The following is a 72,089-nucleotide window of genomic DNA, read 5'->3' on the forward strand; positions in this document are numbered from 1 at the left end:
CCCAGGGAGCAGTGTACAGTCACTGATCTCTAGTGAACATTAGCTTTTTCCTTCTTTTGGTGATGACAATTTCCTACTTTGGGCGGTCAATGGTTGCCAGTTAGATTTGCTTCACACAGCCCACTGAGGCCATGGGACAAGCCATCACTGGGGTCTTCACCGCTGGATCTGCAGCTTTAAAGCCTCTGATCCACACCACCTGCAATCCAGCCTCCAGCTTGACTTTGGCTCTTCTGAGACTGCATATTTCTGTGAACAGTGATTTGTTCTATCTCTCTTTCTTTCTCACCTTCCCTAGTCCTTCACCTCCTTTATCCTCCTTTCTCACCCATCCTCACATCAATTCTGATTCTTTGGAGAACTCTAACTCATGTGTGCACCACCACGCACATACCCATACACAAAATCTGCATGATAAGGCCCTAAGGTCTCAGGGAAATTCACTGTCTCTTGTCCTGAAACTTAATTTATGCCAAAGCTCTATGGTTTGATGGAAGTTTTGAGTCCTTGTGAAGTCCCATACTAAAACACAGGGCATCTAATGTAATGATTTTGTTGGTAAGATAAGTCAGTGCCAGGACACATGCAAATACATAGGGAGGAAGAAGGTGCAAGCCCCAAAGCAAGAGACAGCTGGCCCATCATCTGAAGCAGCATGATGTGGGCCACTGATGAAAAGATACAATTTATGCATATAAATATAGAAAATAGATACTAAATATATTAAGTTATATTTTATGTATAAATGTGTAAATAAAATGATATAATTAGCATAAATATAAAGTATATAAGTGGATATGTATTTATTATATAGGTCTATATACACATAAGCATATACATGCATGCACATGCACACATATGCCTACATACATACATACATATATATGGTCATTAAATCTGGTTTTTCTTGGTTTCAAGGAAACATAAATAAATAAAACAAGCAAAACTAATAACTTGCTGGAATGTTACAACTTTGGGTTGTAGGAAGACTGGAGACAGAGGAAGAAAGGCTCTGGAAAAATAATGGTATTGATGAAAAGACTCAACTCTCTGACTCCATCTTGGACACCTCAGCTGGGATTCTGTGCCCTCAGTTAATGAGAGGTCAGTGGCTCTGACTGGTCAGCTGTGGCACTATGCACACACCCGTGAATCAAGAAGCAGCCAGAGTAGGACAGGAAAAGGACATGCAGAAGCAGGCACCATGGCTGACCCTGGCAGAGCAGGACACGGAAAGTTCCACAAGCAAAATCTGTGGTTTGTCTTCTGAAAGTAGGAAAGATAATTCCTGGATAGGCCAAAGAAATAGCTATTTATTATCATACTAGCTTCCACCTGGGGATTTCCTTAGAGCATTTCTTGGGAAAACTATATAGGTGTATTTTTCTGAATCCCACATTCTAAGAAATTGAGCTTAGGAAGTGAGAGAAATAGGAAAAAGGATTAGAGTTTTACACTGAGAACAAAAGAGCACCATTCCACAGAAAGATGCTGCTCCTCAAAGGGACTCAGTGGTGCAGAAAAAAGAGACAGCAGGTGGCGCCGACATGCAGAACTCACGGTCAGTGTCCTGGCTCCAGCCAGGGCAGGATAGAAGGGGCCACCGAGATCGCTCTCTTTGGGGTTGTGGGCAGCCATGACCACATGATAAGCACATGTCCTTGGCCCTGTCTGCTGTTAAGGGTGACATCTTACAAAGTCAGCACTGTGCTAATCACACACCCACCACTCTTTTCTCCACTCTATGATGTTGCTCCAAAAAATAACAGGCTCTGAAGCAAAACAATCCCTTCCCTGGCATTTCAACATGGAGTTCTGTGCAGGGCTGGTCTTGCTAAAAGATTAGACCTTACATTAGTTAAAAAACCACCCAGCAATACCTGCAGGTGTGTGTCTATGTTTGTATGTTCAACCCAGGTTACAGCTCTCTGAATAGTACCAAACATACATATATATCTTACTAATTACACAAATTTATTGTCTCTATCATAATGTGTTAAGCACATGAAAAGTGTCAGAAAAATTTTAACAGCAATTCGTGATTTAGGTGGTTATTTGGGGGGGGGGCAATCCTGGTCTTTTGTTTCTAAATCCCTAACATCAATATCAGTCTGGAATTTGAAAACCAACAATCACAGGAAGTGGCATCATTCAGAGAGCAAAGAGGGAGATGCAGAATAACCTTCCCAAAATGGGACTTGTCTTCCCCATTCAGTGCAGGAGACTGTAAGGAAGGAAGACAAGGAAGGCAGGGGGTTTTTGGCAGGGAAGAGGGAGACAGAGACACTGTGTGTTTGTGTGAGGCAGAGCTGTAAAGAAGGAAGGAAGGATGGAAGGAAGAAAGGAAAGAGGGAAAGAAAGAAGGAAGGAAGGGAGGAAGGACAGAAGGAAGGAAGGAAGAAAGGAAGGAAGGAAGGAAGGAAGGAAGGAAGGAAGGAGGGAGGGAGGGAAGGAAAGAAGGAAGGAAGGAGAAGGCCAAGAACTCTCTCCAGGGAACAAGGAAACCCTTTAGAAATTAAATTTTGTCCTTTGAGTGCTTAGGATTACAAAACTGCCCTAACATAGCTCTCCTTTTTTTTAATGTAAGAATTGTTCATATTAAATAAAAATTGGCCTTGGAGACTACATTTAAAATATGCTAGAAAATTAATCGTATGGACAACATTATATTTTTAGTAGGAGATATTACCTACCGGATTACTGTCCTGGATAAGACAGGAGTATTAAGAATTATTACACCATACAAGGCATTTTCCCTGAAATATGACATTGTCATACACTGGTCCATTTAATTAGTATGTATAGTCCCAAGTAGTGAGTTGTGGTTAAATGGTATGTAATAGGCAAAGTGCCTACTTTTCATATGACTATTTTGATGTTTTACCACAAACAAAACTTAACTGAAAACATGCAGTATAGAACATAGGCTTAAAACATCTGTTTTCAATTAAGAATACATCCTAGAAGATTTTCTTAAAATATAAATCTATAAATGCTAAACTCTTATTTGGCCATTCATCTTCTTTCCTTGGGTATTTCATATAATATTCAAGGAACATACAGTCCTAAACATTGTGCTTTCATGTTGACCATCTTGAATGTCAAGATAAGATTCAACATATTTTAACTTTATGAACCATAAAAATTTATTGACAATAAACTGTGTGAAAACTCTAAGGCTAGACTCTGGGATGAGGAGTTCTATAAGCCACTGTACATTTTCTAGCTTGAATGGTAATTGCTCTTAAATTTAGAAACTGTGTGATTATCAAGAATTTTTAAAAAATATTTTATAATTAGAAAGAGGCAAATAACTGTAAATTAGTCATATAAGCATGTATTACATTAATACATCTTAATAAATGAAGCATGTGAGATCACAAAACAAAAACAAGGGCCTAAAACTCCTCACACAGCTATGAGAAGTGCTGTAATTACAAAGCAACATAATTGTCTTTTAGGTCCAAAGCATGTGGTTTCAAAGTTCGGTAGCTATTAAATGTCTGTACATTTTTATTCCAAATTTATTGCTGTGCATACATTATTATAGTTTGTTTGAAGGATTATGTGTTGATCTAGTGTTTCATTTCAAATAACTGTCTTAAAAGTCCTAAGAATTTTTCTTGTAACATTCATCACTAATTGTATTAGTACCATAGTTGTATGGTGAATTTTGAGCCTACAGGAGTTTATTTAAAATTTTAAAATTCTGTGTCACTGAAAAGATAGAAGATATATTAAGCTGACCTTATTGTCTAGGAAATAGAAATATTTGAAAAAAATTATTTTCAGGTATTGGTCATTTGAGGTACTGATCTGTGTATAATAAGTAAAATTTAATTGTATTTGCAGATTTATGGAACTATGCTTCTAAATAAATGTGCCTTGAGAGAGAATATTAGTGTATTTAGCTTCTACATCTATGTATAGAAAATTTACATAATATCATAAAAATTACATGATTAGTATAGAAATACTATTAACTGTATCTTGATAGTATTTTGGGGAGATTCATGGATTTGGTAATTTTGGTTCAAATATATTTTTTCAAAAATAAACAGAACTTGGTCATAAAGCTTCTTCTAGACCTTTGACCAAGTCTTGCTTTATTCCTGTTAGTTTATGTACCTTCTTACCTGAGGTATCTTCTTTTCCCACGTGAAATTAAGGACGAATTGTGTTGCCAAGTATTCTGCTTTTTGGAAAGAGTTGTTTTTTTTTTTTTTTTCATTTTTCAAGGCTAACCCTGAAAGATAATGTGCAATGGTGTTATTTTATTTCAGTTTACTTCTAAATAAAGCTAACTCATACTTATTTCTAGTAAAATTTTGATAAAGGTTGGCAAATTTCCTCTTCTATCTTATTAAAAAAAGGGAAATTTTTCCAAAGAAAAAATTAATACGTGTTGTATCACTTCTTTGCTCTGAAATTCATTTGTGTTTTCTGAGAAAGAGTATAACATCAGTAACTATCTTCTTGGTTAGTTATTTACTTAGTTATTGGTCACACTCTAAAAGTGTGACCTCAGGGGAAATGCCAAGGAAGATAGAGAGTAAAATAAGTAGAAACCATCAATTGATTATACTTTTGTAACTTAAGTAAGGTTTTTGAAGTACTATATGACTTTCATATATCTCTGGCTTCCATTTAAAATCAAAATATAAAATTCATCTTTTTTTATGTATCAGCAATAAACTTCTAAAAATAAAATTTACACCTTTTTTCTAATTCTGTTCATGATTTCTCTATTTTCTTGATTATATGAATTTTTATAACTGATACTAACTTGATAATCTGTATCATTTCCTGGTTTACAAACCCTTATTTATTTTTGTCTCTTTTTAGTTATGGATGGCCTCCAGTAACTAAGGGAAAGACCCCTTTCTGTCTGCTCCTCCCAATCCTGCTCCAGCCTCTCAGCTTCCCAGACCCTCATAGAGTTGGTTGTAAATTCTTCCAGAATTTTTTACTATTTTTCAAGACTAAAAAAAAAAAAAACTTTAAAGTTTCTTTGCTGAGTTCAGGTGACCAAGGAATAGCCACATCTTTTGAACAAAACAAAACACACCAAAAAAAAAAGAAAAAAAAGACAGCACAGAATCATCTTTAACCTAAATTTTTATACGATGTTTCAGATCTCTGTAACTGTGCACACAAGATTCTGTGTTCAGTTGAATTTTAACTTCTTTTTGTATTTGAAGGGAGTGTGACTACTGAACTTGAAATTTTTTATTCCAAGTATCTTGGTGGTTTCTTGTGAGGTTAAGTGAATGAGAGGGTGAAGGGAAGGTGGGGGATCCTTTCCTATCCTAACATGAATTTTCCCCCACAGTCTTCTCTCAGGTGCCAGACCTCAAGTTTTCTTACAGTGATATACTTTGATTATTCTTTCTTCCCCTTTATCCATGAGTTTTAACAGCATTTTATCAAACTGCACTTATTAAGAACAATTTTAAAAATATAGTAATATTTCACTTCACCAGTCTGCACTTATTGCTTATGTTTTCACTCACCTGCTATGCCTGTTTTTGGTGTCTGAAAAACGGACATAATATTTTCCATATTTTACCCAGTTTCCTACATGCATATACTGGAATGAAAATCAGGTCTGGAAATATTCAATTTTGATTGAATGCTATAATCAAGAAAATGAAATTTAAATATGCTAAATATATCTCCAGAATTTCTCAAGTAGCTATTCTTAAAACAAAGAGAACTTCCTGAAAATAAAAAAAAAAAAAAAAAACATGGTCAGGTTCAAGAAAGCAAAAATAGAACTCTAGTATTTATCACTAATGATAGATTATAGATGATAAATACAGAATAACCTGATGATTTAAGTGAAAACTAGTATTCAACCTGGTATTCTAAACTGAAGCAGACTGTCCTTTAATGATAAATAAAAATAGATTTTTATAAATGATAAAATTCTAAAAAGATGTTTTCTGTGCCTCATTTCAAAGAGAGTTACTCAATATAGAAGAAATATAAAACAAAGGAAGCAGAGTTTGTATACAGAAACAGTGGCTCTAACTACAGAGCTCTAGAAAGTTATACTGATTCTGCAGTAGATCTTGAAAATTGTTTTGTTAGCATACCTCAGTTCGACCTTTAAAATGATGGTTTAATAGAAATATTAGCTAGTGAGTAATCAAGTGATTGAATGTAGCAAAAGTTAGTAGATTCTAGTGATCTATTTTCCTCACCACACACAAAAAAATAAATATTAGAAAATACAGAAAAAACAAAGTGATGAACAATAAAGTAAAAACTCACTAAACACAAATAATGGAAAGTCAAGTTCTGCATATGAAACACAATAAAATTTGCACTTTTTATAATATTTGATGGGATAGAAGAAAGTAGTATTTATTGTTCTTGATGGGAAGAACATCCCTCCATGAGCAGCATTCATGTCCTAATATTGGCTGTCAGAAAGGCTTATAAGTTAGAGAAATAAATCATTCTTACTTCTGGTTTGTGTTTTGCAATGAAAACTATTTTAAAATCTAATTTGTGAAAATACTTACTTGTTTTTAACCTTCATAAATTTTCTGTAGACTACAAAAGCAACACATAATTATTTTTAAAAGAGAATAAATAACTGATGAAGCATGAACACAGGGACTTGTAACTATTAAAAAATAGAGTGGGGTGTGATGGTCTTTACAGATGCTGATACTCAAAAATAATAACGAGTCCAACGTAGATTAAGCAGGAAATTACAGAACACATATCGTTATGACTACATAAATGATAATCAATTAAACACTAAAGGCTTTTAATATTTGACTCATTAGTCCTAAAGAGAAAGAAGTGGTCCTATAAGCTAAATTGGTTTTCCTCCCTCTCTCCTTGCAATTGGAAAAAATAATGGGAGCACCTAATACATTATGAAGGGTCTTCTATGTATATATTTCAAAATTATGGTCAATATCATACTCATAGTAGGTATGGCTAAATTTATTTTCCTTTTAGAACTTTTCATAGTTGCAGATAGAGTGGAGGCTGCTGATTTGGGTGTAAATTTTGGAAACTACTGTTTTATATAGTCCTGGAGATTGAACCCAGTGGTGCTTTTTCATTCATGTATATTCAAAATTCTTTGATATTTTATTTTGAGAAATGGTCTCACTTAGTTACCAAGGCTGGCCTTGAAGTTGGGATCCTTATGCCTCAGACTCTATGATTTTTGAGATTTCTGGTATGTACCACCACATCAGGCCTGGACACTACCTTTTATTTTTTTTACATGAATCTAATAATCAAAACTATTTTAAATATTTGTGCCTTTTCTTTGATGTAAAATATTCCATACTATCTATCCAAATTGATTTTCGCCATCACATTCTTTTTTTCAAAAGGCCAATCTTCATGTTGTGTAGTTATACATTTTTTTGACCCTAATAAGATATACTCAATAGATTGTATTCTGAGTTAGCAAGTAAATTTTATATATGTTTTAGAAAAACAAATTGCCATAAATTGTTCTGGTCATGCTCTTTATAGAAGTACTTTCCTCTTAGTCATCATCAAAAGAAAATAGGTTGAAATTTAGTAAAGTCAAAAGCTAAGATCCAACAGTTGGCTAGTTGTTTCAACCAGATGTTTATGATTTTATTGTTTTCTTTTAAATTTCTTATTCTGATTGCTCTGATGGCTTTTCCTATGATATCTAATAGCTCAATTTAAATTCACTAGTTTATGTGAAAATTAGATTCAAAGGGAAATAAATATCTGAAATAAATTAATATTACTCAATATGTTTCTCATGATTCCTCCTACCATCCTGGAAATGCAAATCATAGAGCTTAAATGACTTCCATTCCTCACTATATTTCACTAATCAGCATATGCAGAAATAATTTCTCAACAAATTTATATTAAATAAGTAGCATTTTAGAGAAAATCAGATATAGTTCACACCTGTGAAATTAAAACAATATATGTGGCAGTTTACCGAAGAATACTTGGCATATTCAAATAATAATATAAAGAATTATTGATTTCCTTTATGTGACAGGGCACAGTTTATTGTCCTGTTGTTTAAAAAAAAACATTGACAGTTTCCTTATGAAAAAAAATAGGTTATTGTTTAACATGGATTTTACTTGAAATTTTTTTTAAATTTTTCCCATTTATCTTGAACACTGAGAATGTATTTGCTGCAGTCAAACACAGTGAGATACTGATCAATCAATTGTATTTTCAACTAATGTTGTAAAATGCATCTCTGAAACATTGAAATTGTTTTCATTTTATATAACAGCATCATGCACACTCAGCACAAGGAGAGGTTTCTCATTAATTTTGGTATCAATACTGGGTTAGGTACATTGAAAAGATGTTGAGAAAACTACATCTATAATGGTGGAATCTCCCAGTTCTTTGTTTTCATTTTTCCTGTGGTGCTTCTGTTATTGATATAAGTATGTTAACTTTAATTTGAATTGTCCATACTGTTTTTTAAATCATAAAACAACACTTAGAACTGAGGAAATCACATATAGCATGTTTATTCCAAAAACTGATATAAGATTCAATGAAAGACTTCAGCATTATTAATGTACATTTTATCAAAATTCCATTAAGTAACAATGTGAGATACAGTATTAAAATTTTAACAATGAACTATAGGCACCCTAAGCAAGTATGTAGTGTTCCAATTATTCATTTACTGAACTTCATTCATTCATAATATAATAGTTGATAAAAAAAAACACATATCAGAGTGTCTGTTTTTGAAAAAAAAAAACTTGTTTGGTGAATTACTAACAATGCATCATGCAATTTTTATCATACCCACCTTTTACCCACATAATAAGATTGTTATAATATTCAATAAGTTGTAGCTAAAAACATGAAAAACCACATAACATAATTTACACATTATATAAATGCTCTTATTATTTCTTCATCCTTTCCAGAAATATTTATCAGGAATTTACTATACACTAATTAAAACTTAGTTTATCCTAATTATTTCAGATATTTCAAAAAAAAAAAAAAACTGCAAGACCCCATTTGAAAAGGGCAATATAGATTTCAGAAGTAACTACTGTTTCTCTAGTGAATAATGTGTATAGAAATCTGCTAAGGTCTTGGGGTATGCCAATATATTTGGGATGCATCAGAGAGTGCATATGAAAAAAAACATACTATTTATCATGGTATATAAATAAATAAAATATTATACCAAAAGGTTAAAAAAAATAACTTTTGGGAAAAAAAGCAGAAGGGTGCACTAGTATTTGAAATAAGGTAATAATAATTTTTTACTATAATTAGTTGTTTCTGGGTCTCATTTCACTCTTTTCTTTAATTATCTATCCATTTTTTAAGTACCCCTATAGGTGTTATTGGAAAATATTGGCATTCAGTGAATAATGCCACCAATTTTCTGTTCTGCAATATCAAAGAACTATTAGAGATTTATTGCAATGAATAGTTTTATTTAAAGGTAGCAGTGGGTTTTCAATGTAGAAATTACTAAAATAAATTTGGGAATTCTCAAAAAGTCTATAACAACCATATTTGATGAACTCTGTGTCATAGTGTATAAGAAAAGTTGCTTCCCTACCCCAAACCAGACATAATTGGAATAACCTTGTGTAGGATCAGCATATACAAGTTTAGATGAGGACTTTTGAATCTTTTCTTTTTTTACTTCCCACCTACAACATGGCTTATTTTTTATAAGCAAATTTCTATACTTGTGAAACCTCTCACACATCTCAAAATTCACTAGGGATCCATAACAATCTAGAAACAAACATATGTGAGATAGTGTATAGATTAACATATGAAGAAGTTCAAGAAAATATTGATCTCCTCAGACATGGTGCAGCAACTATATAAAAAGCTAAAAATTGAAATTGAAAGATAATACTCCCAAGAATTACTAAGAATCATGTAGTCTTTGGAAGCAGATTGTTTAAGTAGGAAGCTCTTGAGACTGATGTCCACTCCATCTTTCATATGAATATTTGCTCTGGTTTTGAGGGCCACCAGATTTTATCCAGTACACTTTTGACTTTATATAGCATATTCAGAAAGCCCACCATTCTCTTTATAAACCTATGCATGGTTTATTATACATCCATTGAGTTTTGGCACAGACTTTTCCCTTCTTTTAATATACCTAGTCCATTAGTCTTGTCACATTCAAATTTATTCAGTCTTCATGAAGTAGTGTAATTAAATTCCCTATTGTCTTTAAAATAAAATCTCCACCTAAAATAATTTCTATATTCTAAAGCATTTTATTGTAGTATCTAGAATCTTTATAATTACAAACAAATGACATTCTGTCTCATTTTTACCATTGTATTTCTCATATTACTTTCATTATGAATTGAGTATGTTCCCCAAATGTTCATGTGTTGGGAACTAACTTTCCAAAGGGAGAGAGTTGGGAAATAGTAGAATGTATAAGAAGTGAGATCTAGTAGATTGTGGTTAGATCATTGGGGGAGATGTCCTTGGAAAGGGTTAATGAAATTTTAATGGGACACAAGATAGTTCCTATTAAAGCAGATTGTTACAAAAAGAGCACGTTTTCTTACTGGATTTCTCTGACTTCTGTCTCCTTATGTTCTCTCTACCTCTCAAATGAGCCCTCACCATAATGCCATCTCATGTGTAATGCAGGTGAAAGGGCTGTCATGGGAGCTGAGAAGATTCTGGTACAATGCACTTAAATATTCAGAACTATGTACTCAAAAATATTTTTAATTAATTAATTAATTAATTTATTTATTTATTTGTTGTAGTTGGAAACAATACCTTTATTTTATTTATTTATGTATTTTTATGTGGTGCTGAGGATTGAACCCAGCACCTTGCATGTGCTAGGTGACCACTCTACCACTGAGCCAAAATCCTAGCCCCTCAGAAAATATTTTTATGCATTTATATATCTTTTTATACATTGGTCTGCTTCTGATATTTTTCTATAGCATTATAAAACAGACTATAAAAACAAGATAAAATGACTTTGAGTCTAATGCCTCTTACTATGAGAGTGAGTAGAACATCTAAGATTACAAAAAAAAACAAAAACAAAAAAATTAAAGCATTGACTAGAGCAGAAGTGTGTGGACCTTCTTTATTTCTCCCCCTGAGCTTCATAAGTCTCACCTTTTGCCATTGTGACAGGGATGTAGTTCAGTGATAAAGCACCCCTGGTTTAATTCCCAGTACCAAAGTAAATAGATAAATAAAAAATGTAAGCTTACAGTGTATACTAGATTTCAAAGATGTGTGTGTGCGCACACACACACACACACACACAAAGAGTAAAATATCTTAACAATATTTTGTAATTATATGTTTAAATGACAAGGTATCAGATGTATTGGGTTTGGGCTGGGGATGTGGCTCAAGCGGTAGCGTGCTCGCCTGGCGTGCGTGCGGCCCGGGTTCGATCCTCAGCACCACATACCAACAAAGATGTTGTGTCCAACGAGAACTAAAAAATAAATAAATAAATAAATTCTCCCTCTCTCTCTCTCTCTCTCTCTCTCTCTCTCTCTCTCTCTCTCTCCCTCTCCTCTCTCTTTAAAAAAAAATGTATTGGGTTAAATAAAATGTTCTCAAAGTTAATTTTACCTATTACTTTGTACTTTCTTAATGCGGCTACAGGGAAACTTAAGATTGTATATGTGGGTTGGGGATATACCTCAGAGGTAAAGAACATGGTAGCATGAGAGAGACCCTGGGTTCAATCCCAACTGCAAAATGATGAAGCTGGACAAAGAGGCCTGTAATCCCAGCAGCTCAGAAGGCTGAGGCAGGAGGATTGCCAGTTCAAAGTCAATCTCAGCAATTTATCGAGGCACTAAGTAACTTATTGAGACCCTGTCTCAAATTAAAAAATAAAAAATGACTGAGCATGTGGCTCAGTGGTTGAGCGCTCCTGGATTCCATCCCTGATACCGAAATGAGGATGATGATGATGATAAATAAAACCCAATAATATTGTGTATGGGCCCCACATATTGTTTTTATTGAACAGCACTGGTCTATTTTTTTATTTCTTTTTTTTTAAGAGAGAGAGAGAGAGAGAGAGAGAGAGAGAGAATTTTTAATATTTGTTTTTTAGTTCTTGGCAGACACAATATCTTTGTTTGTATGTGGTGCTGAGGATCGAACCTGGCCCGCACGCGCTACCGCTTGAGCCACATCCCCAGCCCCACCCTTATATTTTTTGAAATATACACATCTCAAATTCAGTCATAGACAAACAAATGGAGAATGGACTTAATCATGAAGAGACATTTCACCAACATTTACAGATGGTAAATGTGCACTTGAAAATATGTTCAACAATATTAGCCATTATGGAAATACAAAGCAAGACCACGATGAGCCTTACTACAAACCTATCAAAACAACTAAAATACAAAATAGTGACAGTATCAAATGCTGATAATGACTCAAAGAAGCTTGATCTTTCCATCATTGGTGACTGGAATATAAAATGGCATAGCCATTCTAGAAAAGAGTTTGATAGTTTCTTAAGAAACTATCCATATGACCTAGCAATTGCATTCTTTGCCATTTATCTCAGATAAATGAAAATTTACATCTATCTGGAAAACATGCATTTTTAAAATATTTTTTTAGTTGTAGATGGACACAGTTTATTTATTTATTTATTCATTCATTCATTCATTCATTCATTCATTCTTTTATGTGGTGCTGAGGATTGAATCCAGGGCCTCACATGTACTAGGAGAGCACTCTACCATTGAGCCACAACCCCAGCCCCTGAAAAACATGATATTCATAGTTGTGTTTGTTATAGCCCAGAATTATAAAAACCAATGGCCTTTTACTAGGTGTATAGTTAAACTAACTTGTAGGTGTCTATCATAGAAGACAGACATCAATAAAAAAAGAACCAACTATTGATACACACAACTTGAATACCTCTGAAGGACATTATGCTGAATGAAAAAATAAAAAATAAAAAGTCATGTGTTATTCCATTCACACAACATTCTAGAAATGAAAACTTTTAGGTTTATCTATCAAATTGGTTGTTGCCATTGGCTAGGGAGTCCAGGGGGTAGGAAGACAACTGTGACTATAATTGGTGTAGCACAAGAGAGATACTAGTGTTGCAGGAATAGTTCTGTGTCTTGGTTTTGGTGATGGTTACACAAATCTATATATGATAAAAATGACAGAAATATTCATATATACATTATACAAAATCAATTTCTGGTTTTGCTATTGTACTACAGATATTTGAGATGAAAACATTGGAGACCAGGCTAAATAAAGGGTACAATGGAGACTCCTCTGTACTATTTTACAATTTGTGAATTTGTAATTATTTTTCAAATAAGAAGTTAAAAATACATGTTTCTATTCAGATAAGATAGCACTTTTAAGGGAAAGGTTTTAAAAAAGAGAAGTTCAACTTTCTTAGAAGCTCTGGGTTACTCTGGGTATGATAGGGTAGCCACCTCTTTCCTACTCTGCCTATGGTAACCACCTTTGTGTGGAAATCAATGCAACAAAGAATTCTTACTACCCCCCCCCATACACAATAAGAATCTCTGCAGTACCATTTAGTTTTGGTTTTGTTCAGTATCATATAACAGACCAAGTCAACACAAAAGAAAAGGAAAAAAACTCCCACAAAACCAATTAAAATATTCTTTTTTTTGGGGGGTGGGGGCGGGGTGGGTATTGGGGATTGAGACCATGACTTAAGAGTGTGTTAAGCAGGCTACATCCCCAGCCCCTCTTATTATTATTATCATTTTAAATTTTGAGTCAGGGTTTCACCAAGTTGCTCAGGCTGGTCTCTTACTGCCTCAGCCTCACAGAGTCACAGGGATTAGAGGTGTGTGCCACTGGCCTGCAACAATTCCTTTTTTATGAAAGCATCACCTGTCCTGATTTTAAGGGGGGTAGAAAACACACTATGGAAAGCTACTTACACAAATATTCCCGCAGGAAATAAATTTTAAGACGCTTATATTCAAGAATTTTTTAAACTCCATTTTTTTTTTCTAGAAAAGCTAACCCAACAGCTAGCTACAGAAGTTCATAAGAACAGTAGATACACAACAATTATGTTGAGCAAAGGTTTTTTAGTCTTTGTTCTGACATTTGCAGGGAAGGTCATCTTTGTGTCATATAATTAATAGTGAAAATTGTACACTTTTTAATGTGGTTTTCCAAGTGTTCTTGGCTTTTAGTTCACTTTGACTTGATAGTTAAAAATAGACCCTTCAGAGAGGCATTCACTTTTGCGTGCGTAAAACGATCTGTTCGGTGGTCACATATTCTAAAACAATTCCACACTGACTTATATTTGAAAAAAAAATTCATAGGACAAAAATTTTCGTTCCTGTAGACTAAGTTGCCACTGCCCCTATGAGATAAACTAAAGGGCTCCAATAATTTAGTCTTGGTCCCTTACGTCTCACCCTAGTCCCCGTGGAACCGAAGCTGTCAAATTTTAGGTTTTCGAATAAAGTCTAAGATGCTCAGAAACATTAAGACAATTTGTCTTTTATCGTACAACAGTGGTTTTAATTAGGAGAGATTGGGTAGGCCACAGAGTCCAGATCGGAAAAACTGAAGACCGAACTCGCTTTCTGGCTTCCCCAGGGGGTAAAGCTTTCAGGTCTTGGCCGCCAAAGGTAGGAACCTTCTCAAGACCTGGCCGACTCACGGCCGCCTTCACCACGCTAGGGGACGGGGAGGGACTAAGAAAAGGGGCGGGGTCAGCCTGGAGACAAGATGGCGGCAGCGCGACGCTCTGGAACGCCTTGGTCACAACTCGATATTCGGAAGTCCTCCAGTCTTCGCCTTTAGGAAGCGGAAGTAGAGGGGCGGCTGGCTGCTAGGCTTTTGCTCTGGGACCGGCTCCTGAGCCGAGCCGCGGGAAAGGCGCGTGTGGGCTTCTCACTGGCGCAGCCTCTGCCGCTGTCGCTGCCGCCCCGCCCCGGCGTAGTCACCCGCGCTGTAGTGGACTAAACGCGGCCGGTGCGTGGGCAGCCAGGGGGTCGCGAGCAGCGCGTGTATCGCGGCTGCGCGACCAGTGACAGGTACCCAGGGGCGGCGTGGGAAGGCCTAGTGGATGAGGAGAGGGTCTGGGGCGCGAGGCGACCCTGTGCTCAGGTCACCTTGAGCTTCCGCCTTTACCCTGACTCAGTTTCTCTTCCTTCGTCTCAGCCTTCCTCCTCCTCAGGAGCCCAGGTTGTCTGCAGTGGTCGTCGGTGCAAGGTAGCTCTTGCTCCGGGGTGGTGGCGGATTCTTGATTGGTCTCAAGCCTTCTTTGAAGAGCTCTCAGACCCACGTATGAAAGTGCAGATGGAGGAAGTGCCCTAACATGAATCTAGACCAAGCCTGACCCTAAGTAGGTCGAGAACCAGCACTTTGCAGGATTCTGATTGATGAACTATTTGGTCTTTTTTATAGATTTCTGTTTTCCTTACCATGAATTCGGGGGAGGCATATTGGTTGCCATTTTCATTTAATGCTAGGCTCTGTTGGCTGGAAATTGGATGATCCGGTTTCACTTTTAGTGTGGGACCTTCCAGAAGAATATCTGCGTGCATCGCCAATAAGTTATGAATGTTAACTGTTCTTGTTCCTTGGCCGAAATCTCTAACTTGTTTGGCTTTTTTTTACAAATTTGTGAAGGGACATATTTTGTTTATTCTTAGTCCTGGTGTCTTATACCTTACTATGCTTTGGAATCATTCATCGGTGCACTTGGTGAACAATTTTAGTATAAAGTGCCCTCGTTTCTTGAAATACCTTGTACCTGGCAACACTTGAAGGCATTTTAAATAGTTTAACACCACAAAAGTGGAGATGATTGTAGCCTTTCCACTAGGTTTGCTTTTGATGAACTTATTTGAAACTTTTTATTAAGAGAAGTAAACATAATACGTTTTATACACACACACACACACCACTGAGTCATATCCCCAGCCCTTTGTTGTATTTATTTAGAGACAGGGTCTCACTGAGCTAAATCGGGAGGCTGGCTTTGAACTTGTGATCCTCAGCCTCTGGAACAGCTGGGATTACAGGCGTGTGCTACCGTGTCCAGCTGCACCAACACTATATCTTAATGCAGGTTTAACTTCAACGGAATAAGTTTAACTACGAGAAAATTTAGTCATTACTTCTGCAGTTAAACTTCTCTGATCATTTTCAGGTTAAATGCAATATACTTTTAGCTGAAATTAGATTTATGTTGTTCACAGCAAACGGCTTTGCTAATTGATATGCATGTATTGATGTAAATCTAATTAGTTGAGAAGTTAATTCTTAGAAGTTGCTTCCTAATAGTTTTTCTCTTTACTACCAACTATGTTGAAATTTAGTTGACCACATAAACTTGCAGATTGCAGGTTATTTTAAAAATGTTTGTTAGCTGTTCTCTCCACTGTAAAAATGGAAGATGAGAAAGTTGGTGATGACTTAACATCACTCTGCCAGTTGTTTTCTAAAAATTGAAGTATTAACCATACATAATTTTTCGTTTTATATACATATATTTTAATACCTTTATTTTATTTATTTTTATGTGATGCTGAGGATCAAACCCAGGGCCTGCTTGTGCTAGGTGAGCACTCAACCACAACCCCAGCCCTAATTTTTCTTTTATATTTTCTATATCTTACTGTAGATAAATGAGCAAAAGGTATCATTTTAATTTAAGCATAGTAGTATCTTACAGATATTTGATGGTACAGTTGGACTTAGAACCTAAGAGTGTTTTCTATTTAGCCATCATAGTACAAGCATTGTGCCTGTGATTGTGCAGTGCCACACTGCACAGTTTGACAGCTCTTATAACTCAGACTGTTCATCTTTATGAGCAACATTGAAGAGCCATTAGGATCTGAATAATAAAAGATCTCATAAGATGAAGACATCCACAAACAAACAAACAAAAAGCACTTGAGTGAGATTCTTCTGTTTCTTTGGACAGCCTTTTCCTGTGGTGTTACTTGTAGAAACAATGTGGGGTTAGGCAAAACTCTTTAATGTGTACCTTTTCTCTTGTTCTCATCTCTATTGGTGTTGTGCCTTCTCAAAAACAGACACTTTCTCTTTAAACAGAACAAAGGGACCTCTGGGTAACTCATAGATATGTAGGATTTTCATTTTCATCTTTCTTATAGTCCTAGCCTGTTTGTATGAGCTTTATTCTTGGGGCCACACTCCCTTCATTTTTTATTTTGTTTTTATTTTGAGCAGAGGTCTTGAACTTCTTGGGCTCAAGCAGTCCTCCTGCCTCAGCTTCCCAAATGCTGGAGCTATAGGTGTACATCACCATGTGCCTGGCAAATTTTAGATGTTGCCAAACAGCAATTTGGAGGGGGATGTGCTGGGGAACAACCCAGTTCCATACTTCTTTCTGTTCTATTGGTTTTTTCCTTCCTTTAATGAATGAAGCTTGTTTATTTCAGGCCGAGTACCTCCTGTGTTCTAGGCAATATGCTAGGCACGGTGACCATGACAGAATTTCCTGCTTTTGGGGAGCTCACATTCAGTCCCTGAAGCTAGTCTAAGTATGGATTTGTCAGGCTTGTTTGTCAATTTGCTTTCATTCCAGGTTCAGGCCTACTTCCTTGGTTTTGGGTTGAAACTGTTCCTCTCTCAGCCACTTGTGTCCCAGGTTCTTGTTTCATGAAAAATCCTTGGATTTGCCTTGGTTCTCACAGTGAAGCCTTTGCTTATTCTCAGTCTGTGCGGTATGAATTTTTCTTTCTTCTAAAACCAGAGAACAAGGGGAGACAGGATGGTACTTTAGAACTTTAAAAACAGGTAGGTATGGGTTCCAAGGTGCTGTTTAGTAGTTGCCCAGTATGCCTTAGGTAAAAGCCCCTCTGAGCTTTTATTTTCTTGAAGTGGGGATGTTATTATCCATTCATGTAACATTTATGGACTGCCTACCATGCACCAGGTACTTGTATTGTTTACTATTTTGAAGAAAGCAAACAAGGTTGCTACCCTCAAGGAACTTCAGTTACCAGATTATTATGTAAAGATTAGGTAACATGGTACCTTTAGAACATCTTTTTTTTTCCAGTTTTTTCTTCTTTTTTTTATTGGTTGTTCAAAACATTACATAGCTCTTGACGTATCATATTTCATACTTTAGATTCAAGTGGGTTATGAACTCCCATTTTTACCCCGTATACAGATTGCAGAATCACATTGGTTACCTTTAGAACATCTAACATGATGCTTAGCCCAAAGTCATTGTTCTGTAAAGGCTGAGGTTTCTCAGAGGGCTTTTATTGTGCCCTTAGTTCCCTAACCACAATCTACTTGCTGTCTGCCTGGGGTTACTGCGTAGTGGTGTTCAGTTGTCATCAGGAATCACCACTTTGTGGGTATTAAGCATCTAGGCCCTTTCAGGACAAATTTAAACATAGCCAGAATCATAATAATGCTTCGATATGCTTCATATGCTTTGTCTCCAATTTAGAAATTCAAGTGACTTTTTTGGAGGATTTTTTTTCCTCCTAGCCACAGAGAATAAATTTCCAGGGCCTATTTTTGATGATATGCCATTCTATAATTTACAATTTGTTATGATAAAATGTTTTACTACAGTGAATGATTCTGGGATAGTAGTTTTTGCACTTTACAAAGTGATTTTCGTATTGTCTTTTCATTTTCACAGTGATTCTGTGTGATAGATTGTTATTCCTATTTTATAGTTGAGAGTGATCTAAAGTTGTATGTATAAGTTGGGGTCCTTGCTCGCTCTTCTTTGGGATATGTCAATAACTTTACTAGATTCCTGTAGCTGGTAATCACTCCTTATAGGTTTCATTGTCAAATATCTGCTTTGGTTAGCTCTATTTTCCAAAGATTTTATTTTTTGCATATTTTCTTTGATAGCAGCAGGCATTCCTTGGCTTGCAGTATAATTGAATGTCTACCTGTCTTCACCTGGCATTCTTCCTGTGTCTCTTCATATTGTTTTCTGTTTCTGTGTCCAAGTTTCTCTTTTATAGCATTGGTTATATTGGATTAGCCCATCCTAAAGACCTCCTCTTTATTGATCACTGTGTAAAGACCTTGTCTCCAAGTAAGTTCATAGTTTGGAGGTTAGGTTACTGGGGGTTAGGACTTCAACATATCTATTTTTGGAAGATAAAATTCAACCCATAATAACCATCCATCATTTGTGTTCCATCTGTCTCAGCTTTATTGCCATGTTTTATAAAATCGGTTACATGCAACCTGCTGTGCCACCCACTGACTTTTATATTTCTGTTAGTATAGACTGGAGAAAGTGAACTGGACCCTCAGTAGGGAAGAATAAAATATTCTACCTGCCTTTAGTTATGTATCAGTTACTCAGAAAATATCTATTAGACTATGTAGCTATTAAGTGCTGTGTACCTTTCAAAAATGTTTGTTTCTGTAACTTTAATGTTATTTTGTGGCTCCTAGTATTAATATTGTTTTTTTTTTAATCTCTAGGTACTAAGATTATTATTTTGTGTCTCCAAGTATTAAGATTTAAACTTTACCTTCTTTTTCCCCTTTTAGGGTTTTGCTATAAAATGGAACTTCTGATTGCACTCACTGGACTATGGCTGTTCTCTTCAGTAAAGGCAGATTCAAAAGCCATTACAACCTCTCTTACAACAAAGTGGTTTTCCACCCCACTGTTGTTAGAAGCCAGGTAAAAAGACATTTTTCTCTTTCACATATTGGAGTGTAAAAGTAGGCTCTGCCATGAATATTCAGGTGTTTTTTAGGGAGTGAGATTATGATCCTCAGATGCATTTATTAAGAGCCGCCCCTTTCAATGTAGACTATAATACCTCCCATAGAAAGCCTGTTAGGATACAGAACCTGTCTTTCCCTAGAACAGGGCTGTATTGATTCATAGAGACATTTAGGAACTTTCTTAAATAAATATTATGAAGTGATTAAATTATCATGTGATTTTTTTGTGGGAATAATGGAAGAGAGTATTATATTTTTAAAAAAGTCTTTGTTTATTTGAAGAAATGTTTAATACATAGAATAGAAGAGAGGTTGTTAAGGTAGGGGAATGAATGAAGACACATTTTTCCTAAGAACTTGGAAGAAGACCCCAGGACAAAGGAGAGCAGGGGGAGGGGAAGAGCTGAGGAAATGACCATGCTTTACCTGTTCTAAAATGTACATGGTTTACATTTTAACATTTCTCAAATCAGGATGTGTTTTTATCAAATCAGGAAGTTATCTTTAATTAAAATTGGTAGTATTTTCAACAAAACTCTAGTATGTCTTCAAATCAATAAAATATATAGACAACAATTTCTTGGGAAATCTTGTATTCCCAGTGTGCTTTTTAGCTAGTGTTTATAATATAAATACCATATTTCAGTTACCTTTGTGGTTTATCTTTGTCATCTTCAACTTAGAATTTTGTCTTCTAATATTTTCTCTTTAATTCCTCAAAAAATATGAAAGCAGAATTTTGTTACATTGATTATTTATATGAGTAGTTGCCCTTTCTAAGCACAAAGCAACATTTGGTATTGCTAAGAGGGTCCATGGGTGTGGGGCACATAGAAGCTGAGTTGGACATGTTCAGGGCCGAATAGACTTTGTTTAACAGATTTTCCATTACTTCTTTGCGTCCCCTTTCCCAGCAGTGAAATGGCAAAAAAGACAAAAAGCCCCACCAAAACATACACTGTATTTCATAGGATATTACAATAACGAATTTGATAAATGTATTGAGCTCCTCAAATGTCAGAACTTCATTAGTAGTCATAAAATTGAAGTAACTGAAGGTTATTTGACTACCTGAGCCAGGACTCTAGTAACTAAAGTTTTTTTGTTTCCTTTTTGCTAATTTAATTTTGGATCATTTGTCTGGTATAAATCTAAGTCATTGAGATTCGCTGTTATTCTCTGAATAATCTTGAAGAATTAACCGAACCGTAACAGATGTTTTGTGATATTCTGCTTAACATTCTTAACTGACTTACATCTCACTTTTTTTTATATTAACTAATTTCTTGGTATTTGTACTTTGTCCTAGAAGATTTTTATGACATATACTTATGGATTTTTGGGAATGCCTGCTAAAATTGCAGCCTTAATTGCTTAATATTTTTTTCTTTTTAGTTTTTTTGATCACTATGAAATAGGTAGAATATGATGTTTCCTTCACCAACTTCCTCATCACAAACATCTCCCCTTTTCATGATACCCCTGGTTGTTTGCCTTTTGGGTCATTATTTTTAGGCCTTTTCTGTGGCTAATTGCAAATAGATGTCCAAGGTAATGGGACTTATAGGCAACTCAGAATGGAACTCTTCTTATCTGAAACCACTCCATGTTTACCTCCAGAGCTATCTGAGGCCACTATTTTTCCCTCCTGTGTGTAATGATGGGTTATGGCACTTTGTCCGTTTGGTTGAGGATGAATGGTCAGAATCTTTTTCTACACATCAAGGTGTGTAGGTATTACAGACCGTTTTGCTTTCTTTGCCTTTAGCCCTTTGGGACTAAAAATATTCCTGCATATATTTTAGATTATGCCCAGTGTTTAATGAAGGGGGTTGTAGTTTCATGGTCACTAGTGTAATTATATGTATTTGATTGAAGTAAAACCCTGAATATGGTTTTTTAAAAAAAGATTCTTTTTAGATGTTGATGGACCTTTATTTTATTCATATATATGTGGTGCTGAGAATTGAACCCAGTGCCTCACACATACTTGGCAAGTGCTCTAACACTGAGCCCTAGACCCAGCCCCTGAATATGTTTTGACAACTATAATTACTAATAGAAATGTTACGTAAATAGTTATTGCTTTAAAATATATATATATATATTTAATATCTTTATATATGTGGGGCTGAGGATCGAACCCAGTGCCTCATGTATGTGAGGCAAGTGCTCAACCACTGAGCTACAACCCCAGCCCTGTAAACAGATATTTTTGTTTTTTGTTTTTTTTTTTTTTTTAGAGAGAGAGAGAGAGAGAGAATTTTTTTAATATTTATTTACTTTTTTAGTTCTCGGCAGACACAACATCTTTGTATGTGGTGCTGAGGATCAAACCCAGGCCGCACGCATGCCAGGCGAGCGCGCTACCGCTTGAGCCACATCCCCAGCCCAACAAATATTTTTAATAAAGTTGAAATCAATACTCATTTATTGGGTGCTTAGTATTTTAATGGCCCAAGAGTGTAGCATGATAGAGATAGAAATCAAATAGACATGAATTTATATTCTGGATTTTTTCATTTACTAACTCAGTGCCCTTAAAAAAAGTTTCTGTTGCCTTCAAATCACAGTTTCTTTATTTAGAAAATGCTTATAACTGCTGGTAGCTGTAAGGATTTGTTGACATTGATAGATATGCCAAGTATAATGACTGCTGCATAGCAGACCCTTCTTATACTTAAGTCCTTTCCCTTCTCCTTCTAGTCCTGTGTAGAAAATACCTCTTCTGATCTCCAACAATAACTTTAGAAATCTAAGAAAACAAGTTAACCACCAGTTTGTGCTATCTGATGGATAGTTAGGTTGTTTGCAGGTGTTTCTTTCTTTCTTTTTTTTGTCATAAGTGAAAAGCTTTTTATTATAAGATTTCTTTTTTTTAAATATATTTTTTTAGTTGTAGTTGACACAATACCTTTATTTTATTTATTTTTTTATATGTGGTGCTGAGGATCAAATCCAGAGCCTCACACATGCTAGGTGAGTGCTCTACCGCTGAGCCACGCCACAGCCCCTTATTATGAGATTTCTTAGTAAGTAATTTTTTTCATGTCTTGGACATTTCTTTTATTTTTCCAGACTTTTGTTTTGTTTTTGTGGTGCTAGGGCTCAAACCCATGGCCTCTTGCATGCTAGACAAGTGTTCTATCACTAAACTACATCCTCATCCCTATTTTGAGACTTCAGAATGCTTACAAATGGAGAGAACAGTATAATCTGTTCTCCCTGTACCTTTTAGCAATTATTATTTGAAGTCCAGTAGCTATCACCACCCTTACCACCTTATCCCCTTCTCCACTGGCATATTTTTAAAGCAAAATCTCAGCTATTATATAATTTTCATCTATAAGACCGCAGATTTACTCAGTGAAATGAGTATAAGAAACAAAAGAAAAAGTGAACTTAGTTATGTTGTAGAAAAATGGCAGCGTTCTTTTTAATAATGTCTTCTATTTACCTCTTTCCTGGATTATTTCAGTAGATCCAGTAATTCATTTTCTTAAGACTCTTCTAAGTTAGACCTGTAAGACTTATTTATGTAGTGGGATGTAAAAGAATGTGTATTTCAAGAATTTTTCCTGTAATTGTATGAAAAGCACATATTTAGCCTAACTGAATCTTTGTTCTTATCACAACTGATGAGTATGTCACATACCACCCCTCTGCTAACTTATGAATACAGCTGTAATTCATGAATTTTGTGTTTATTTGCAAATCATGACATATGTTAGTACCTATTTTCTTAGACTGTAAGGTATTCTATGGTTGGTATTATGTCTATGTCAGTTACTAGAAAGCTGAAAAAAATAGTACCCTCAGGAGGCACTAAATAATTTAATACATTATGATAAGAGGTGTTTTCAGCAACCTATTTTTAGAGAAGCTGTGCATTACCAGGAAATGTTTCTTATTTTTCCCATATTTCTGTGTCTAGCTGTGGAGTAGAGTGAGAGTTGTACACCCCAGTTTTGACAAGTAATGGGAAAGTCTTCCTTTGGCTAGGTAAGCAGAGATACAGATCTGTAGTTTGCTTTAAGACACTGAAAGATCACCACTGCATTAGTTCTGTGGCTTGGAAGCTAAGATAACCAGTTTACATGAATCATTCTTTCAGTTATTACATGCATTTTCTCTTAGGGATTTTAAGATTATTTAATAAAGGGAAATTCAGAGTGGTCATTATTTTAGGGTAATAGTTTAAGGCTGAAAAAAATATTAAGATAACATTAAGTTCTGAGATCTGATTTTGTTAGATCAGTGCTAATTTTAGATTCAAGTTTGATGATCTTGAAAATTTGGATTTTTGGATGTTAGCAAAATTTTAGTCTCCTAAAATTTTTTTAGGGTTCATGTTTTCTGTGGGAGAACCTTAGGCAAAACTTTTTATTCTTTGTAAGGTCTTTCAGAAAATCACAGCAGAACAAGTACTAGAATTATCAATTCCTAATTCTGCTTCTATTACCAGTAGCATTTTTACTAATGAGGTTTCATAAGCATTCTTTATGTTGGGACTTCCCTGTTAACAACATTTTTATTACTCCAGGTTTCTTAAGAAATAGCTGTTAACCTATTAAATGAAAAAGTTATTAATAAGTTATTAATTGAGCTAATGAGCTAGTAAGACTTGCTTAGCGTTAAGAAAATATACATTGTATGTAAAAATGTATAACATATATTATAAATTAAAAGTCAAACTATGGACATTTGGAAACTTCAAAACCTCTTTTTATTCTCTGTAGTAATATATTTTATATTAGAAGATTTTATTAAGTTTTTTTTTTCTGACATTTCCCCCTTCTCTCCCAGTGAGTTTTTAGCAGAAGACAGTCAAGAGAAATTTTGGAATTTTGTAGAAGGCAGTCAAAATATTGGATCATCAGATCATCACGGTAAAATTGAAGCAAATGCTTCTTTGACTTTGGTGTCTGGGAAAATATTAGAAAAAGTGATTTCTTTTATAGTATGTGTGACATGACAGTTAATGGAAAACATTTTTATCTGTAAGGGCTAGAGTTGTGATGGTAGGCAGGAAGAGCCAACACAGCACACATAGTTATTTATTTTTGGTGTTAGGGATTGAACTTGGGGCCTTGTGAATGCTAAGTACATGCTCTACCACTTAGCCATACCCATAATCCCCATAGACTTATACCAATTATTTATTTATTTATTTTTTAAGAGATGGGATCTCTTACTGTGTTGCCCAGGCTTTGAACCCCCCTGAGCTCAAGCAGTCCTCTGACTCAGCCTCCTGAGTGGCTGGGACTATTGGCCCAAATAATAATAATATCAACAATAATAATAATAATAATTATTATATTTGGGACTGGGCATTTAATCCAGGGGCACTTTAGCACTGAGCTGTATCCCTTTTATTTTTTTTATTTTGAGACAGGGTCTCACAAAGTTGTTGAGAGTCTCATTAAGTTGCTGAGACTGGCCTTGAACTTTCAATCCTCCTGCATTTGCTTTCCCAGTTGCTGGGATTATAGTCCTGGACCACTGCATCTGGCCCAAATAATTATTTTTGATGCAGTTTATAAATTTGAGTATAAGCCTTGACTTTTTGTCCCAGTATTTGTATTGTTCTTTTATTAGAGTGTGGAAGTACATTTTATTTTAAACCATTTAGTGTTAATTTAATATCCATCTGACCTGATTCACTCTCTTTTATTATGAAATAATTACACAAGTGATCTATTATCTATTAAGTTTTATCATTAAGTTCCTGCCATCCAGAATGTTTTCCATTATGCCTGCCAGCCACCCACCACTTGAGTGTTAAGGTATCAAATTAGTGATATATCCTGGGTCACTCATTACTGTTTATGATGTGCTTTCACAAACATTCTCTAATTTGATATAAGTGACATAGGATATACAGTCAAAGATGCTGATGTACAAGTATAGTCGTGCACTGCATGATCATATTTTGGTCAATTATGGACCACATATATGATGGTGGGCTCATAAGATTATATTGCCTAATGACATCATGGCTGTCTTAGTTTGTGTTAAGTACACTGATGTTTACACAGTGACAGAATCGCCTAATGATGATGATGCAGTTCTCTGAACACATCCTTTCGATAAGTGATATATGACTATAGTTCAAACCTTGAGCTGGGCATGGTGGTGCATGCCTGTGATCCCAGCAACTTGGGAAGCTGAGGCAGGAGGAACAAAAAGTTTGAGACCTGCCTCAGCAATTTACTAAGGCCCTAAACAAGTTAGCAAGACTCTGTCTTGAAATAAAAATTAAAAAGGGCTGGGAATGGGGCTCAGTGGTAAAGTGCCTCTGGTTTCAATCCCCAGTACAAAAACAAACAAAACAAAACAAAACAAAAAAACCCAAAAAACCCCCAAACAACCCCAAAACAACTCATACCTTGAATATTACATTTACAGGTGTAAGTCCTTATTAAAGAAGAAATTTTGAAAACTATGTAACTGCTGTTAATTATTAAAATTGATTTTTATGGGCTGGGGATGTGGCTCAAGCGGTAGCGCGCTCGCCTGGTATGCGTGCGGCCTGGGTTCGATCCTCAGCATCACATACCAACAAAGATGTTGTGTCTGCCGAGAACTAAAAAATAAATATTAAAAATTCTCTGCCCTGTCTCACTCTCTCTTTAAAAAAAAATGTATATAAAATTTAAAAAAAATTGATTTTTAACTCTTTTTTTTTTTTTTGAGATGTGGGTCTTGCTGTGTGTCCAGGTTGGTCTTGAACTCATGGGCCCAAGCCTTAGTCTCCCATGTAGTTGGAACTACAGCCGTGTGGCACCATGCCCAGTATAACTTTTTAATTTCATTAAAATAACACCAATAGAATAATATACATTTTAATAGTTGTCTGAATATTTTTGGGGGGATAGAAATATATAAAGGTTTTGAATAAGCATTCTTATATATATTTTAGAGTCAACTAGTATTAAGTTATCAAAAATCATTTTACTTCAGGATTTCATGGAACAAATTTATCAAAGTTGATTTTATAATGAGACTTGAAATTTGACATTTGAAAGGAAATTTCCTCAATATATTTGATATATGTTCTTGGTTAAAGTTTCAGGAGTGTGAATTCTTGGAAGTGATCATAGAGTATATTAAACATGTTATTTATTTGAAATATTCATATTTCTACCACCCAAAGATTGACACCATTAATATTCTGGCAACATTTTGGGGTATTTCTTTCTGTTCTCTTTTTCTGTGTAAAAGATGCTAATATTGTATAGAACCTTTTATATTCAGCTTTTAAAAATGTTAATACTTTTCCTTTTAAAATTGAATAATTTATTTTTTACAATATACAGACACGTGTGTATGTATACACACACACACACACACATATACACACACAGACAAGACAGATATATATCCTTATTTCTCATTCTTTTGGTAAAAAACATAGTTTACTATGTACATTATTTAGTACCTTGTAGTTTTTATTTACCTGGGAAATTTTTCATACTAATAGATTTTTTTATTCCCGTTCAAATAATTTGGTTCAACTTTTTGTTTAAATGTTTTTCAAACTTTATGAATTTATCAGTTTCTTTTAATGCCTTGAATTTTCTCATCACATTGCTCAGTTTCTATTTTTTTTAAAAATTTGTTTTAGTTATTTGAGTAAATAGCATATGCTAGGTAGAAAACATATGCTAGGTACCCAGGATACCCAGATAAATAAGTCATGGCCTCTGCCTGTGAGGCCTGAAGTTTAGTTTGGTGGTAGATAGACAGTGAATAAATAATTTAGTAAATGATGTGAAAGCAAAGAAATATTCTGGGATCCAAGAAATACTGTAACTAGTTCATTGATGCATGGAGTAGAGATCTGGGTGACTTCCTAGAGTAGGTGATTTCACAGTTAAATTCTCCTTTTGAAAGTAGGGAAGAATAAGTCATCCAGGTAAGTGGGAAAATAGTCCAGGAAGAGGGAATAGTTTGAACCAAAGGATGAAGAGAAGAATAATCCAACTGCATTGTATATTCTAGGGAATTTTTAAGCATTTGACAAAAGTTCAAAAAACTATCTTATTTGGATATCTCATGTCAAATACAACTGTTTTGGTTAATTTTCTTCCTCAACAGGTATTGATTATTCCTATTATCATTCGATTTTGGAAGCTGCATTTCAGTTTTTGTCACCTCTACAGCAGAATTTGTTGAAATTTTGTCTGTCTCTTCGTTCCTACTCGGCTACAATTCAGGCCTTCCAGCAGGTAAATCTAGTGCTTTTAGCTAACAGCATTTTGAATGGTATATGACATGATAATTGGATAGATGACAGTTGTTCTGGAATTGAATTACGGAGCTATCACTTTTTTGCCTGACTTTTTCTGGGATTTGTGATTTATTTATAAATAATAAGCAAAACTGATGTTAAGTCTTCAAATCACAGATACTTAAAAATGTAATTTGCACTTATGTTTATATGAGAAAGGAAAAAAAATCTGCACAAAAAAGGGAACCAGATTTTGTGTGTGTAACACTGTCTGGGAGGTGTAATCTTGCTAAACCAATAAACCTAAATCTAATCACAGCCTTTAGATCTGAAAGCAGTTCACAGGAAATACAGGAGACAGGAAGTGTCAAGCAGCATCACAGGGATGTAATCAGGAAAATTTATTATTAGGGAAACTTTTTGCAGTCAAGTGATCTGGTTATTTCAATGAATAAATGATTAAAGGAAAAGAAAAAGGACAGAGCAACTTCAGGAGAGAATTTAAAAAATGTTTAATGTAGTGCAGGAATCTTGTTTGAATCTTGACAAAGACGGGAGCAGAAGAGACAAATATGTGTACATTAAGTGGACATTTGATACGAAAGAAAAGTTCATTTAAAAACCATTTTGTAATATTAAATAGGTATAGAGAACCACTCACAATGGATATATAGTATAAAGAATTATTTTATTTTTTTAAAACCTCTTTTACCTCTTTTTCTTTTCATTCATTCATTCATTCATTTTAATGTTTTATGCGGTGCTGAGGATTGAACCCAGTGCCTATCACATATGAGGCAAGCATTCTGCCACTGAGCCACAATCCCAGCCCCAAATGAATTATTTTAAAGTGAGCATTCTTGTGATTTTCACCTAATCAGAGAAATAGGACTTAACCAGGCACCCTATAAGCTCTCCATGTGCTCTGACCCCATCACAGCCACCTTCTGTCTTCTGAAAGGAACCACACTGTCATGTTCTGTTGGAATCTTCTCCTATGATTCTCTATCATTTTACTGTGTAAGCATGCACATCGACTCAATTTAGTTAGTTTTGCCTAGTGTTAGAAAATTTGATAACTTTTTCCATTGTATGACTTGGAGTGTTTGCACTGTAGATTTTTTTTTTCATGGACTATATTTTGTTGATCACATACTTCTGACACAGTTCAACTTTTTCCTCTGTTGTCTGTTTCCTACAAATTGGCAGTTGAGTCCAGAAGCTTGATCAGAATTGGGTCTTTGTTCAGTCTATAGGTAATGTTCTGTTCTTAGAGACACCTAATAATTGGTTTCTTTTTTTCTGATTTAGCAGTCATTATTGCCCTGTGCTAAATCTATTAATTCTTTGGGGGTTGTAAAGTGGTGATTCATCCTGTCATTTCATATTCATTTGTTTCTGGAATGTGATATATATCCTAATCTGGTATTGTTCGGTGATATTGTTCAACATAGGAAAGGCAGAACACCTACTTGATTCTTTGCCTTTATTTACCAGAATTCAATATCATCCTTCTAGTTTAACCATTTAGGTTTTTGTTTATTTTCTCCTTTATTTTGGTAAAATACATATAACATTTATGATTTTTGCTGCTCTTAAGTTTAAGTGTACAATTTATTGATACTAGGTGCATTAATGCATCTTCAGAACTTTTTTCACCTCACAAAAAAAGATGTTATTTCACTGTTGGCCACATCGTTTTACATTGCCATTAATAATACATGAGGGTTCTAATCTCCACATCTTCTTCAACACTTTGTATTTCCTGATTTTTAAATTGGCCATTCTAATGAGTTTGTAGTGGTTTGTTCTTGTGGTTTTGATTTGTGTTATCTTTAAGACCAATGATGTAGAACATTTTTTTATCTATTTAGTGTCATTCTGCATATCTTCTCTGGGGAAATGTCTTTTTAACTCCTTTGCCCATTTTTGAATCAGATTGTTTGATTTTTGTTGAGTTGTAGGAATCTTTATATATTCTGGATAGTAGTTCATATCATAATTTGATATATAAATCAGTTGACCATATATGCAAACATTTATTTCTGGGCTCTCTCTTCTAGTCTTTTGTTCTATCTTTATTTCCAGTACCACATTGATTGCTGTACCTTTGTAGTAAGTTTGGTAATCAGGAAGTGTGTATGTTCCACTATTCTACTGTTTTTTTTTTTTGTGTGTGTGTGTGTGTGTTTGTGATACTAAAGATTGAACCCAGGGGTTGCCCTGCCACGGAGCTACATCCCCAGTCCTTTTCCTTTTTGTTTTGATACTTTTTTTTGGCTTACTTTAGGCTAACTCATTTCATCTTAGTTCTATAATTATATCTTTATTACTCACCACCAGTCTAGGCAAATGTCTCTAATTATTTAGCTTTTTTGATGTTGCTATTGGCAGATTCCTCAAGAATGGCTCATGGGAATAATATTTACTCAGTTTTTGTATGTTAAGGTAATTGTTTCTATGTGCCCTTTGCACTTGAAGTCTAGATATAAAACTTTGGTTCATATTTTCATTTCTTGGATATCTTAACCATTCATTTCTCTTTCATCATAGTCTTCCACATATAATGTGATAATAATCTCAGTTTCTTTCCCTTGAAAGTTTTTTTGCGCTATTTTTTTGTCCATAAGTAGTGCTGAAATCAAACCCAGGGCCTTATTAATATGAGTCAGCTTCTTTACCTCTGAGCTATATTCTCAATCCTCTTTTTGTCTATTAAGTCCAGAGGATTTTTTCTTTTAAGTTATAATTTACTAGAATATTGGGGCTGGGGATGTGGCTCAAGTGGTAGCGTGCTCACCTGGCATGCGTGCGGCCCGGGTTCGATCCTCAGCACCACATACAAATCAAGATGTTGTGTCCGCCGAAAACAAAACAATAAATATTAAAATTCCCTCTCTCTTTCTCTAAAAAAAAAAAAAAAAGAATATAACTTAGTGGTGATTTTTATGGGTCAATATTATTTGGTATACAATATGTGCTTTTAGTACAGAATTTCAAATAGTTTCTTTATTTCAGATTTTTTTTACATTATAATTTGTTCTTTCCCCTTTTACATATTTTCTCCAGTGATTCATATTATATATGTTGATTTTTCTTTGCTGATCTTCATTGTTAATCCTATTCTCTTGAATGTCTTCTTTCTTTCTTTTTTTTTTTTTTTTTGTACCAGCAATTGAACTTAGGGGTGCTTAACCACTGACCCTCGCCCTTTTTTTTACATTTTATTTTGAGACAGGGTCTTGCTAAGTTGCTTGGATTCTCACTAAATTGCTGAGTCTTTGAACTTGTCATCTTCCTGCCTTAGACTCTTGAGCCTCTGTGATTACTGTGTGTGCCCAGCTTTTTTTCTTTTTTAAATTTAAGAAAATTGCTTTTGTTTCTTTATTTCTCTGTCTTGTGCTGGGAATCAAACCCAGGGCCTTATGCGTGCTAAGCATGCACTGAGCTATACTCCCAGCCATTATCTTCTTTTTTTTTTTGGTTTTTTTTTTTTTTTTTTTTTTTTTTTTTTTTTTTTTTTTTTTTTTTTAAGAGAGAAGGGAGAGAGAGACAGAGAATTTTAATATTTATTTATTTTTTTTTAGTTCTCGGCGGACACAACATCTTTGTTTGTATGTGGTGCTGAGGATTGAACCCGGGCCGCACGCATGCCAGGCAAGTGCGCTACCGCTTGAGCCACATCCCCAGCCCCATTTTTTGGTTTTGTTTTTGTGGTGTTGGGGATTGAATCTAGGGGATCAGACATAGGGCTTCACACATGCTAGCCAAGTGCTGTAACCTTGAGCTACTCTTAGTTTCTTTTCTTTTTTTTTTCAGTACTGGGGATTGAACCCAGGGGCACTCAACCACTGAGCTACATCTCTAGCCCTTTTTATTTTTGAGACAGGGTCTTGCTAAGTAAGCATCCCAGGCTGGTCTTGAATTTGTGATCCTCCTGCTTTAGCCTTGGAAGTTGCTGAGATTACAGGCATGTGCTTCTGTGCTTGGCTGAGCTACTTTAATTTAAATCTTTACTTGTTGTGTTTATTTTCATATTCTTTCTAGCTTAGTTTTTATTTCTAAAATGATTTTTTAAATCTCTAAAATTCTTTCTTGAGTTTTATCACCTCATTTGTGAGTTTTTCTAACTTAAAGTTATTTTTTATGTCTTGTAATATCTTTTTTTATTATTTTGTTGTAGATCGACACAATGCCTTTATTTTATTTATCTATTTTTATATGGTGCTAAGGATCAAACCTAGGGCCTCACACGTACCAGGCAAGCATTCTACACTGAGCCACAATCCATTGTATTATCATCTTAATACATTTTAACTTGTTTGTAATAGATTACATCTTTAGTCTATCTTCTGGCTGTATATTTCTGACATGGTTTTATTGCCTCTAGCTATATTGTCCAATATGGTAGGCCCTGGAAATGTGTGGCCTTTTAAATATAAATCAATTAAAGTTAAATAAAAAAAATTACCTCTTCACTTGAACTTGCCACATTTCAAGTGCTCAGAAGCCACATAAGGCAAGTAGCTACCACTTTGGACAGTACAGATATAGATAATTGCTCTCTCTTCTTTTTTGTGGTAATAGGAGTTAACCCAGGGATGCTTTACCACTGAGCTTCATCCACAGCCCTTTTTTAAAAATTTGAGACAGGGTCTCATTAAATTGCAGAGGCTTGAATTTAGGATCTTGGTGCCTCAGCCTCCCAAGTCTCTGGGATTATAAATTTGTGCCACTGTTCTGGGCAGATGTGGATGATTTCTATCCCTGTAATTTCTGTTGTATAATGCTCATCTATAAATGTTAATTCTATTTCTTTTTATGCCCTTTACAATGTTTTTTTTTTAATATTTATTTATTTATTTATTTTGGTTTTTGGCGGACACAACATCTTTGTTGGTATGTGGTGCTGAGGATTGAACCCGGGCCGCACGCATGCCAGGCGAGCACGCTACCGCTTGAGCCACATCCCCAGCACCCCTTTCCAATAGTTTTGTATGGGATTTGATATAGATACTTTTCTGCTCATTTTGTTGTGAGATTAGTTTTTCTTAGCTATTAGAAATTAACATTGCTCCCCCTGCTATTGATTTTATATGGTGTTAAGAAAATACAATGGCTTGTTGTTTGAGATCTCATTATTGTTCCCTTCCTGCATCTTTTTTTTATAACCTTAGTGTTTTCTTTTTTTTTAAATATATATATATATATATATATATATATATATATATATATATTTAGTTGTAGATGGACACAACACATGCCTTTATTTTTATGTGGTGCTGAGGATCGAACCTGGGTCCTGCCCATGCTAGGTGAGTGCTCTACTGCTGAGCCACAATCCCAGCCCCCCTTCCTGCATCTTTATTTGGACCTTCTCTTCCATGGTTTGTGTGTATCTGGCCTCCTCAAGTTTTCAGCAGTTTCTCCTTTCAGTGGAGCTCTGTCCTGAAAGAGAGTCTTAGCTCATGAGTTTTGAGAGATTATACAGAGTGGCTATATCTCCCCAGCCCTTTTCAGCTTTACTACTGATGCTTCATGCTCACCTGTTGCTTAGTTGGACAGAAATCATTGGGCCACCTTCCTTTCCATTGAGAAACTATTGTCTGTTTTGGAGTTTTGTTGTTCGAAGGATCTTTGCATCCTCTGTTACTTCCCACTACATGACCTCTGCATGTTTGCAGGTCTTATTGTATTTTGTGTCATAGAAATGTCTTCTCATGGAGCTTTGCTGTTTAGTTACTCTGTTTTTGTGGAGTAAATTAGGAAGATTGAACAACTATGAAGCCGTTTGTCATCTTTGCAGAAGATTTTAAAAAAAGTATGATAGTGGTATATTTTTAAAAAAGATCTCTCTTATTGATATAAATAAGAGACTTTATAAATAAAACATTATAAATAAGTTATTTGGGAATTGTGTCAAAGTGGAGTATGGTGGAAAGGTGGATGAAATAAGATTGACAACCAGTTGATATTTACTGAATTTGGGTGATGGGAATGTGAGGATTTGTTATATTATTCTTTTTTTGGTTCGTACTTTTTTAAAAAAAATAATTAATAAAAATAGAAGAATGTAATGAAAATGTTAATATTTTCAGTTTTTTATAACAGACTTTCCATTTCTCCCTGTCTTTCTCAATTATTTGTATTACATATATAGAAAAGGACATCTTAACATTTGTATGTTACATAGATGATACGAGTGTACAAACCAGGGCTTGTCATTATATCTTTTCCTTTTCCTATCTGTCATACAACTCTTCAGAGTTCTTCTCCTTAAAGTTGCTGTTCATTGTCTCTTTTATTCCTTTGGTGTTAAATGTGTTTCACCCACTCCACACAAAAACTCATGTCTCATTCAGCCTTGTTCTTGAATATCTTTGTGCAGTGCATATAATTTTCCTTTCCATCTGAAGGGCTTTTTTTTTTTACTCAATTAATTTTTAGAGTCTGTAATTCTTCCTATTCAGTGAGGGGCTTAATGTTAATTTACATATTATCTTTAATTAGAATAGCATAATTATACCTTGGCACTTAAAATTGACATTTTGAGCTTCATTTTTTACATGCTACATTCTATATTCATTCCATAGATATCTTTCAATGTCTTCCAAGATGTAATTTTAACATTTATTTTGGAGAACTACTAGCACCTACCTCCTGATGTGGGAGGAACTGAGTGTATACGAAGAGCACTGGCCTGGAAACCTCTTACTTGCCTGGCTCAGAGTGGGTGTTGAGTAGATGTTAGTTTTGCCTTTATTGGTGATATCTTTTTATAATTTAATCACATATTTAGAACATACATGTTTTTAACTTGACTTTGGTAAGAAGCTGTAAAAAATTATCGATATTGTCTTCTACAACAGATAGCAGCTAATGAGCCTCCACCAGAAGGATGTGATTCATTTTTTTCAGTTCATGGAAAGAAGACCTGTGATTTTCATACTTTGGAGACTCTTCTACTTACAGCATCTGAGAGGTAGATTTTGTGTTTTTTAATTTAAGTGTCATGCATTTTTTTGTGTGTTTTTTTTTCCCTGTACTAAGTCTTCCTTCTGATTTTTCTTTTCTATTTTATAGTCTATAGGTGTAATAGTTTATAGTGTGGATTCTGAAACCAGAGTTACTGGATGTGAATCTTGTTTCCATCACTTAAAATAATTTTGCAAAATGAAGCAAAGTACTATCTTTCCTATTCTCTCTTCAAAATGGAGATAATAACAGTATAAATATTCCTGTTGATTTAGTACTACTGTCTGAGCTATATTAACTTATTGTCATTAGCTTAGCAGGAAAACTGTGTGTGTAAAATCTAGTGCCTAAAGTAATAGTATTAATGATAATGATCTCTCATGATATTATTAGCTTAAGACAAAGTAAAAGATAATTGCAACCTGATTTTAAAATGAAATTGGTCTGGAGGTATAGCACAGCTCAGTGGTAGAGCTCTTGTTTATTATGCACAAGGCTATAGGTTTGATCCCTGGTACTGTAAAAAAAAAAATCAAAACCAACCTCCACCCCACCAAATTTGGCTTCTTTGCCTAAAGAGGTTTAGGTTTCTGTAATAAACAGCAATAATGAGTACCTACTTTGCTGTCTGGCGGTAGCAGCAAACCCTCAGTACCTCCTCTAATGCTGCTGTAAATATAATATAGTGGAGGTCTGCTCTATCAGAAATGCTAATGACATTTTTGGTGGTGTGACTCTCCTTATGGACATTGTGTGCCCAGCTGTGTCTGCCCACCAAATGACATTAGTGCTCTTAGTGAGGTGACAACCACTGTATTAAATGTATGTTCTAGGTAGCTCAGGGTCAAGTCAAGAACATTCAAGAATGGCTGCATAGTAAAATGGTGCTCTCTTGAGCAAACGAAATTAATAACTTAAAATTCTTTAAAAAACTTTAATCTGTTATAACCATAATGCAGACCTTTATAAAGAGAGCAATGGTGTCTCCTCTTCTGAGAGGCTATAAGTATTTTTCATAATTTGGCATTTATCCTATTAGATTTTTTTTCATGGTAAGAGGCATCTTTCCATTTGGTACATTTAGGTGTACCTCAGTGTTTTAAACACAGGCATAAAACTTTTATAAAAATGTCTTACTGATGGTTTTTCCATTTTTTGTTTTTATTTCTTTCTGCTCTTCTAAAAAGGCTACAATGAACAACTTCATTCATATGTCTTTTCATTCTGTTGAATGCATCATAGTAGGGATTAGTAGGTAGTACATTAAGATCTATTAGTATCATGATCACCCTTAGGGATTTTTTTTTTTTAGAAATTTTAAAACATGTGAGGAAACAGAAATGTTAGATCCATTAGTGGAAAGACTGTAATAGTTGCAATGGTACAGGAGAGACTTGATATAATTGGCATCAACTTTGAAGCTTTTTGCAGTATTTGTACTTAGGTTTTTAGACAAAAGAATGATCATTTTTATATGGTAAAAAATATCCTGCAGAGTTAGTACTGAGAGATTTGGATATGTATTATTTTTCTTGCCTTTACCCCTTCTCTAGGAATTGGTACAATTATTAATCTGTGTTTGTATTTATAGTTAGTATTTATATAATGTATTTTTATTTTTTGTAATCATGAACAAGTCAGGCTTGCACCTTACAATATTCTTACCAAGTGAAGACTAAGACTGTGATACCATTTATATAAAGATTCTTATAATCTTTACTTAAGTCATTTAGCTATACTTTACATTTTGTACCTTTTTTAATGTTTAAAATCTTTTTTAACTTGATAATTTTGAGCTTTCAATATTTATTTCCAGACCCAAACCTTTGTTGTTCAAAGGAGATCACAGATATCCCTCATCCAATCCTGAAAGCCCAGTGGTGATTTTCTACTCTGAAATTGGCTATGAGAACTTTTCTAATTTCCACCACCAACTTATATCAAAAAGCAATTTAGGCAAAATCAATTATGTATTCAGACATTATTTATCTGTAAGTATTGAATTATTTTTTAATTTTTGTATATTAATTTGCCTTCCATGACCTTAGAACATAAGCTCATAATTTCCCTTTTTATGAAATAACTTAGGAGCTGGGGTTGTGGCTCACAGGTAGAGTGCTTGCTTGCTTAACACATGTGAGACACTGGGTTCAGTCCTCAGCACCACATAAAAATAAATAAACAAAATAAAGGTTTTGTGTTCATCTGCAACTAAAAAAATATTTTAAAAATAATTTAGTTATTTGAACTTCTTTTTGAAAAATCAAATAATTTTTATCAGATCTATTATTTGTGCATAGACATTGCCTGGCTTACCTTTTTGAAGAAATATAAAACAATTTTACTAAAAAAGTGGCTTAATAAAGTGTGCATTTTATTTCACAATTAATCATGTAAATAATCTTCGTTAAATTTAATATGGCTGTCATACTATGAAATTGATTCTTGAATTCAGTTCCTTTACATACCTTTTTTATTTTCCTTTTTGGCACCTTTTCATTTGTAGGAAAAGGAAGATTTCTAAAGAGGTGAAATCAGGCAGAATTGATTTAAAATTAAGCTTTTTGTAACATTTAGCATTTAAAATATTTTTATGTTAAGATTGTTAGCCTTCAAGGTTTGTGTATAATGATGAGTTTGGTGAACATTGGGTGCTAAATCTGTACAAGTAAAATAAAATTTTGAATGAAAATTTAAATGAGCATAAACAAATTTTATCAAAGTCGAGTTTTAAACAACTTTTCTCCCTCTTTCTTCTTGCTAGACCCTTGTTGGTTTTGAAATTTAAACGTCTGAAGGGGCCAGGCATGGTTCTGCAAGCCTATAATCCTAGCTTATGTGGAGGTTGGGCAGGAGGATTTCAAGTTTGAGGCTAGCTTGTGCAACTTAGTAAGACCTTGTTTCAAAATGAAATAAAAAGAGCTGGGGATGTAACTCAGGGCTTACATAGCCCTGTGCAATGTCCTATGTTCAAACCTTAGTACAAAACAAAACAAAACAAGTTTAAAAGGACCATCATTTATTAGGATGGTGGTGAGCCTGTGGCATTTTGTTAGCTCATGCCCTGCCAGAAGCATTTAAATTTAGTAAAAAAAAAAAGGCCGGGTGTTGTGGTGCATGCCTGTAATCCCAGCGGCTCAGGAGGCTGAGGCAGGAGGATCTCCACTTCAAAGCCAGCCTCAGCAAAAAGCAAGGCGCTAAACTAAACTCAGTGAGATGCTGTCTCTAGATAAAATACAAAATAGGGCTAAGGATGTGGCTCAGTGGTTGCATGCCCTTGAATTCATTCCCATTACCAAAAAGAAAAAAAAAAATCAGTAAAAAACATACATATACACATATGGTACTAACAAAGCCCTTCTGGGTTTGAGACCTCACCAGTTTTCAACCCTGCTCTGTATGTAGGTTCTAGAGCTACTTGTTTTCATTCTCCATTTTCTCACATGGTTTAGAATCTTTGCCCTTTCAACTGTCCATTCATCTGATTTTTGCTTCTACATTTGAATTTTAATTCTCACAGTCCTGGAGATGCAATATGTAAAGGAGGCTAGGATTTTCTGGAGAAACATAAAGTTGTAATTGATTTTTTTTTCCAAAAATAGAATGAATATTTTAATGGTAGATAAGTGCTTTTATTACTGTTGGTATGTAGCAAACTCTCTTGAACACACAGTTAATATCCTTAAAAAATAAGCTAAAGATATTTTAAGTACATGATCTTAAGTGATATCTAATAGATGCAATGTTAATGATGTACAGTCAAGTGTGCTGTGACACATAACAAACTTTTTTTTTTTGGGGGGGGGCTGTACTGGGGGTTGAACTCTACCACTCTACCACTGAGCTATATCACCAGCCTTTTAAATTTTTATTTGAGAAGGGTCTTGCTAAGTTGCTGAGGCTGCTCTCCAATTTATTATCTTCCTGCTTTAGCTTCCCGAGTTGCTAGAATTACAGGCGTGTGCCACTGCACCTGGCTTATAACAAGCTAGGTAGTAATGATGGAATACTTGCTTTATCTGCAGAATCCCAGAAGGGAGCCAGTTCATCTCTCTGGTTATGGTGTGGAATTGGCCATTAAGAGCACTGAGTACAAGGCCAAGGATGATACTCAGGTGAAAGGTGAATTTGTAAAATTAAGACCAATGTGTTTTCTTTAAATATGAACTAAAAGGGAATTTGTTTCCATATGAAAAAGAACAGATTTAGGAGTCATTACTGCTGTTTTCTTTGTCCAATAATTCTTTGGAGGTTGACTTTAAAACAACTTCTCTAGGTCCTAATTTTCTCTCACTGTAAATGCAGGTGATGACAATATTCTTCTTTAAGTATTTTGGATGAATAAATAAGTAAAGAATTTAGCATAGTTTTTTTGCACAGAAAGTTTAATAAGTATTAGTAGTAGCTGTTTTTTGATGTTATGATTTGCAAATAACCATTAATTTGTGATTACAATGTGAAATTTTAAATATACTTTAATGAACAATTTTATGTTCTTTATTATTTTCTCAACTTAAATGGTTTACTCTGAATTTTTCTTGTTCTAATTTTGTGGGATTTTGAAATCATTATTTCAACCACAAGTTTTATATGCTGTCTTTTTTTCTTTTTAAGCATAAAAGTTACCAGTTTGGGTAGTGAAGCAAGTAGAAAATAGCCTTGTACTCATTTTGGTTTTTCAATAATTATATTTAGGATTAAGTTGCCTAATTGCAGGTTCTTCAGAATTTTTATTTTGAAGAACCCTTTGTTCATAATATTAAAAGCTGTTAATTTTGAAATTCTAGCATCTGAAATTTTTTACAGTTTATGGGAAAAATATTCTTTTTGATCACAGGAAATGTTAAACACATTTTTTAAAGACATTGCAAAATGTTAATTGGGGTATTTACATTTTAAATGGTTTTATTTCAGGTGTTTCTGACTTTTATTTTTACATTACTCAAATTTTATCAAATTATAACATTTGTATTTCTAATCTGAACCATTAGACATATATTTACTGTTTTTATAGGAACTGAGGTAAACACTACAGTAATTGGTGAAAATGATCCTATTGATGAGGTTCAGGGATTCCTCTTTGGAAAATTAAGGTATGTATGTATATTCTATTTATTTCTAAAAAAATGTCCTTTATTCTCTTTAAATCTTCAGAGTTCCCTGCATTCCTAGTGTCATCTTTTTCATGATTATTTAAGTACAGATCTAATAGCACTTTATATTTGTAGTCTAAACTGGAGAAATGCCCACTTTGCTTCTAATTAAAAGTGAGCAATTTTCAGTTATTGTGAAATTTGTTAATTTTATTTATTTATTTATTTTGCATTACTGGGGATTGAACCCAGAAGTGCCCTACTATTGAGCTACCTCTTTGTTTTATTTTGAGATATGTCTCAGCAAGTTGCTGAGGCTGGCCTTGAACTGGAAGTCTTCCTGCCTCAGCCTCCTGAGTAGCTGGAATGACAGGTGTGTCCCATCACGCCTGACTAAATCTCTTTTTTCTTAAATGACCTGCCTGTAGCTTCGGTTAATTTTCTTTCCCTCTCAGTTAATGGAATAAAGTTAAATACCAGTTTTTGATTGAATAATAGGGTGAACCAAATTGTTTTATTTAATTTTTTTCTCATAGATGGGTGTTTAACTTGGAGTGATTGTAGCTATTTGCTTATCCTAAACATAATCTGAAAAAAAGTAAAAGATGTATAATAGATTTTGTACTTGCTCAATTAAAATACATTTTATTAGACTAGGCTTTATGAAAGGGGAGAGAAATTTTTCATTTATTTTATTTTTTTGTACTGAGGATTGAACCCAGGGGTGCTTAATCATTGAGGCACATCCTTAGCCCTTTTTTTATTTTTTATTTTGAGACAAGGTCTCACTGAGTTCTTAGGAACTTGCTAAGTTGTTGAGGCTGTCCTGGAACTTGCTGTCTTCCCGTCTCTGTCTCCAGAGTGTTTGGGATAAGGCTTGCACCACCATTTCCAGCTAGAAAATATTCTCTTTTTTTTCGTACTGGGGATTGAACTCAGGGGCACTCAACCACTGAGCCACATCCCCAGCCCTATTTTGTATTTTATTTGCTTAGCACCTCACTTTTGTTGAGGCTGGCTTTGAACTTGTGATTCTACTGCCTCAGCCTCCCAAGCCACTGAGTTTTACAGGCATGTGCCCGGCAAGAAAATATCCCCCCGGGCTGGGGATGTGGCTCAAGCGATAGCTCGCTCACCTGGCATGCATGTGGCCCGGGTTCGATCCTCAGCACCACATACAAACAAAGATGTTGTGTCTGCTGAAAACTAAAAAATAAATATTAAAAAATTCTCTCTCTCTCTTTAAAAAAAAAAAAAAAGAAAATCCCCCCCCTGCCTTTTTTTTAAAGAAATGTAAACAATTTTTTAAAACATTTTTTTTTAGTTGTAGATGGACACAATATCTTTATTTTATTGTTTATTTATTTTTTAAATAAATGTAAGCTTTTTAAAAAATATACCTTTATTTTATTTATTTATTTTTATGTGGTGTTGAGGATCCAACCCAGGGTCTCACATGTCCGAGGCAAGCACTCTACCGCTGAGCCACAACCCTAGCCCTGTTGTTTATTTTTTATGTGGTTCTGAGTATTGAACCCAGTGCCTCACATGTGCTAGGCAAACGCTCTACCACTGAGCCACAGCCCCAGATCCTAGAAAACATTCTTCTTCTTTTTTTTTTTTAAGTTGTAGACACACACAGTATCTTTATTTTTATGTGGTGCTGAGGATCGAACCCAGTGCCTCACGTGTGGGAGGTAAGCCCTCTACCACTGAGCTACAGCTTCAGCCCCTCCTAGAAAATATTCTTTAAAACAAACAAAAAATTTTTTTGTGTTTATTTTTTTAGTTGTAATTGGACATAATACCTTTATTTATTTACTTAATTATTATTTTTTTTATGTGGTGCTGAGGATCAAACCCAGGGCCTTACATGTGCTAGGCAAATGCTCTACCGCTGAGCCACAACCCCAGCCCCTAGAAAATATTCTTAATGATACTATTTAAAGTTTCACAATTCCAAACCATTTTTATGAAAACATCGTAGTATTTTATAAAGAAAAGTCTTCTTAGACATTATTTTATCCTTCTATTTATTTATTTTGGTTCTGTGAATTGAATCCAAGGGCATTCTACTACTCAACTACATCCCCGGCCTCTTTTTTTAAACTTTTTATTTATTTATTTATTTTAATTATATTTTCTTTTTTTTTTTTTTTAATTATCAAGGCTCAAGTTCATATAGGTTTTTTTTTTAAAGAGAGAGTGAGAGAGGGAGAGAGAGAAAGAGAGAGAGAGAATTTTAATATTTACTTTTTAGTTATTGGCGGACACAACATCTTTGTTTGTATGTGGTGCTGAGAATCGAACCCGGGCCGCACGCATGCCAGGCGAGCGCGCTACCGCTTGAGCCACATCCCCAGCCCCTAAACTTTTTATTTTAAGACAGGCTCTCACTAAGTTGCCCAGGCAGGCCTTGAACTTGGGATCCTCCTTTAGTTTCCCAAGTCATTGGGATTTCACCCATGTGCCACTGTGCCCATCTTCTAGAACCTCTTTCAAGGGAATAAATCCCATTTATGAAAGTTCTGCCCTCGGGCTGGGGATGTGGCTCGAGCGGGCACCTGGCATGCGTGCGGCCTGGGTTCGATCCTCAGCACCACATACAAACAAAGATGTTTTGTCCCCCGAAAACTAAAAAATAAATGTTAAAATTCTCTCTCTCTCTAAAAAAAAAAAAAAGAAAGTTCTGCCCTCATGATTCAATCACCTTCCAATGGCCCATCTGCTAATACTGTCCCATTAGGGGTTAAGATTTCAACATGAACTAAGGGTGTGGTGGGAACAGTCCATCAGTCTGTAGGCATCATCTATAGATTCAAGATTAAAAAGGCATAATCAATTATCTCTCTCTTTTTTGAAGAAAAAAGAGAATAAGTGTCACAGTAGAATGGGTAGAGAGAGGTGATGGGAGGGGAGGGGAGGGGAGGCGGGGGATAGGGAGGGCAGCAGAATACAACTGACACTAGGATTACTGTATGAATACACATGGATGTATAACCAATGTGATCCTGCAATCTGTACATGTGGAAAAATGAGAATTCATACCCTATTTGAATCAAATGTATGATATGTCAAGATCATTGTATTGTCTTGAGCAATTAATAAAAAAAAATTATGCTACAGAAAAAAGTGAAGAAAATACCCTCCCCCACCTCCCCCCAAAAAAATGGCATATCAAAACTGGATATGGTGGGGCTGGAATTGTGGCTCAGCAGTAGAACACTCGCCTAGCACATGTGAGGCCCTGGGTTTGATCCTTAGCACCACGTGAAAATAAATAAAGGTAATGTGTCCAACTACAACTAAAATATAAATATCTTAAAAAAAAACAAACTGGATATTGTGGTGTATACCGATAATCCCAACACTATGGAGGCTGGGTCAGGAGGATCCCTTGGGTTGTTTGGAAGGTGAGGGATCTGAGAGAATATTTTAATTTCTTCATTTTGCATTTAAGAAATTTTAAGTTTCTAGCTGGACTCATGTAATTCCAGCTCTTTAGGAGAACTGAGTCAGGAGGATCACAAGTTCAAGTTCTACCTTGGGGATTTAGGAAGACCCTCTCTCAAAATAAAAAATTAAAAAAAAAGAGTTGAGCTTGTATCTTGGTGATTAGAGAAGGCTAGAGTACCTCTTGGTTAGGGGAATTGAGTTTTTAACACTTAACAGAACATAATCTCCCAGCCATAAGTCTGTCTGACATAAATGTTACATCTCTGTCTCTGATAATTATTTCAGTAGCTTTAAATGGATTGTACTGTATTTCAGTATAAGAATTCATAACTGAGTAGACAGTTTATCACTATATATAGGCTGGAGGAAATTCATCTTGGGACTGGAAGAAATTTTTACCCAATTTTCTTTGAGAAATTAAAAAGATCTAGAAAAGTATAGAGAATAATATATACCCATACAACTCACCGCCCAGAATTGATTGTTGGTATACTTGTTTTTGTATTCCAGAGAACTGCTTTGTAAAGTTTTCTTTTTTTCCAAATCCTAATATAAGACTTCTTTTACTTAAAAATAAAACAGTTCCAGTAAAAAACTACAGGTAAAGTTGAAGGCCCCATTTTTTTCTTCAAAAAAGAAACTCCTAGTTTCACTAACTTCTGCTATAGTTGGGAATCCCTATTATAGTGCTTTATATTTCAGTGTGTAAATTTTACGGTGTTTGAACTGATTTCCTATCTTATTTTTAGAGGAATATAATTGTACTGTAATTTTTTTTACCTGTATCCAAGAAGGTTTTTTAGAGTTGAGAGGGGGAAATTGTGAAGTTGGAGTCCTTGAACAAGTGTACTTTGAGAGAGAAAAAACAATTGAGAGGAAAGGACTGATTTTATATTTCTTTCAGAGACTTACACCCTGACCTGAAGGAACAGTTGAAAGAACTCAGAAAGCATCTTGTAGACAGTACCAATGAAATGGCACCTTTGAAAGTTTGGCAGTTGCAAGGTGATGAAAATTTAGAGAGATCGTTTCTGTCCTTATTTTATAAATTTTGTTGTATTAAATGCAGAATTTGAATTTGATTGAATGTATTCACATAATTCTAAGATTTTAAAGACCAAGCAGGTATGATTAATTGACAAGAAAGCAAGTCCTTTTGTAGACAGAGAACATTAGGCCTTAAGTACAACATAAATGAATGTCAGATCTTTCAGTGACCAGACGTATAAGCTTGGATGTTAGAAATATGTATCTTGTCTTTATGTTCTTATATGTGTACTTTTTTGTTTTTGGTGATACAGAGGATTGAATCTGGTTCTTGCTACGCAAGGACTCTATCATTCAACTACAACTCTCATTCCCCATTCATTTCTTAAAATATATACCTATATAATGTGAAGGAATATAGGGGGTAGAACGTGCGTGTGTACTTTTCTGTTCTGAAGAGCAAGTTACCAAGCCCCCCCCAATGTAATTTGCTAAATGTCTTAATGTTATATTGTGTGCTATATTGTAAATTCAGAAGAAGGAAAAGAATTTGGGCTTAATTTAGCCTCTTCTAAAGGTGTTAGTATGTGTCCTAGTGTTTTATTACAGAAAGATCAGGATTGGCTCAGTGAACACTCTGGGGATCCATGAGGTGGGAAACCTGAAATTGCACCATGGGAACTTTTTGGAATGGTTGCATTCTATGACATTCTTTATTATCAAGAAAATAGTGGGAAGAAAAGGTGGTTTTTATGTGCTTCTCATTGTGTTAGGCTAATACTTTCTAACTTGTATCTGGCATTGTTGCAGACCTCAGTTTCCAGGCTGCTGCCCGAATCTTGTCTGCTCCTGTGGAGTTGGCTTTAGTGGTGATGAAAGATCTTAGTCAGAATTTTCCTACCAAAGCCAGGTAACATTGAGTAAGACTTTGATATGTTCTTCTTCTTCTTAGTGATATACCAATTATCTTCATATTTACATGCTAAATGACATAAGTAAAATATGAAAATGCTTAGAAAATATAAATTTTTATTCATCACTATTGTGAGTGGAACCCTCTTTGTGAGAAGAGAACAAGATCATGCATGGTGTGGTTGACAGATGTAGGCAACATTCTTGGCTATTTACTAGTTGAAGTGACTTTGCAAATGAACAATTTCTATTTACATCACTATCTCAATGATAGAGTGGGAATAACAATACCTGCCTTTTAGAATTGAGTGAGTCACAGAGTATAGCATATGCTGATGTTACTAATCTAGAGTGTGCCACAGACCATGGCTTTCTCAGGGGTTGTACGTGTGTCATCTCATCGAATCTTGAAGAAGAAACTGAGTCAGGGAGATGAAGTGACTTGTTAATGGTAACAGAATATGTTTTTTTTTTTTTTTTTTTAGATTGTGCTGAGGATCAAATCCAGAGCCTTATGCATGCTAACCAGGTGCTCTAACACTGAGCTACCGCCCAAGAATAACATTTTGATTTTTTGTTAACATTGCTTTCTATTATTAAGATTATTTATAATTGTTTTAAAAGCCAAATTTTTAGAAAGCGTTGAGATAAGTGGTTGCCTGCTTCTTTCTTGAGTCACTGCAGTGTTTTGACTTTTGATGTGAGATGCTTTATAAATAAATTTGTTTTTTACTTAAGTGTTGTTGGTCTACCATCCTACTTGAAGATAAAGATGGAGAATTCCACCTTCACCATAAGTGCTTAAAGAGGATGCACAATCTGCTGCCTTAGTTATTTAATATTATCTTTTAGTCTGTGAGCAGTAAAATCATATATAGGAGCATGGTACACATTTAAGTAAGAACTTGGAAACAACTCCACTTGTTTTAAAGTGCTGCTATTTGCTTCTTTTTGTTTTGTTTTGTTTTGTTCTGTTTATTTATATTTTATTTGTTTTTCAGTACTGGAGATTGAACCCAGGGCTTTGTGCATGCTAGGCAGGTGATATATAGTGATTTAAAATTGGACATGTATGAGAGTAGAAGTATGTTTATCAATTGTATAGGTTTAAAATTTTGTTCATTTTTTGTAATTTATTGAACAATATGTTTTATAATTAGAAAAATAGAAACTGAAGATTTGTCTATTGTGAGCGCTGATAATGATTTTGTTCCTTAGAGCAATAACGAAAACAGCTGTGAGTTCGGAACTTAGAACTGAAGTGGAAGAGAATCAGAAGGTATTAACCATTGGAAAATATTGACTGTTTTGTATTGTACCTTTCAAGAAGAAGTCTGAATTTAATCAGTAGCATTTAATACTGCTACTTTTCATTTATCAAGGATGGTGATATTTTGTTCATTTCTATCTTATGTTTTTAGTTTTTGACCAAAATTGAATATGAATGTACTTGAAAGATCAAGTGGTTCTACCACATTGTTTAAAAAACAGCATTATCTGATGTTTCACCCTGTTGAGTTCCTAACATGTTCCCTAACAGCATTTCATACTATGTTTACCTCTTCTTAGAGCATCCACTTTCAACTTTTAGCTGATTCTTCAGATAATTTTCTTCAGATTTCTAGTATGCCTAAGTTGGTATTTTATTTTTTAGCTTTCTATTTCAAGGATGATATTTATCTTTCTTTCACTGTCAACCCCTTAGTGTGCCATTACTTCTCCATATTGGTACTTGTCCCATTTCCTCAGCCTTCCCTATTGCAATTTTATCCAGTTTTGATCACTCAAATTTGGATAAGTTGCTTTTTATGTCAAATGTGTACAAGGCATCCTGGGGCTTTCCTTTAACCGCTTTTCTCGGGTTCCATGTCTTCTTTGTTTTTCCTCTCGTATTTTGATACAGTATATCCTTCTATGTGAGAAAGTTGCAAGGGAGGTCAATTTTAACCTTTGTAACATAAATTTTTCACTTGTTTTTATTGATCGGTTGCTAGGTATGTGGCTTTAGATTGGGAGTCAATTTAGAAGTTTGAAGGATTACTTCTTGAAATTTTGATGTCCATTGTGGTCGTCGAAGTTTGAAGCCTTTATATGAGACCTCTTTATGCTTCCTGGAATTATTTGGAACCTTTTTTTTGACCCTAGTAATTTGAATAAACTGATTAGAAGCCTTATGGATGAGACTTTTTTACTATAGGGTGTTCTGGTGTGGCCATTTCCTAGGGTACCCTGATTTGTAGAGACTGCCCAGGCCTATCAGATTCTTAGTGCTTTGCACTTCAATATGAGCAGTTAGCCACTTATCACTAGACACTTGAGGAGAGTCTCCAATACCAAAGACAAGAGACTGACATCCCAAACAGGCTGCTTTAGAGGAAGTGAGCTGGGCACTGTAGTCCAGCCACTAGAGAGGCTGAGGCAGGAAGTTCATTTGAGCCCAGAAATTCAAGGTGAGACTGGACAACATAGCAAGGCCCTGTCTGGAAGAAGTGGGGGTGGAAACAAAAACAACAAAAAGAAGAGGAAGTAGGCATCACAAAGAGAAGAAAACAAAGGCACTCTTTTCATCCTCAGAGAGCCATGAGAATACCAGCAAAGAAGAATTCAAGAGCATGAAAATCTCCTGGAATTTAAAAATGTGACAGCTGTAGGAAAACTCTCATCAAAGAGACTGATCAGTCTCCAGAAGATTTGTGAATTTTCTGCCTGGAGGGTATAGTCTGGCTGCCAGGGTTATAGAAACCTGGTAGGGAGAGCATTTGGAAACATCTTCAATCTCCCATTTTCAGCAGGGACCCCTGTGCTTATCTAATTTCCCACAGCCCACAGATTCTCTGTTTTGCTCTTTCCAGGCCATGAGCCTCCATTTTTCTGGAGTGTAGGGTTCAGTGACAATAGTCACCGGGCTGTGTGGGATCAACAGGAGGGCCATGTCTTTTTTTTTTTAGAGAGAGAGAGAGAATTTTTAATATTTATTTTTTAGTTTTCGGCGGACAAAACATCTTTGTTTGTATGTGGTGCTGAGGATTGAACCCGGGCTGCAAGCATGCCAGGCGAGCGTGCTACCGCTTGAGCCACATCCCCAGCCCAGGGCCATGTCTTAAAGAGGCTTTCTGCCAGCCTCTTTTATACATGTGTCCTTTGGGCTGTGAATTCTTGAGTCTTTGGGTGCTCCACTGGGTAACTTGGGTTTCTTATTGACTTTTCCTACCTTCTACTTAGCAATAAGCTTTCTTGGAATTGCTAGTCCAGTTATTACTCACCCCTTTCCCTTCTGCTTCCAAAATTTGTTGGCCTTTTTCTTTTCTGTTCTTTTTGCCCTGTGAACTCATAACTAAAAAAGGTTCTTTTCCTGGCTTTTCAGTACAGTTTCAGGAGGGAAAAAAATACTTGTGTTCAATTCACTGCCTTTACACCAAATTTCCTTAACTTTTATGTGTAGGATACTAATTAATTAAATAGTTCTGAGAAATAAGCAAACCAAGTATTTCTCAAATATTGACTGAATTGACAAAACTATTTAATTCAGGGGCAGGAGATATAGCTCAGTTGGTAGAGTGCTTGCCTCACATGCACAAGGCCCTGGGTTCAATCCCCAGCATCAAAAAACAAAACAAAACAAAACAAAACTATTTAATTCAAATTTCCAGAATAATAATATCAAATAATACTTAGGCTTTCCCCCACCAAGAAGACAGAACATTAAATTGTGCAGGATATATTGGTGTTTCCTGGGTTCTTATTGCTTTTGAGTAAAACATTTTATTAAAACATAAAGTACATAAAAAATGCATCCCAAAGTATAAAACATACAAAAATGTGCCCAGATCCCGAATCTTCTGTTCGATTAATTTTCCCAAAGTAAACTCATCTGTGTTACTAGTGTCCGGATCTAGAAACAGATAAAAACTGTATTTACCAGCTGAGAGTTAGTTTTTCTGACTCCGGAATAAGTGGACGTGTGTAGTTCTTCTCTCCCATGGAAGAAATGCCAATTCTCAATTGATGCAACTCTGCATTGTCCCCGTACCCCCCCCCTTTTTTTAAATTGGGAAGTATGTATTCGTGGTATACAACCCAATATTTTGAAATATATGTGTATTTTAATATTATCCCCTTATCTTGCTTACTACTTAATCCTGATGGCCATGAAGCAACAGCTATGGCTTCCTCATTGTTTTGTTCTTTTCCCATGTGACACTAGATCTTAAAAGTATATTTTTTCTTAGTCTGCTGACAATTAGTGGGTGAAGGGAGCTCAGTGGTTCCCTCTCCAGCTGTAGGATCCTAAGGGATTAAGTTTTGCTTCTGGTATCTAATTTCTTCTGGTTTCCACTATGTGGCTCAGTTTCCTGTGGTATAGAATATACCAATAATAGTTTCTTTTGAGAGAAAGAGGAATTGAATGGAAAGGTCATTATTAACAGATACTTCAACATGAAATCAGAGCAATTTCCATTGGCTCAGGCAAATCTCAGGGACTGCATAGCCACCTGAGTGCAGGGCCGTCAGCATCTGGGGACTGGCAGGTGAAAGACAGCATGGAGGCCAGATCTAGGCAGCAGGAGGCGTTGTTGTCCCCAGCACAGCAGCTTAGTTTTTTGGTGTGCCTTGGTTTGAAGGAAACCCTTTTTGGTGTGATCCCTGAACTTCATCAAGAGGGTTCAGCTGTTATTATTGACTGCTGTCACAGCCTTAATTGATATCACAGATAGGGAAAACAGCAGAAATGTAAAAAAAGATAAGGGTAGAAAGCTTGCCCACTATTGTCTGGCACTGGTGAACAAAAGTAAGAGTCTTTGGGTGCTCCACTGAGTAACTTGGGTTTCTTGTTGACTTTTTTTTCAGACAGGTTTTAGAATTTCCCTTATCATCATTAGCATGAGGGAAGGAGGAAATGGAAGAAAGGTGTATGTCCTATGTATCAGCACTTTCATTTATTATATTGAATTCAAAGAAGATGTGTGAGAGTATATGTGAGAGTATATGGAAGGAAATCTTAACCCCACCTTAGAATATCAAGATTTGTACAGACACTAAACCCCAGCAATGCAGAAGGGTTTGTTCAACACTCTTTCACCATTCTCTAATAATTTCCTTTTTCTTTTTTCAGTATTTTAAGGGAACTTTAGGATTACGGCCTGGAGCCTCTGCTCTTTTCATCAATGGGCTTCATATTGATTTCGATACACAGGATATATTCAGGTACAGATGATATTTTTTTTCTCATTTTGTAAGTTTTTATAATGTGTATGTAGCTCCTTGTGATGTGTTCAGATTGTTGTCCCTTCTTACTGTGGCATGAGGCAAAGACAATTTACCAGGCTGTACTCCCTAACCCCAAGGGTGTGGAGGTGGGCCCATGCTGTCCCTGGGGTGGACATTGTGATCTAGTGCCATCTTGTAACATAATGCATGTTCAAGGATTCTGTTTTTCAAGGATGCCCTTTTAGAGCTAAAGTTTACCTGTTAAGGATAGCATCAGAAAAGACCTCTTGCTTTTGGAATAGTGCGAAGGGGTTTATTCAAAATGCTGTCTCTGAAGGCATTATTATTTGAAAACCTACTTTTTTGTTATTCTTAAAATGTAGTTTAAAACTATTTAGCCCCAAATTATCTTTATGATTTTAGTGGGAGGGGAATGGATAGTCAGGTAGAATTCAGATTTTTTCCTTGGAATGAAAATCAAGACAGTTGTCACTGGCTTCCTAATTGCAAAAATAAAAAGTAATTGTTAATACTTCAGAAGTAGTTTACACAATAAAATATTTTCATATTAGTTATTTTAATTAAACATTTATGCCTATTTATTGCATTATGGAGCTAGTGATAAGTCAGTTAAATGGATATGAATACTTTAAAAAATTGTTTTTATTGAATGGTTTATTAAAATCATATACAGTTCTTTTTAGTATATTAAAATGGTGTACTTGCTCATTAAAACCAATGCAAAATAATACAGAGATAAGGGAACTAAGAAGTAAAATTTCATCCCATCTTATTTTATCCAACTCCCTTTCTTCTTCCCCAGCAATTCTCCAGACTTTTTTCTGTGGTCATGTGTGTGTGTGTGTGTGTATGTGTATACATGCCTGTGTCAATTAATATTGATATAAACATTAAAGATATATAATTTAGTATCTTTGTGGTGTTTTTTTAAACTTTATTTTGAGATAATTGTAGACTCACATGCAGTTGTTAGAAATAATGCAGGGAGGCTAGTGTACTGTTTTTAAAAACATGCAGTGTAGTGTAGATTTAGAGTTATTTCATCCTCAAATTGTATTTATACTTAGAGATAATCTATATATACACTGAGAAGTGTAAATAAATAGGAGCCAAGAAGCATGTTCTACCCCTCCTGTCTGCACACTTTGATGGGATAAAACAAGGGGAAAAGTTCCCTTGTTGAGTTTCTCAGTTTAATTTGGCACTGAGTTTGACCTGATGAATCTTCTTTTCTTTTTTTTCCCCCCACAGCAAGGATCTAAATTTTTCTTACTAAATACCTAGGTTTGCTTTTTTAATTTATTTTTCCCCCTAGTTTGTTTGATGTATTGAGGAATGAAGCCTGGGTAATGGAGGGTCTGCACAGACTGGGAATAGAAGGCATCGCTCTGCATAATATTTTGAAGCTGAACATCCAGCCTTCTGAGGCCAACTATGCTGTAGACATCAGGAGTTCTGCTATTTCAGTGAGTATTCCTTTGAGGTATCAAGGGGCATTCTAGTCAGGCATCTTAATTATCTAATTTGTCTTTTTTGAGAGTTCAGCTATTCCCACCATCTTTTGTGTTGCCATCATGTATTTGCAACCGTTTATGTGGAACTATGCATATACTACACAGTAGCTCTTAAATGCTCCTAAAAGTTGAGTTATTGTCACTGCTTTGGTTGATAATGATCTCTGTCTACATCGTATCCCTAGGATTCAGCTGAACACCTCTCAGGAAGGAGAGTCTAGTTTGTGTTTTATCAGCTACATATGGTCCTATGAGATTTTGTGGCAATGTGTGTGATTTAAAACTGCTAAATAATTCAGAATTTTGGAGGGGGGGGAGGGCTAGGGAAGAATAGAGTTACTTTAGATTAGATAGAAGGGAGTGAAGGGAGGGGAGGGAGTATGGGAATGAAGGATAGTAGAATGAATCAGGCATTATTTCCCTATGTACATATATGACTATATGACTGGTGTAATTCTACATCATGTACAACCAGAAGAATGAGAAATTATACTCCATTTATGTATGATTTATCAAAGTGCACTCTACTGTCATGTATAATTAGAACAAATTAAAAAAACTAAAAAAAGTATGATGTTTCGTTAATAACCTTCCTTTCTAGTACTTTATTACCTACTATGTGATCTCTCTGAGCCTTTGTCACCTTTAAGAAAGAATGTGGGGAGTAATGTCATCGTAGGTGGTCATGGTAATAATAAGATTGGAGTAGACCTCATATGGCTAGTACATTTTAGCACCCTAGGAATTTTGATAGAAAAAACTGTTATGTATTTTCATGAATACTGTTATGGCATTTGTTTTTATGATTAAAATGTTTTACTTATATTATGAGTAAAGAGAATAACATAAATATGACATATTTATTAATAAAGGGGTTAACAACTATATGAGCCATCTATATACTTTCTAAATAATCATTTTGTGTCAAATCTCTGGGAAAAAATATTTCAGTATTTCCCTTCCCAGTTTCACTGGTTTCCTCCATGAAAATAATTATTCTCTGTAGTTGATATGCATTCCCCTGTCCCTTATTTTATTATGTTATTTCCTACTAAATATTTTAAATATTTGGATAGTCTATTCCCATATCATTGTCCTTCATCAGCTTCCTTTTTTAAGCAAGTTTTTTCAAGACTTGTAGGTTGATGTTGATACATAGTTTTTTATATCATATTTTATGTTTTACTTTTTTAAAGAAAATCTTTTATACATTTTTAGTTTTAAAATATAAAAGCTTTATGTAGTGCAAATCGTTATCCAGCCATCAGTTTTCTCCTCAGAGTCAGCAAGGATCAGCATTTAACTTACATCCTTCCAGAAATACTCTATGCATCCATGAACAAGGAAATAAACACATAATTCCTTCACCCCTACTCTTTTTAAAGAAATGATAGGTACATAGATACATACTGTTTGTTCATTGTTTTCTCTATGGATATTAAGTCATTTCTAATTTTACTATTGAAGCAGTGCTTTAATGGCTCTTTTTGTACATCTTCCCTTGAGCATGTGCATGTGAAATGTCTTTGGGGTAGATAACCTAGATCTGGAGTAATTAGGGGTAGGGTACGAATCAAGTCTTCAGCTTTATTAGGTCTGTTTCTCTAAAGTGAATGTTCCAGACGCAAGCATTGGGTGAGAGTTTATATTGCAGTACATTTTTGCCTGTTCTTGGATATTGACAAAGTTTGAATTTGTTTTCAGTTTAATGTGTTGTTTTAGTTTATATTTCCCAGATTATAATTGAGGGTATATGCTTTCCTTGTATTTATTGCCCATTTGGATTTCTTCTGTAAATTACTTTCATATTCTTGACACATTTCCTTTGAATTGCTTGCATCTTTTTTTTTTTTTACTGGTATTTCATGACTCTAGCCCTTTATTGTTTTTATTGGCTGAAATAATTTTATTTATTCTGTGGCTTGTCTTTTAGGCACTTATTTTTCTACTTGATTCTTATGTCTTTGAAAAGGGTCTTGTTCCGTGTAATTCTTCTCAAAATAAAGTCTTAACTGCAATTTTAGTAACTAGTGACTAAAGTATATGTGCCATGTTGTGTTATTTTTTTCTAGTGGGTCAATAACCTGGAGGCTGATAGCAGATATATTTCATGGCCTTCTAGTCTACAGGAGTTGCTTCGACCTACCTTTCCTGGTGTTATTCAGCAGATTAGGAAAAACTTGCATAACATGGTAAATGAAACTTCTACTTATTGTTTGCCTGTGAACTCTGTTTCTCCCTTCCCCTCTTCCTATCTTTTTGTCCTTTACTAGTTGCTTCCCCACAACTACTACCATCATCAGTTCAACTTCTTGTTCAAACAGAAAGGGCTTTGGAATATATGGATCTTTTATTGTGCTGAGATGCTACATCAGCATTGCAGCCTGTATCAGTGTGTGAGGAAATGCTCCGCATGTGTAACACAAAGCTTTAGATTTAGGCTACGTCATTTTAGTTTTTTGTTTGTATTTGTTTTTGCAGTGCTGGGGATTGAACCAGACCTCACATATATGAGTCATACATTCTGCCATTGAGTTCCAGCTGCAGCCTCTGGTTTAGTTAACACTATTTTTTAAGAGCAGTTTTAGGTTCATAGCAATTTAAGTTTTAAGACAGTTCTCCTTTTCATTTAGAAGATGCATATTACTACTGGTTTTCTTTAATATCTTTTTTTTTCTGGCAGTACTTTTGATTGAACCCAGGGTTGCTCAATAACTGAGATACACACTTTAAGTGTGTGGTCTTTACTAACCACATTCTTTGACAAAGATGGATACAGCTGCTGGTTGTCTTAATTCCTCTTTTATGTGGTTCGATAGTAGATACAAAAATCTTGGCTTCATGTAAGATGACTAATTTCTATTGGCCCAGGAACATTTGAATAAATGTCATTTCATGGGTTCTTTTCCTTACCCTCTCCCTACAGGTTATCATAGTTGATCCTGCACATGAGGCCACAGCAGAGTTGATTAACACAGCTGAAATGTTCCTCAGTAATCATATACCATTAAGGTAACACTAGTATTGATTTGATAATCTCTCTAATTTAGCTGAGGTTTTGTTTGTCATTCCAAAGTATAAATCTGGGTGCTACTGAATTGTAGGGTAATTAATAGTGAGGATCATTAATGGCAATTTTACCTTCTACTTGGAATTGAAGCCAGTATCTTTGGGGGCTCAGAATTTGATTCTCAATGAATAGGAGCTTACCACCATTGAATTATTAATAAATACCTATTTAAAAATAGTTCGTGGTTTCAGCTTGCTTTCCAGTGCAGGAGAGTTTTCCTACGTTGAGTGACCACATCACAAAGCCAATTTCCACTTTTGGCAAACATATAGAGCTATGCCATAGTTGCTGTCAGACCATCAGGGACTAAATGTTACAAAATGTAACACAGCCTTTTATAGTGCAGACAGACACATTTATTTCACTTTACAGACATGGAAATGACTGGAATGATTCTTAATGACGTGTAAATGATTTCTATTGCTTGGCAAGTCTATTGGTATTTTGATTTTTTTGTATTTGTGGATATGTGAGTTGATTAATTCTCTGTAATAAATATATATAACTTTTATCTTGTTTTGAACTTATTGTACCCACATTTTTGTTTGTTTATTTTTGGTATTTTTATTGTTTTTCTTTCTAGAATATTCCTCAGAATTTTCTCTTCAAATACTTACCTTTTAAACCATTTTTGAGATGCAATTCCATGTAATTACCCACTTAACGTGGTGTTTAATCCAGTGGTTCTTAGTGTTCAGAGTTGTGCAACCATTACCATAATCAATTTGAGAACATTTTATCACATAAAAGAGAAATTTATTAAAATTATTTGTTATTTCTGATTTCTCCAAACTGGACTCAAATAACCATCATCTACTTTTTGTGTATTATATTTGCCCAGTCTAGAACCATTTTTGAAATACTCCTCTTAGATAAGAATGAGTATTGTGGAAATGGTTAGAATACCCCAATCTGCGGATTGAGTACAATCCCTTTCAAAATAGTGATAGCCTTCTTCACAGAGATACGGGGGCGGGGGGAAAGAGTCCAATTTCATATGGAAACAGAAAAGACCTGAATAGCCAAAGTAATGTTAAGCAAAATGAACAACTCAGTACACTACCTGGCTTCAAAATATACTGTAAAACATGCTACTGCCATCAAACCACACATAGACCAATGAACAGAACACAGAGTCAGAAATAGGTCTACACCTTTACACCCACCTGCTTCTTGACAAAGACGACAATAATTTAGACTTGGGGAAAGAACAGTTTTCAATAAATGTTGCTAGTAATACTGAGGATCTTCACATAGTTGTTAAGCCCCATTTCCTCTTTATTCCCTTTCTGGGACTGCAATCAGAATCCAGTTTTCCTTATGGTGTTTGGATCTCTATTCTGGTGCTCCTCCCCTCCCACTGTTATCTGTGTGTTTTAGTTTGGAAACTTTTTCTTGCCCTATTTTTAAGTTATGGATTCATCTATGTAAGCCTATTGATGAGTTCATTAAAGAAATTCTTCATCTTAATGTTGTTTTAAATAGAAATCTTTAGCATTCCCATTTAGCATTAGATTATTTTTTATAGTTTCCAACATTGTACAGAATCTCTCCATGTTCACGTATGCTTTCCACTTTCTCCTGAATTCTATTGTGTATTCGTCAGAGTAGTATCCAAGTTCCTTTGTGGTATTTCCAATATCTAGGTTATCTGTGTCTGGTTCTCTTATTTTCTTTCTTACTTGACTAGTGTGCCTCTTTTTTTTATAGTCTATTTGTGTTTTATTTGGTTGACTACCAGATATGTAAAACAGTAAGAACTAATGGGGAGTTTATGTCAGTACATGCACACATCCCCTTTTCTGTTGAGTAAATCTATTCAGGAGTTATATTTTGGAACAGTCATTACTTTCAGTGTGTTACAAAGTTCACATTTTCTCCTGGTGGAATGTGGTTGACGCATTCTTAGAATAGAGACTAAAGTGCTGGGGTGTTCTCATACTCCTTCCTCAACCCTTCCCTGCTAATGGTCCCTGTAGTCCTCTGCCATGGAGAGAGTCCTCCCCTTCCTCTTTTCTCTCTAGCAGTATTATGCTGCTCTTCCATGTGGCTTGGTTCCAATCTTAATCCAAGGATGGGTGTGGGATGGGGGTTCCTTTGATTATCATCTATAAAAACCAGATAGGTTTCAGAAAAGACATCCCCATTGCCTTATGTTGCAGTATGAAAATTTAAGTTAAGAATATATGTACCTTCAAAACCAAAATTGAATTAGCAGGGCCATTAATTCTTATATTGGAAGACTAATCTAGCTAATCCTTATGTAGCTGTGTTCAGACATTGGGCTGGTGTTTTTCAGATTTTTCCCTCTCCATCTTATGACAGCCACACATTGCATTGGATAAGGTTTTTTGTTTTTTTTTTTGCCAAGTGTGAGTCCTTTGTATTTCCGCAACCAGCATGATGAAACCTCTACTTTGTACTGTTTCAAAGGATACTAGGCCCAGGGGACCCACTGTTCCTCTTTTAGGTATAGTCAATTTTGGTTTATGCAAAAGTAAAACGTACACCTTCACCTGAACTCTAGGGAAGGGGATAGTTTACACGTGTGAGATCATTTCTGGGAAATGGCCTAGTGTTTCTGCCCATGCCACAGCTTTAAAGGATTCTTTCTTTCCTGTTGCACCGTGAATGAAATTTTTCTCTTGTCTCTTATCGCGTTCCTAATCTCTCTTGTATACATCCATGGAAAAGAGTTTCAGAGGGAGTAAAAATGCCTCTTTATTTGTGGGTTTCTGTTGCTTTAATCTTACAACGAATATACACATACTAGTTTATCAAAATATTAGCTTAGTTTTTTTTCTCATTTTCTTTTATGGCTTTATAAAATACATCTCATTTGCCTGATAAAATTCCAAAGAGCAATAAAACAAAATTCACCATGTTGTAAGAAAAAAAATGTTTCGACTCAAAAATATTTAACTAGTCAAGCTGCTCTAAATGTACAAAAAGTAGATCATTAGTCTAGATAACAGTTCAAAGGGGAACACCTGTATGAATAAGAATTCTTCTTACATAGTTTGAACAAGAGTCCAATAAATTGATATCTGTCAAATCAATTCCATTTGAAAGGGGCAGAGTATCCTTTCAAGTAATGATCATCTTCTGGTTCTGATCTTTCCCAGTTTAAAAAAATATATTTCTTGTGATTCAATTCTTAATCTATACTTCATTGAGAATATATTTCTTTGATAAAAATATCAAACAAAATGATTAAAACTTTACTATATTGTTCTACATGTAAAAATCATCTAGGAAAATTGTTATAAAAGGTTTATTTTTCATCTATAAATTCCAGATATGTTTTTAAAAGGCATCCTAATTGTATTATATTGCAGTATGAAAATTTAAGTTAAGAAAGTATGTAGCTTTAAAACCAAAATTGAATTATCTGGGCCATTAGGTTTCTTAAATTGGAAGACTAATAAACTAGCTATCGGAATTCATCTGATACCAAGCATCTTGTTTTCGTATATGAAAGTTCTGAACGGGGTTTTAAATAAATTTAAAATTTGCATGGTCATGCTAAAAATTAGAACAAATAGTTTCAAAAAGGCATAAATACACTGTAAAAGTGCAAAAACATGACATTTGGCTATTTTTAAATTTGATACAAGAGAAAATTATGTGTGTTCTGGGGAATTGTGGATGTTTTCCTATAATGTACGGTATGTTGCTTAAATCAAGTTAAACGTACCTATCTTCTTAAACATATCATTTCCTTATAGTGAAAATATTCAGAATCCTTTCTTCAAGCTTTTTGAAATATAAAGTCCATAATATTTATGGTCATCCTACTATGCAAGAAATAATTAGAATATTTTACTTGTACCTGATGCCAGGGGGCACTCCTATAATCCCAGCCTCTTGGGAGGCGGAGGCAGGAGGATCAAGAGTTCACAGCCAGTCTGAGCAAAAGCAAGATGCTAAGCAACTCATTGAGACTCTGTCTCTAAATGTAACACAAAATAAGGATAGGGGTATGGCTCAGTGGTCAACCTTTCCTCATTTTCTCACCTTTCTGCTCTCCCTAGTCTTCGGTAACTACCATTTTATATTTTGATGATAAAATTTAGAGCCATTTAAAGCTTTTTTTCACAAGTCTTTATGTTTTCCATGGTTTTCAACTTAAGGATGTTAATTTTGTATTAGTAAACACAATTTTAAAATATTTTTACTCTTTTATGATTTATAATCAAAATGTTATAACATTTTTAATTAAATGATTTTTTAGTATACCTAGATCTTAGCAGTGAGTACAGTTGCTTTGCATCACAGAGCCATGTGTAATTTTCTTTTTCTTGAAATATTTAATTTTTTCCAATTTTTAATATTAAAACATTGGAGTTTAAATAAAAACTCCTAAAGAATTAAGAATAACTTAAACATCTTGTGGTTCTGTAGTATTAAGAATATAAGTGTACTGATTTTAACATTTATAAAAGACTGTAAAGAAGTTACCCAGGAATTTTGAAAAAATATACTGCCTACTAATCACAGTATAAAATATATAGCCAAATAATAAGATTAAGTGATAATTATTCCTTGATTCTCCTTGACAGTGTAATATCTATAGTTAACATAGTGTTATTTAGAGGAAAGATTTTCAAGAATAATTGGATTAACTTGGCCACTATTTCTTGTCTTCCTGACTACAATAATTTCTACCTGCATCATTGATTTAATCTTTTTTTTCCCAGGCAGAAAAAAATATTTGTTCATGTTCTTCCTATAAAACATTGTTTCACTTTGAGGTTTGAGAATGTTGGCATTTAAGATGATGTGGTAGAAAACGTTTATTGTGAATCTCAAGATTTAGGTTGGAGTCTCAGACTTATTTCCATAATGGTGTCAGAATCCGGGCTGTAGTCCATCAGTATTGTGTGTCTTCAAGATCATCTTGAAGACACAAGAGAAAATGAATGAATATAATTTTAAACAGTGCTGTCTACTTTGGAATACTATATTATACTCCATCTGAATACCTTAATGATGTCAATTATTTTGATGTTGGAGGTTTAGTGATATTGAAAGTAAGGGACATTATCATTAACAGCATTGATTTATACAGATATATACTTAACTCTTCTTTATTGCTGATTCTTCGTATACAATAAGTGATAATTATTCCATTCCTTGATTCTCCTCCACAGTGTAATACCTTTATTATTCATAACACTCTCAGTTTGTTTTAAAATTAAAGATAATAAAATATTTTATAGTATTATTTCATTTTAAAATGGCCCTTTCTTTTCTAGTGTCATTAATTTTACTATTTATCTAATCATAAAGATTTTTGGATGGCAGGCTGCTTGATATCAATAAAGATTTTCAACCATATTATGGGGAAGGAGGCCGCATTCTGCAGATCCGGACTCCAGAGGCAGTGACCAGCATTAAAAAGTGAGGAGAAAGTTTAGGATACACAGAAGGGGCTCTGTTGGCTCTGGCCTTCATCATCATCCTCTGCTGTATTCCTGCCATCTTGGTGGTCTTAGTCAGCTCCAGACAGTAAGTATTCAAGGACACTAAACATGGATTGTTCTTTGAAGACCTATAGAAAATCATCTCTTGTAATGTGGCTTTGTAGTTGAAAAATATTGGTAATTCAACCATTCTGGGATTGCTTTATCTTTTTTGAACCAAATCACCTTCCTCAAAAGGAAAACATTACAAGCTTTCCACAAGCTTCTCATGTACAGCTCAAGGTCCCTGTGCTCCTAATATAATCTCATTCAGTAGGAGGATTAGCTTATTTCCTGTGGTTTTATTCATTCTTTGGATTAAATCCCTCCTGAGAGAAGCTCATAAGTATCCTAGAGAATATAACAATATAATCTTATATCCATATACCCATTTTACAAAGTTCCAAACAAAGGTATGAAACCTCACATATTTCCATGATAGGTTTTCATCCATATGGCTAAATTTACCTCCATGCAGATGATGATAGTGTTAACAAAATCATAATAAAATCATAGCATATCACATGTAATTCTCCATGTGGTTTCTTCCTTCCTTGATCTAAGCTGTCTTATAATAGCTGGTAACATGTTTTGACTGAGTAGAGCCTTAATTTTCCATTTCCTACAGTGAAACTCTTCCATTTATAATATCTGTGCTTAAAAAGTTATTTGACCCTTCAAAATAATCAAGTAATTATTACTATTTAAATGTATATAGTTAAGGCAATATCCTAGCAATATCCTTGATTTGATATTAGGTATCAGAAACTTTGTGACTGATGCATACACATTTTAAATATATGTCTACTGAAAAAAAATAGAAAGCTGGTCAAGAAGTTAGGTAACTCTGAGGGTGCTACAAAGAGAAAATAAATAACAGACATCATGAATTATATAAATTACTTGATGTAACAAGTAGTAAGAAATAGTAGTAGAGCTGTTATTAATTATGTAAAATGTTTACTGAAAAAGTAAACTCTCAAACACTGAAAACTTCCTTCTGAATTGAGTATGGTAAGGTGATTTCAACCTGAAGTTGGAAAATTATGATCTACATGAAGATATTAGAGGAATATTTTCATCACAAAAACAATGTGAAGTTGCCAACATAATATTTAGGTTGATATATTGGAGCTTAATGTTTCCTTAATATGTCAATCAATATACTAAATGTGAAGGTATGATATACTAAATCTGAACAAATGATACTGGGAAAATTATTTTAGATTATTAATCCACTAATCCAATATTAATTTTCAAGTTTATTCTGTATTGTTAGTTGTCCTTTTTCATCCATCTTTTTCCCAAAGGAGCAATTTTATATCCTGATAGGAAAGAAAATTAGTGAGAAACGTTCTTATATTTGACATGCAATACAGTGATCAAAACTGAAGCATTCATGTGATATTATCAGCAGTCTGAAATTAAAAAATAATAAGATGCTTATATTTAAATGTTTTATAGATGATTATTTAATTTTCTTTTTAGTACACATTTATTTCAGTTATTACTTTTTTTTGTAGATTAACAGAATCACACAAAATGAGTTTTGCTCTGCTCATATATCAAAGAAAAATTCTAACATGTAAAGACCTAATGTTTGTACCTTCAAATTTTGCCTGTAAATAAGATTAAAATGGCTAGCTATTCTTTTATATTATGATGTGTCTTTGAAATTTGCTAGGTATAAAAAAGTACAAAGCAAATATGATGAAAATTGTAATGAATTTGATACTCTGCAGTTCTACCTTCCAATTTCAGCTTCAAAGTAAGGCCAAGAGTGGAATCAGTGCTTCCTGTAAGACTCATTTCATTCCTTTAATTTTCTTCAAGCTGAGTGAACCAACAAGTCAATTAGAAAGACCATCTTCAGTTTTTCATTTCTGTTAGAATTGAAATTCTCGTCACTGTGTTTTAATCCAGTTTTTCCTATTCCATTTAGCTCATTTATTTATTTTCCTGTAATGAATGTTTTAGCCCCTTTTATAACTATAATGGTAATAATGAAGTGCTTCCCACTTTCACTTTTTGAATTGAAATCCTTAGTCTCCCTACTATATCATTAACGGTCACTATGAGTTTAACCAGTAAATTATTCATGATTTAGAATAAGTTATATGTTAAAATATTATGAGCACAATATCTCTAATGTAGTTTTCTCTTTTTTCTTACTCATTGCTTTCCTAAACAGGTTTAAAGTGTAAGTATAATTATGTATATTTTGCACATGATTTTATGTAATAGAAAAATAGAAACCATATATCATGTTGATCAAGTGGTCATCCTGTTCAAAACTATGTACTAATTATTTGACTGGCATTTATAATAGTTGTTCACTCTTTGGTTTGATATATATGGAATTGAGCTGATTTTAGAATTGGATATAACTGAAGTAAATATGAAATAAAGTGTTCTAATCATTTGTACCCTTTAGCAATATGTGCCCATAATAATAAAAAAACAGTGATCCATCTCTAACACAAGAATAACAAGTATTCCTAAGAATAAAAAAAAATACAACATCTAACCAAGTCTCCCTTCTGTATGTGCACACCTCACAGCCTCTGTGAAGTAATGTCAAAAGTATTTGAACAGTTTTTAAATAACTTTTCTCAAAATAGATGAAAAATAAAGGAAAAATATCTTTTATATGCCTCATTTAATGAAGATATCCATTAAACTTTTAATTATGCAATACAGTTATACAATTATTTTTAAAATTTTAATGGACATATAAAATTGTACATATTGATGGAGTTCCATTTATTGTTTTTATATATACATATATTGTGTAATGTTGAATTCAGGGTAAGCTTATCTGTATCTTCAAATACATATAGTTTATTTGTGTAAAATCATTAAAAATCCTTTTTTTCCTACTTTTTCAAAATATTCACTGCATTAGTGTTATCTATAGTCACCCTACTATGCAATCATACAATACTACAATTTATTTCCTTTATCTGTAACTTTAAAATTATTACTTAATTTATCTTGCAAGTACTCCTATTAATTTTCCCCCTTCTTCAAGGAGCAAATATTTTAAAGAACTGAAGGACAAGTATAAGTCAGTGATATTTATGAGAATGCTTTTGTCACAGTATCATTTTATGAGTTCAAATAATTATGTAAAATTTTATAAGTGGGCTCCTCTGATAACTGAACATCATTATTAAGATAGCTTGCTAAAAAGCGTATTATTTCTAAAAAGAATTTTACAAAACAATCTTACTTTACCCAAGACGGCAAGCTGAATGCACCAAGACAGCACAAATTCAATCTGCACTACCTGCAGCAAAGCCAGCAGCACCAGCGCCCGCTCCCATGGCAGCGCCTCTGCCACCCCCACCACCTCCAGGGGCACATCTCTATGAAGAACTTGGAGACAGCGCAATGTAAGTAGCCTTTCAGAAACTTTCAGAAGTAAATGGGTTTTGTTAGATACGGAGTGGTGTGTTTAATTCTAACCAGATGAAGAAATGCATTTTCAGTCTATTGGACTGTTTATTTCATTTTTATATATAAACAAAAAAAAAAGTTCAGAACCAAAGTTTAAAAGTAATAGCAAAAGAAAAAAAATCTAAGAGAAAAGTAGTACTTGAGAAAACAATTATAAATGTATTCCTAGGACATTAATATTATATGGACTCTCTGATGCCATGGTCATACAGACATCATCCCCTAAAAAATCTGGGGAAAAAGTTTTTACACATGAGATGAAAAATTAAACAATCCTAAAACAGTCATTCCTTATTTGGGATCAAATCCAAACCCCCGATTTGTAATTGAAACTAAATTCTGTAGTTTAAAATCATAGCCTTTTATAGGACACTATTTGGTGCCATTATATAAGATCTTAAGATCTGCATAAAATGAATCCATGTATTAAATGTCCAACTACATACAGAAAATACTTTTCATTATATTATTCTTACTTATATTTCATTGAGTAACTGTAGAATGGTCACCAGTCAACATTAACATAAATTCAAGAGTATTCTGGGCTTCCTAATCTTGCAACAAACATTGTTTAGTAATATTGATTTTATAAGTAATATTGGCACAATCTTTCTTTAAAGTTTCACATAATAGTCACATCTCACCTTTTTGCAAAAACTTTGGCAGAAAATATGACAATGTGTGGTGAAATACAGATAGATTGCTATGGTTGCTCAATATTTCTCCTATACTACTTAGAATCTCCAAACAGTATTAAGTCATATCTTTAAAAAAGACAACTTAGTGTTAAAAGACTTAAAAGCTGTATCTGTCAAATGATTGTATTCATATAATCTGATTGTTTTGGTTATGTTTAACTTGTTTATATTTTTAAGATTCAAGAGTAATTCTTTGTAATGTTCTATAAAATTACCAAGTATATTTATAAATGTTTGCATACAGCTAAATTAAATTCAGAAACTAGAATTTGGTTAAGTAGAGGGACTGAAACATATCTCTATATTTGTAGCATTTACTAGTAGGAGTAAAGCAAGCCTTAAAAATAATGAAATTCACCTGTTAATTAGAAAAATGGTTTAAGCAGAGGTATTATTATTTGTTTGCTATATTATAATTTTATACTAGATTCTGTCTAGTTTCAGTAATGTTAAAATTATTATTAATGCTATTTTGACTAAAACTAAATTTAAAATTGTGTTTAATATTTGACATTCTATCTCTAAAATAATAATACAATATGGTATATTTGCTTCAAATACATGTTTTCACTGTTATTTTCATAAGTTGAAAATGAGGGTCTTTTTTTGAACTACTGGTGAATGTAGGAATTGAGCCAATATGATTTGATTCTCTTCAATCTCTTTAACCACCTCTGCCAGCAACAACGTTAGAAAGAAAAAAAAAGCACCATGTGTAAAGTTAAGTGTGTTTCTATATGATAAGAATGAATGGTATGTGAGAATTTTAACAAAGACAGGCATCTGAATTCAAAGTAGTTTCAAAATGGTGATTTCCAAGAAGCCACATTTGTGAACTATTTTTACTAGAAAAATTATAATAGATTTAGTAAAATATTTTGTAGTTATATGTGTTAAAATATTTTAAGTTCTTTGTATTTAATTATCTTTAGGAAATGTCTAACTTATCTATTCAAAAACTTTAATAGGAATTCTAATGATAGGGTACTATAAAATAAACTGGCTCCAAGTGAATTATTTGAAATCATTTTAAAAAATAAAAAATATCAACTCATTTTGTAAATGTCTTCAATAAGTAATCAATAACTTCACATAGTTTAAAATTTGTTCTATAATTGTCATCATGGTACTTCTGTGGTACATCATGGTACTTCACTTTCTCCCAAACAAAATGTATCTTCTTTATAAATTAGTGTGCATTAATCTATTTGTTAGAGTTAAGGCATAGCAATTTGTAGTCTCATTTAAAATTTCTATTTTAGGATAATAATTATTCATGTTTCATACAGGCCAATTATATATATATATTAGATACATTGCTGGATATATTTTTTGTGATAAAACATCCAAATATATACCATGTGATTTTATTTAGGACATTATTAAATATCATGCTTAATAAACACACAGAAAATCTTTAAAAACTCATGAATTTTTTTCTTGAATATAAGTATTAAATGTTTAAAGAAATTCCTGTTAGTATTTTTATAATCATCTCAAATTAACTATAGTTAAAACTTTCTTTTTTCTATCACATGTTTTCTCGTTCTCACCTGTGGATACATAGGCATAAGTAAGTAAATAATATCATTCTAATACAAGGGCATTAGAAAATAGATGTGATAGAATAGATTAAATGGTATTTTACTATAACTACAGTGATCTTCATCTTTTACCACAGAATCATTTTCTTTTAAAAGGAAAACGTTATCTTCCACATCCAATTTACTTTTGGTGTCTTGAAATGCCTGAGCTTAAAACCACTAATCACAGTGACAAGCCTGGCTTTCAAGTTATCTTTGTTTTTAAATGAATACAAAAATATTTATAGATTCCCTTAAATTATAAATTATGTGATATCATTATTTAGATCATTTTGTCCAAGAGAGAGCAAATCAAGACCAGATGTCCACAAAAGCAATGACCAAGTAATGTGCAGTTAAATAAATTTTTACATACTTTAAAAATGTCTCTCCAATATCAGAAAACATAAAAGTGTTGGCTGCCATATTATTCCAAATTGTCAGCACTTTCTGAATCACTCAGATGGAGCTGAAACTCTAGGTCTATCACTTAGTATTCTTTTTAGAACTTGTGTATTTTTGCCACATGACATGTTAACAACTTTAGCTTTATACATCATTTTATTGCCTAAACTATTACCCTGATTTTTCAATGTGGCTATTTAGTTCTTATTCAAAATACCCCCCCTTTTATTTCCATTTTAATGGAATGTAAATATTAAACAATTACTAAAATAAATTTGGTATTCTCTTTGCACTGGAGAGTAAACCCTAATTAGAGACAAATTTAAACTCTACTACCCAGAGGAAAATCCCCAAGCTTTCAATAGGGGCACTTAATTTGTGTTCTTTGGCTTTTCCAAATTTGTTTATATCTCAAAGCTACCTATGATTCACCATTTACAGAGGAGCAAATCTTCAATGACATTAAAGCCATATAATTTTAATGTAAATATTCTCAATAAGGGAAGTCTTTTCTAAAAATTAAATGAAGGAAATACCAGCAGCTCCTCAGCCAATTGGCATTATTTATAATGTTTTAAAATTAAGTTAAAATTTAAACAGGAAAATCATCTCTCTTCAGGATCATAGCATAAATTCAAATGTGATTTTGAATTTTGTGAGAAGTCTCCCTCTGTGTTTGTGGACTGTTAATTCTCATAATCTGAAAAATAAAATATCCCTTTCTGTATTCTTTTGCAAAATTTCTCACAGATCAGAGTACTTTTAGCTCTAGGCCAGAATTATCGAGATGAAGGATAGTGGAGATATACTGATTCAGATACAGCCAAGGATCTTTTATGCATAACTGTCAGCTCTGAGCATCCTCAAGCAAGGCCAAGGATACAGAATCAAAGGCCAAGTTGCTTGTCTTTAATTTGGAGCATTGTGATTTATACATGAGTGAACTGTTATGTAAAGAGCTGGATACTTTGCTGTATCAAACTAACTGGGGTGGGGGGGAAAAGCAGTCTAGAGACTGACACATCTTTTTTAATAATTTTTTTATGCTACTCCCAACTCTCAAGATTTTACTGCCTTATCTTTTTGAGAATATGAATTTGAAAGTAATGTTTTGCTTCAGTAAATTAGTGTTGTTTGGCATTTTATATTTTGAAGTAGTAATGAGAACCATAAAAACATCTTTCTCATGAAAGCTGTCACAAATTGTTTCCTTACATTTCATTATCTTCTTTTCTTTCAAGTCTTTTCCTTCTCTACCATTTTCAACAAAGCAGGGGAAATAACTCACTCTCAGAAGACAGGACAAATCAGCAAGTTGTGATGCCCTTTTCTTCCAATACCATTGAGGCTCACAAGCCAGCTCATGTAGATGGATCACTTAAAAACAACCAACAGAAGTCTCCAAGAAAATTCACATTTCTATCCGATAAGGACGGCTTAAGTACTTATAACCCCCTTTATAAGGAAAAGATAGGTCCAATATCAACACATTCAGACATTTCCTTGAGAACAGATTTTGAAGACCCATTTTTAGTGGAAACACAAGTCAAGAGTCAGTCCCTGAGGGGCCCAAGAGAAAAGATTGAGAGGATGTGGAACCAGCTAGTCAGCTTACCTAGGAGACTGATGAGGAAGGTTCCAAACAGACCAGAAACCATAGATCTGATGCGATGGCAGAACACCTGGCAAAAAGCTGAAAATAAAAGCAATGGAACCTACTCCAACAAAAATGGTAGTAGTAATCCATTGTTTACAACCGAAGATACATATCTGACCAAGAGAGAAGAAATAAGGCAAGATGAACCACTGGCTATGAAAGAAACAGAACAATTGAAATCTCTAGCTTCAGACTCTTCATTTTCTTCTTCTTGGTCTCACCTCTCTTTCTCCACTTTGCCAACTATTTCAAGAAGTGTGGAACTCAAATCAGAGTCTGATGTTATCACTTCTCCTACTGAATGCTCTTTGGAACTTTCTCCTGCAAGGTCTTGCGTTTCAAATTCTTCAGACTTTAAGAGACAAACACCCCCGTGTATGTTGGATATTGAAACCAAAAGGAACGTTTTTGAAAATCTTCCCCATCCATGTAACATCTCTGTCTTGTCTCCTTCCCCTCCTTCTCCTCCACTTCTTCCTCCTCCTCCTCCCCCTGCTCCTTCTCTTGTCCTAACTCCCTTTTCTTTTTCCTTTCCTCCTCCTCCTCCTCCTCCTCCTTGTAGTCCTCCTCCTCTTCCACCTCTTCCTCGTTCTGTTCCTACTGTTTTTCCCCTGCTTCTTTTTCTCTACCCCCCTTTCCTCCTCTACCTCCACCACCTCCTCCTCTTCCATGCCCACGGCCTCCTTCAGCTTCAGCTCTATCCACAGAGGGTGTTTGTATACCAGATATAAATGCACTACATATATAACTCCTGCCAAGGAAATCAAAGCTGCTACAATGCACCTATCCACATCAAAATCAGTGTGTAAGACAGACCCTCAAAAAGAACCAAGAGGCATCCTCAAACATATTAAAAACTTAGCAGAACTTGAAAAATCAATAGATAACATGTACAGTCAAATACAAAAGAACCGTCCACCCACAAACATCTCAAAACTTCAAACATCTTGCACTTCAGAGATAACAAATATGGGAATCACATCTGAACAAAACCAGGAGAATTCAAACAATACTGTGGAGGGAATTGAAAAACAATCGCACAGTCAATCTACTGCACTGTAATGTTGATTTTCCTATTTTAACTGTGAATCTTTTGTTGATCATAACTTCAAGCTGAACATCAAATTTGAACATCAAAGAAGATTCTACTGTTTTACCCCAAACTCAATGCAATGCTGTTTTTTTTTCCATAGTTTTAATTTATTAACTTCATCACTACTAACTCATGTAGTAGATTTACCTTAATTTTCTTAACTACAAAGTAGCATTATTTGTCCTACATTTATTTGAAAAGTAAGTAATTTTAATCTGTTTTTGATGGGGAGATATGGGCATGAAAGTTAGATACCCAACCTCACAAAAAGGATTGTTTATTATGTTGATGCTTTCATTTTACTTTTTGATCATTGTTTCATATGAATGTTCCAGGAAAAGATAGCCTATTAAAAATAAGCTAAAAGTCATACCATATATTCTGTTTTTCTTTTTTTGTTTTGTTCTCTTGATGCCTATGTATTTGGTAGAAAGAAATACTTCCAAAGTAATATGCTATTTACTCAGAAATGTAGGGGATGACAGGCTTAGGTGTTTCAAAATAAACCCCAGGTGCTATAATATGTAGTCATCTGTTTTCTTTTAACAACATCCTTTACTCTGGCTTGCTTTTGTCTTACTAGTATGCTCATAAATTTGATAAATCTTTTACTTTTTTCAATTGCTGTCTTATTTATTTCTCATTGTGCATTCCCTTCTCTTCTTTATAATGCAAATAAATCTTGAGATGTTGACTTTTGTAAGACATTTCATTGTTCCCACAAGTGTTTAAAGTGCTATTTAATTTTGCTCTGTCACATTATTATATCATCTCTTTAATTATAATTTTAAAGATTCTCCATCAAAGAAAATATTTATGTCCAGTTTAATAAATGAAATAATATTAAATTTAAATACAAAATCAAGAGGTATTATATTTGGTGAACTATCACCAGTTTTATCTAGGCCTTTTGCTCCTTGTTTTCAGCAAGAAGATAAAAATTTATACTATGGAAATAAATTTCTTTAGTTCAAATAGTTGTTAATATCTTAGAGCTCTATTCTTGTTAAATTCCTAAATATTAGTTAAACTAAGGAAAATCTTCCTAAATTCTTCACTGAGCATATTTTAGCCCAATTTCATATTTATACATGCATATACATATTATTATATACAATGATATATATGCATGTCTGTATATGTGTATATAATGTATAGTATGTGACCATCAAGTAATTGCTTTGTTTTGCCCATAAAACATGTGGAATGAATTTCATCTAGTGGAAATCTCTATTTTTGAATGGAAGTACAATTATATTTTTATTTCTGGAATTTTAATATTTTAGAAGATATGTCTGCCCAGAGAAAGGTACATTTGTAAATTAGCTCTATATGTATGTTCCAAGAAACAGCAGAAATATTGCAAATAATCTATGATTGTTATCATAGATTCTCTTATTTCTTTGAAATAACAGAAACTTCCATTCAAGTTAAGCTTGATAGTTAATTAAATATATTCACATAGTTTGAGGGGCCTACATTTTGCCATCTTAAAGATTTGTTCAGCCCTGATATTATCTGACATTTCTTTGAAAATTTGATCTGGCATTACTAATTAACAAGGTTATATTTTTTAAAAAATCTGTAAGTTTAATTATTGTCATTAGCTCATCTGCTTCAGATTCTTTTCATCCGAAACAAGAGTAATTTCTTGCTCGGGATTCTTGAACCTGATTTTTTTCTCTCTTTCACTGAAAAACTTCAGTTGGAGTTTTTGTTGGCAGCTGGTCATATGCATGAGAACTTGTGCTAGTTGGCAGACTCTGACAAGGTTTTTTTCACAGTTACGTGAGCATTTAATGTGAGTGTGTGTATTTTTAAGCTAATTTATATAACTTTTGTGAAAGTTATTTGATATTGAAATTTCTAACTAGTGACCAACAAAATAAAATTCAAATAATATTTTTGTGTAAGGACCTAACCATTATTAAATTGTTATATTGCCTTTTTCTATAATATTTTAATACTTGTGTAATCTAAATTCTTTAATATTTTATAGTTTTCAAATGAAACATTCATTCTGTTTTATACTTAATAGTCTTTCATTGACACATTGCATTTGGAGTTCTCTGAGTTCCTCATAAACGTCAGTTAAAATATCTTCTGTAATATGAGACCTATAAATATTATTTGAGTATACAAGCTCAATAACCTAATCTCTACAACCTGACAACTAGTCTCTAGAAAGGGAATATTTTTATACTATATTTGTTGAGATCCAATTAACACATAAGGAGCTATTAGATATCTTATTTAAAATACATATCATTGAATATATGCTAAAATTAAAATGCATAAATATTATATTACTGATTTTATAACTATCAATAGTTATGGTTTGAAAACATACGGGAATTATAAACATTGACTCTATTTTGTAACACTTTTATTTCTTCCTTTGAGCTAAACCAAGCAATATAAATAACTACCTGAAAGGCAACAAAAAGATTAATAAAAACAGTATTTTTTATGTCTGTTATTTAGGGAAAACACAAAGAGCAAAGTGAATAGATTCAAGGAAGT

The 72,089-nt window shown here is 34.2% G+C and overlaps 1 protein-coding gene across 1 annotated transcript; it reads left to right on the top strand.

Moving 5' to 3' along the window:
* The first annotated feature begins 19,563 nt into the window (after positions 1-19,563).
* LOC308635415 (UDP-glucose:glycoprotein glucosyltransferase 1-like) lies at positions 19,564-50,633 on the top strand. Its single transcript, XM_081269832.1, has 11 exons — positions 19,564-19,690; positions 24,544-24,626; positions 27,838-27,968; positions 34,840-34,952; positions 36,762-36,936; positions 38,971-39,067; positions 39,960-40,038; positions 44,399-44,499; positions 45,292-45,391; positions 46,612-46,672; positions 50,507-50,633. Exons 1-11 carry the CDS (start codon positions 19,569-19,571, stop codon positions 50,606-50,608), a joined length of 1,164 nt encoding a protein of 387 aa, XP_081125958.1. The 5' UTR covers positions 19,564-19,568; the 3' UTR covers positions 50,609-50,633.
* The last annotated feature ends 21,456 nt before the right edge of the window (positions 50,634-72,089 follow it).

This window comes from Spermophilus citellus (assembly GCF_964194105.1).
Source record: "Spermophilus citellus genome assembly, chromosome: 16".
In the NCBI taxonomy this organism is placed as follows: Eukaryota; Metazoa; Chordata; class Mammalia; order Rodentia; family Sciuridae; genus Spermophilus; species Spermophilus citellus.

What these genes read in the sequence shown, in the direction of transcription:
- LOC308635415 (XM_081269832.1), top strand. Translation starts at nt 19,569, where the DNA reads ATGGAACTTCTGATTGCACTCACTGGACTATGGCTGTTCTCTTCAGTA. An exon ending in TTCCTCTTTGGAAAATTAAG is followed by an intron (nt 40,039 to 44,398) that starts GTATGTATGTAT and finishes TATTTCTTTCAG; the next exon opens with AGACTTACACCCTGACCTGA. An exon ending in GAAAGTTTGGCAGTTGCAAG is followed by an intron (nt 44,500 to 45,291) that starts GTGATGAAAATT and finishes GCATTGTTGCAG; the next exon opens with ACCTCAGTTTCCAGGCTGCT.